Source organism: Aegilops tauschii, chromosome 7 (genome assembly GCF_002575655.3).
Source record: "Aegilops tauschii subsp. strangulata cultivar AL8/78 chromosome 7, Aet v6.0, whole genome shotgun sequence".
Lineage (NCBI taxonomy): Eukaryota > Viridiplantae > Streptophyta > Magnoliopsida > Poales > Poaceae > Aegilops > Aegilops tauschii.
Window position 1 is genome coordinate 551,951,536 of NC_053041.3, and position 72,089 is coordinate 552,023,624.

The 72,089-nt window shown below is 45.8% G+C and overlaps 1 protein-coding gene across 1 annotated transcript; it reads left to right on the forward strand.

Annotated features, from left to right (window-relative positions):
* Nucleotides 1–21,408: 21,408 nt before the first annotated feature.
* Nucleotides 21,409–23,669, forward strand: LOC109748090 (putative F-box protein At5g55150). The gene is made up of 2 exons (XM_020307144.4): nucleotides 21,409–23,161; nucleotides 23,355–23,669. Exons 1-2 carry the CDS (start codon nucleotides 21,964–21,966, stop codon nucleotides 23,384–23,386), a joined length of 1,230 nt encoding a protein of 409 aa, XP_020162733.1. The 5' UTR covers nucleotides 21,409–21,963; the 3' UTR covers nucleotides 23,387–23,669.
* Nucleotides 23,670–72,089: the final 48,420 nt, after the last annotated feature.

The window sequence follows — 72,089 nt, forward strand, 5'->3', positions numbered from 1 at the left end:
TTTAGATGGCCTTAAGCCATATTTATTGAATTGAGTTCTCTTGAACTATTTGATGTAATAAGTGTGTGATTGCTACTCTGTTATAAATCCTTCAAAGTACTGTGCGTGTCAGCATTACTGATCCAGGGATGACACTGATGCACAGAGACTAGACTGTTTGAGGTCTGGTCGCTACAGAGATGGTATCGGAGCACACGCTGACTGTAGGACACGACCACTAAGCTAAAGCCCTAGATCACTACACTCTTCTCATTTCTGACTCCTCTCCTTTCTTCCACTCTTTTAGGATGGCGGATGCAAGGAACAAGTTCGCGCAACCAGATGAGGATACACCTTTTGGACGACACTTGAAGGAAGTTACTAAGTACCTGAACATTGGAATACCAAGCTTCACCGGAACCTACAACGCCACACTACCAGAAGAGGAGCGCTGGGTGATTCAAGTTCAAGTTCCAGGAAGGACGTTCACGCCAATCACTGAGCCCATAGAGTTTTCCTTTGATGCACCAACCTGGAGTCTAGGAAAGAGCATGGCAGCCCACATCACCATGGGACGCATTGGAGAAGTGTACCACAATGATCTCAAGGATACTATCTATCAGATTTGTGGGCGCCGAGACGAGCAATGGGAGATGATCAGTACCAGGAAGGATAGATCTATTGCAGCTTTCATCCAGGAGTTAAACCAGCACATTCGTCGCCAGGAGAACCAGATGTGCGCAGACATGATAGAACTGAAGAAGGGCACTAGTGGAGAAGAATGACGACCTGACAAAGAAGCTAGGATTTTTCATGGGCGACCCAGCACCAGGAGGAGATGATGACGATTCTACTTGCCCGGAGAATTACATCATCATTGACGACACCGACTCGGACCCCAGTGAGGATGATTTGGAGGATGAAGCCGGAGCAGATATCATGGAGTCTTCGACTGAGCAATTTTTCTAGTAGACCACCAAATTAGTAGTAGTATTCCACCATGTATATATTATATTCCAAGCACTTTGTAACAATAGTTAGATCGATTGTATGCCTTGTTTGAATTAATTGGAGTGATATGATTGTGTTTGTCTCATGTGCATATGGGTAGTGTTTTCCCTCTAGACCTCATTCTATTCTATTTTCTCATCTTTTCTAAACCATCAGATGCCTCCGAGACGTGACACCGGATTTGTTTTCCCACCGGAGATCACTCAGTTGATTCAGCAGCAGAATGCCCTGATGCAAGTGCTAGTTTAAAACCAAGGCAACAACAACAACAACCCACCACCACCACCACCTGTTGATCACTTAGCCCGATTTCTTAGGCTGAATCCGTCGGTGTTTTCCAGTAGCACCGAGCCGATTGTGGCAGATGATTGGCTCCGCAAGGTTGGAAGGGAGCTGACCACTGCAGGATGCACAGATGCGGAGAGAGTGCGTTTTGCCGCACATCAGCTTGATGGACCCGCAACATCATGGTGGGAGAATTACACAACCACTCACCCCATTGACACTGTCACATGGGACCAGTTTCAGCAAGCTTTCCGTGCTGCCCATGTTTCAGCAGGAGCTATGGCCATGAAGAAGCGCGAGTTTCGCAACTTACGCCAAGGAGGACGTACGTTGGCCAGTACGTGGAGGATTTTAGTAAGTTAGCACGTTATGCCCCAGATGACGTTGCTACGGATGCAGCTAAGCAGGGGAAGTTTTTGGAAGGACTGAATGATGAGCTGAGCATGCAGTTGATGGTGGCAACTTTGAACAACTACCAGGAGTTGGTAGATAGAGCTGTCATGATTGAAGGGAAACAGCAGCAGATTGAGAGTCATAAGAGGAAGTATGGACAAGGAAAGTACAGTACAGGAGCTCACCAGAAGCCTCGTTTTACCCCGAACTCGGGAGGACACCTTCAGCATAACCATGGAGGTCACAATCACAATGGAGGAAGTTCGCACAATCATAGTGGCCCCAAGAATGGCAATGGGAACGGAGGAAGCAATGGACAGAACCGTACCAACCCATCAACCCCAGCCAAGAGGGATCTAAGCCATGTTACCTGTTTCAAGTGCCAGAAGACTAGACATTATGCCACTGATTGTCCAGAAGCAAAGAATGGAAATGGCAATGGAAGGTCAGGGAAGAAGCCGAACCCTTTCAACAGGGGATAGGTGAACCACGTTAATGTGGAGGAGGTTGAAGCACAGCCTGATGCAGTAATAGGTAAGTTCTTGGTTAAGTCATTTACTGCAATCGTTCTTTTTGATACTGGTGCATCACATTCATACATATCAAGGGGATTTGTGGATAAGTTTAAGTTGCCCACCAAAAGTTCTGAGAACACCTATGTTAGTAACCTCGCCAGGAGCAGAGTATATGGCAAGCCAAGGATGTTTTCAGTTGCCATTGGCCATAGGTAGGCATGTTTTCCCCTCAGACCTAATAGTTTTGGAGTCACAAGGTTTGGATGTGATTTTGGGAATGGATTGGCTATCGATGTATGGAGGAAACATCGATTGCGCCAGTAAGACGATTTTGCTTACTACCCCAGAAGGAAGAAGGATTAAGTATGTATCCCGACATGTGCCGAAGAGGACTCAAGTGAATTCCTTATCAGGAGTTGTACAGGAGGAAGTACCAGTGGTGAAGGAATTCCCTGATGTATTTCCAGAGGAGTTTCCAGGCATGCCACCGGATAGAGACATCGAGTTTTTGATTGAGCTTTTGCCAGGCACTGGGCCAATATCTAAGAGACCGTACAGGATGCCCGCTAAGGATTGGAAGAAATTAAGAAGCAGATTAAGGAGTTACTGGATAAAGGATATATTCTCCCAAGTTCGTCACCTTGGGGATCACCCGTACTTCTAGTGGAGAAGAAAGATGGATCGTTGAGGATGGTTGTTGATTATCGTGGATTGAATGAAGTAACAATCAAGAACAAGTACCCACTGCCAATGATCAATGATCTGTTTGACCGACTACAAGGAGCTAAAGTATTTTCCAAGATTGATTTGCGATCAGGATACCACTAGTTGAAGATTCGAGAGCAGGATATACCCAAGACAGCTTTTACCACAAGGTATGGGTTATATGAGTACACCGTTATGTCATTTGGCCTGACTAACGCACCTACCTATTTCATGAACATGATGAACAAAGTGTTTATGGAGTTTTTGGATAAGTTCGTCGCAGTGTTCATTGATGATATTCTGGTCTATTCGAAGAATGAAGAAGAGCATAAGGAGCATTTGCGTTTGGTATTTGGAAAGCTCAGAGAACATCAGTTATATGCCAAGTTCAGCAAGTGCGAGTTTTGGTTAAAGGAAATTGGATTCCTTGGACATGTTATATCCAGAGAAGGAATAGCAGTAGATCCCACCAAGGTTAACACTGTGACAAATTAGGAAGCACCCACGACAGTTGGAGAAATCCGAAGTTTTCTTGGACTCGCAGGATATTACCGGAGATTCATCGAGAATTTCTTGAAGATTGCAAAGCCTATGACGGAGTTGTTGAAGAAGGACACCAAATTCATTTAGACTGAGGAATGTGAGGCTAGTTTCCAGGAATTGAAGAAACGTTTGGTTACAGCGCCAGTGTTGATTCTGCCAGATCAACGCAAGGATTATGAAGTATATTGCGACGCTTCTCGTCGAGGACTTGGAGCAGTGCTAATGCAGGAGGGAAGAGTTGTTTCATATGCCTCACGACAGCTTAAACCCCATGAGTTGAATTATGCTACACATGATTTGGAGTTAGCAGCCGTAGTGCATGCGTTGAAGACATGGAGATATTTTCTCATCGGAAACCATTGTGAGGTGTACACGGATCACAAGAGTTTGAAGTACATTTTCACGCAGAAGGAGTTGAATCTCAGGCAAAGGAGATGGTTGGAGCTCATTAAGGATTATGATATGAGATTGCATTATCACCCAGGGAAGGCTAACGTAGTAGCCGATGCGTTGAGCCGCAAGAGCCATGTCAACGCGCTCATGACCGGAGAGTTACCAAGAAGTTAGCAGAGGATCTTCGTGAACTATGTTTGGAAATAGTTCCAAAAGGTTTTGTAGCAGCATTGGAGATTCAGTCTACTTTGATGGATAAGATCAGAGAAGCTCAGAAAACAGACAAGGAAATTGCTGAGATAAAGGAAAGGATGAGTAAAGGAAAAGCCAAGGGATTTCGTGAGGATGAACACGATACCTTATGGTTTGAGGACCGCGTTTATGTGCCCAATGATCCGGAGATCAGGAAGTTGATTCTGCAAGAGGCCCATGATTCACCATATTCGATTCACCTAGGAAATACCAAGATGTATTTGGATTTGAAGGATACTTTCTGGTGGACCGGAATGAAGAAGGATATTGCGGAGTATGTAGCAGTTTGTGATGTATGTCAGAGAGTAAAGGCAGAGCATCAGAAGCCAGCAGGATTGCTACAACCATTGCTGATACCTGAATGGAAGTGGGATAAGCTAGGCATGGATTTTATCACAGGATTGCCCAGGACTCGTTCAGGCTATGACTCGATATGGGTTGTAGTCGATCGTTTGACGAAGGTAGCTCATTTCATCCCAGTAAAGACCACTTATACAAGTGCTAAGTTGGCAAAGATATACATGACCAGGATCGTATGTCTGCATGGAGTTCCGAGGACCATTGTATCAGATAGAGGAACCCAGTTTACTTCAAAGTTTTGGAATCAGTTGCACGAGACTTTGGGTACCAGGCTAGAGTTCAGTACAGCCTTTCATCCACAGACAGACGGACAGACCGAGAGAGTCAATCAGATTTTGGAGGACATGCTGAGAGCTTATGCGCTAGATTATGGATCTAGTTGGGACGACAATTTGCCATATGCAGAGTTCTCTTACAACAACAGTTATCAATCCAGTTTGAATATGGCCCCTTTAGAAGCTCTGTACGGAAGGAGGTGCAGGACACCGTTGTTGTGGGACGAAGTTGGAGACCGCCAGTTGTTTGGACCAGATTTGATTAAAGAGTCTGAACAGAAAGTGAAGTTGATTCGCGATAGGCTCGAGGTAGCCCAGTCCAGGCAGAAGAGTTATCCGGATTCTAAACGCAAGGAGACAGTTTACGAAGTCGGAGACAGAGTTTATCTTCGAGTATCACCACTTCGAGGAGTAAAGCGCTTTGGAGTTAAGGGAAAGTTAGCGCCACGTTTTGTAGGACCATACAAAGTTTTGGAGCGTATGGGGGAAGTTGCTTACAAGTTGCAATTTCCCGAAGGATTGTCGGGAGTTCACGATGTGTTCCATGTTTCTCAGCTGAAGAAGTGCCACGCAGAGATGGCTGAGATACCACTGAGAGATATAGTGCCATTGGAAGCGATTCAGCTGGATAGTGACTTGACCTATGAGGAGAAACCAGTTAAGATTCTTGAGTATGCCAGACGAGTCACCCGCAGCAAGGTTATCAAGTTTTGCAAAGTCCAGTGGAGTCACCATACCGAGGATGAAGCCACCTGGGAGTGAGAGGAAGATCTACGGAAGGACCACTCTCACCTATTTTCTAGCCAACCCGAATCTCGAGGGCGAGATTCATCTTAAGGGGGGTAGGTTTGTAATATCCCAAATTTTCAATTTGGAATGTTATACATTAGATCATCATGCATATCATATTTTATTGCATTTTGATTTGCGATCCTAGCAATTTCACGCAACTCAAGGACCCACGGGAGAGTTGGGGATTTCGTTATTTTCATATTTGGGTTTTCTCAAATTTTGAAAATAGGATCATTTGTATTAATTATTTTTCTCTCCGAAAATATTTCATATCAAAATATATGAGAGGGGATAAAATGACTTCTCCACAAATAATGAAATATTGGAGGAAAAATATTAAAAACAAATATTTGATTTTATTCGAATTAGGAAAAGTACGCATTTTTCAAAATTGCATTTTAGGCCCAAATAAATGTTCATCTTGTCCAGCTTATTTTTAGAGGACGGGGAAAATTTATTTCGGGATTTTTAGAGTCCGTTTAGTATTTCTTTTCTTACTTTTTCTGCACGTCCAAATTATTTTTTTTAAAGGTCAACCGCATTACGGGCCGTGTCCGACCCGGACACCTCAGCCCGGCCGGCCTTTAAAGCCGCGGCCCGAGGCCCGCCTCAGCCCAAGTCGCCGCCGCCCCAAAACCCTAGCCGCACCGCCGCCACCCGCCGGAGCCCCGACGCCGCCCGCTGGAGCCCCGCCGCCTCTCGCCCGACCCCGCCACCCGCCGGAGCCGCTCGTCGCCGCTGCCGTCACGCGAACCGAGGTAGTCGCCGGTTTTATTTCGAAACCGAGATGCGTTTTTTTATATTAGATCGGTTTTTTTTCCGGTTTAGTTAAATTGCGAACGCCCGTTCGTTCATTCGTTTTAACGAATGGTTTTCGTTTTTTTACAGACAGCGAACGTTCGATCGTTAGCCTGTTCGTCAGTTTTTCTTTTTCTCGGATTTTCCACGATTATTCCTGATCGCGATTTTCGATCTGTTTTTCGTTTTAGTATAACTTTTCGCTCGTTTATCGGAATCAGGCGATTCAAGTGCCTAGAGTTTCGTCTCGAAATTCTCTTTCCGTTTAACCAACTCAAACAAGTTTTTGCTACTGTAAAATTTGACTTAGATCCAGATTAGTAAACGAAGCTTGTTTCTTTCGCCGTTTGACCTTCGTTGCTTCGTTTGAATTGATTCTTTTTGCAAACCAGAGTTCTTAAGTTGGACTTTCTGGTTAGATCTCTTATTTTGAGTTTTATTTCGTGCACCCTTGCTTGATTGCTTATGTATGTATTGTTTGTTTGCGATAGAGTACCCGGAGTGCGAAGCGTGTTACTACGAGTCTCTAGGTTTCACGGATCATCAGCAAGGCAAGTAACACTTTGATCATACTTTTTATCACCCAGTTTTATTGCATTAGATCAATCTTCAAACAGTTGCATGATTAGGATCTGATTAATATGTGGGTTTTGGGAAGTAGATGAGGTAGTACCTATTGTCCTGTTTACTATCAAACCTTTGGGAGTTACTTCTACGTTTGCTTATATTGCTATGCTATGCTCGTAGACGTGGATTGGGTTTGAGTGAATTCTTCATGACAGATGTGAGATTATTAATTTATGGTTCAACTTAAGGTGGCTACTTTAATTTACATCTGGGTGGATTGAGGCACCTGGAGAAACCAGTGTTGCCTGTATTTTTGGATATCCCGGAGTACCCGTGTGATCATCGTATGGACCGCCACCCAGACTCAAAGGGATCATGAGATTATTCATGTTAGAAACTTCCGTGTGCAGCCACAAGCTATTATGGGCTCTAGCATAGTTGAGTAGGTTACATGACCTCTTGAAGAGGTGGGCTAGCAGATGTAGGGGAAAGTAGGTGTAACTGTCCACCCGGAGTAAAGAGTAGTGTTTCTGAAAGACTGTGTCTCGGTCATCCGTTTCTCAAACACCATGTAGTGCGAGAAATCAAGCGGAGGCGATCGAGTCTTGTGGGGAAAAGTGCACAAACCTCTGCAGAGTGTACAAACTAATCATGATTAGCCGTGTCCCCGGTTATGGACATCTTGAGTATCTAGTTCTTGGATTATCATGTGAATCTCATCATCATGTTACTTAATTTAATTTGATTGGGTTAATCACGTTCTTAATTGGGATTGAGTCGGAGGTACCTTCTCAATGTTTAACAACCACCATGATAGTTAAATAAAATTTATTCCTTTATGGTAGGGAAAATTTGGCTTTTCGCAAAACTGTAACCATAGAGCTTTCCACCAGCCAAATATGCATGTAGTGATAGCATTATTCTGTTCATTACTCTCTATGTGTTACTTTGCCAGCATATTCCATGTGCTGACCCGTTTTCGGGCTGCAACGTATCATGTTGCAGACTTTTTAGATGACGAGTAAGGAGCCTTAGGTCGTGGTCTTATACTCAGTGATGCCGTTGGAGTTGATGGACTCACTTTATCTTCCAAGCCTTCTGTTGTTATCGTATTTTAGATGGCCTTAAGACATATTTATTGAATTGAGTTCTCTTGAACTATTTGATGTAATAAGTGTGTGATTGCTACTCTGTTATAAATCCTTCAAAGTACTGTGCGTGTCAGCATTACCGATCCAGGGATGACACTGATGCACAGAGACTAGACTGTTTGAGGTCTGGTCGCTACAACGCTTAATTGGACTTTCACATAGCACATACCTTGACAAAGTTTTGAAGAAGTTCAAAATGGATCAAGCAAAGAAAGGGTTCTTGCCTGTGTTACAAGGTGTGAAGTTGACTCAGATTCAATGCCCGACCGCTGCAGAAGATAGAGAGAAAATGAAAGGTGTTCCCTATGCTTCAGCCATAGGCTCTGTCATGTATGCAATGATGTGTACCAGACCTGATGTGTGCCTTGCTATTAGTTTAGCAGGGAGGTACCAAAGTAATCCAGGAGTGGATCACTGGACATCGGTCAAGAACATCCTGAAATACCTGAAAAGGACTAAGGATATGTTTCTCGTTTATGGAGGTGACAAACAGCTCGTCCTAAACGGTTACGTCGATGCAAGCTTTGACACTGATCCGGATGACTCTAAGTCACAAACCGGATACGTGTTTATATTGAACGGTGGAGTTGTCAGTTGGTGCAATTCTAAGCAAAGCATCATGGCGGGATCTACGTGTGAAGCGGAGTACATAGCTGCTTCGGAAGCAGCAAATGAAGGAGTCTGGATGAAGGAGTTCATACAGATCTAGGTGTCATACCTAGTGCATTGGGTCCAATGAAAATCTTTTGTGACAATACTGGTGCAATTTCCTTGGCAAAGGAATCCAAATTTCACAAGAGAACCAAGCACATCAAGAGACGCTTCAATTCCATCCGCGATCAAGTCAAGGAGGGAGACATAGAGATTTGCAAGATACATACGAATCTGAATGTTGCAGACCCGTTGACTAAGCCTCTCTCACGAGCAAAACATGATCGGCACCAAGACTACATGGGTGTTAGAATCATTACTGTGTAATCTAGATTATTGACTCTAGTGCAAGTGGGAGACTGAAGGAAATATGCCCTAGAGGCAATAGTAAAGTTGTTATTTATATTTCCTTATATCATGATAAATGTTTATTATTCATGCTAGAATTGTATTAACCGGAAACTTAGTACATGTGTGGATACATAGACAAACAAAGTGTCACTAGTATGCCTCTACTTGACTAGCTTGTTGAATCAAATATGGTTAAGTTTCCTAGCCATAGACATGAGTTGTCATTTGATTAATGGGATCACATCATTAGAGAATGATGTGATTGACTTGACCCATTCCGTTAGCTTAGCACTTGATCGTTTAGTATATTGCTATTGCTTTCTTCATGACTTATACATGTTCCTATGACTATGAGATTATGCAACTCCTGAATACCGGAGGAATACTTTGTGTGCTACCAAACGTCACAACGTAACTGGGTGATTATAAAGGTACTCTACAGGTGTCTCCGATGGTACTTGTTGAGTTGGCATAGATCGAGATTAGGATTTGTCACTCTGATTGTCAGAGAGGTATCTCTGGGCCCTCTCGGTAATGCACATCACTATAAGCCTTGAAAGCAATGTGACTAATGATTTAGTTGCGGGATGATGCATTACAGAACGAGTAAAGAGACTTGCCGGTAACGACATTGAACTAGGTATTGAGATACCGACGATCGAATCTCGGGCAAGTAACATACCGATGACAAAGGGAACAACGTATGTTGTTATGCGGTTTGACCGGTAAAGATCTTCGTAGAATATGTGTGAGCCAATATAGACATCCAGGTTCCGCTATTGGTTATTGACTGGAGACGTGTCTCGGTCATGTCTAAATAGTTCTCGAACCCATAGGGTCCGCACGCTTAACGTTCAGTGATGATCGGTATTACGAGTTTATGTGTTTTGATGTACCGAAGGTAGTTCGAAGTCCCAGATGTGATCACGGACATGACGAGGAGTCTCGAAATGGTTGAGACATAAAGATTGATATATTGGATGACTATATTCGGACAACGGATGAGTTATGGGGGTCACCGGATAATTATCGGAGTGCCGGGGGGTTATCGGAAACCCGGGGGGACTATTGGGCCTACATGGGCCATAGGGAAGAGGGGAGGCATCCCACAAGGGGCAGCCACGCCCCTCACTATAGGGAGTCCGAATTGGACTAGGGAGGGGGCGCCCCCCTTTCCTTCTCCTCTCCCTCTCCTTCCTTCCCCCTTCCTCCTCCTAGTTGGACTAGGAAAGGGGGAGTCCTACTCCTACTAGGAGGAGGACTCCTCCCCCTCCTTGGCGCGCCCCAAGGGCCGGCCGGCCTCCCCCTTGCTCCTTTATATACGAGGGCAAGGGGGCACCCCATAGACACACAAGTTGATCATTGATCTCTTAGCCGTGTGCGGTGCCCCCCTCCACCATAATCCACCTCGGTCATATCGTCGTAGTGCTTAGGCGAAGCCCTGCGCCGGTAGCTTCATCATCACCGTCATCACGCCGTCGTGCTGACAAAGCTCTCCCTCAACACTCTGCTGGATTGTGAGTTCGTGGGACGTCACCGAGCCGAACGTGTGCAGATCGCGGAGGTGTCGTACTTTCGGTACTAGGATCGGTCGATCGTGAAGACGTATGACTACATCAACCACGTTGTCATAATGCTTCCGCTTACGGTCTACGAGGGTACGTAGACAACACTCTCCCCTCTCATTGCTATGCATCACCATGATCTCGCTTGTGCGTAGGAAAATTTTGAAATTCCTACGTTCCCCAACATCCGCATCATTTCTACTATCATCTTCAACTTATTTTTCTCTAGGAACATATCAAAAATAAAACAGGGAAGCTATACGTGAGCTATTGATCTTCAACAACATAGATATGCAAAAACTACCAGGACTAAGTTCATGACAAATTAAAGTTCAATTAATCATATTACCTAAGAACTCCCACTTAGATAGACATCCCTCTAGTCATCTAAATGATCACGTGATCCATATCAACTAAACCATGTCCGATCATCACGTGAGATGGAGTAGTTTTCAATGGTGAACATCACTATGTTGATCATATCTACTATATGATTCACGTTCGACCTTTCGGTCTCAGTGTTCCGAGGCCATATCTTCATATGCTAGGCTCGTCAAGTTTAACCCGAGTATTCTGCGTGTGGCTTGCACCCGTTGTATGTGAACGTAGAGCTTATCACACCCGATCATCACGTGGTGTCTCAGCACGACAAACTATAGCAATGGTGCATACTCAGGGAGAACACTTATACCTTGAAATTTAGTGAGGGATCATCTTATAATGCTACCGTCGTACTAAGCAAAATAAGATGCATAAAGGATAAACATCACATGCAATCAAAATGTGTGACATGATATGGCCATCATCATCTTGTGCCTTTGGTCTCCATCTCCAAAGCACCGTCATGATCTCCATCGTCACCGGCTTGACACCTTGATCTCCATCATAGCATTGTTGTCGTCTCGCCAACTATTGCTTCCACGACTATGGCTACCGCTTAGTGATAAAGTAAAGCAATTACATGGCGATTGCATTTCATACAATAAAGCGACAACCATAAGGCTCCTGCCAGTTGCCGATAACTTTTTACAAAACATGATCATCTCATACAACAATTTATATATCATCACGTCTTGACCATATCACATCACAACATGCCCTGCAAAAACAAGTTAGACGTCCTCTACTTTGTTGTTGCAAGTTTTACGTGGCTGCTACGGGCTTCTAGCAAGAACCATTCTTACCTACGCATCAAAACCACAACAATTTTTCGTCAAGTGTATTGTTTTAACCTTCAACAAGGACCGGGCGTAGTCAAACCCGATTCAACTAAAGTTGGAGAAACAGACACCCGCTAGCCACCTGTGTGCGAAGAACGTTGGTAGAACCAGTCTCATGAACGCGGTCATGTAATGTCGGTCCAGGCCGCTTCATCCAACAATACCGCCGAATCAAAGTAAGACATTGCTGGTAAGCAGTATGACTATTATCGCCCACAACTGTTTGTGTTCTACTCGTGAATATAACATGTACGCATAGACCTGCTCAGATATCACTGTTGGTAAACCTAGCATGCAATTTCAAAAATTTCCTACGCTCACGCAAGATCTATCTAGGAGATGCATAGCAACGAGAGGGGAAGAGCATCTTCATACCCTTGAAGATCGCAAAGCGGAAGCGTTTATCAACGCGGTTGATGTAGTCGTACACCTTCACGATCCATCCCGATCAAGTACCGAACGTACGGCACCTCTGCGTTCAGCACACGTTCAGCTCGATGACGTCCTCGCCTTCTTGATCTAGCAAGAGGGGCGAAGTAGTATATGAGTTTCGGCAGCACGACGGCGTGGTGACGGTGTTGGTGAAGAACAATCTCTGCAGGGCTTCGCCAAGCACTACGAAAACTATGATGGAGGATAAACTAGAGGGGACGGGGTTGTCGGCACATGGCTTGGTGATTCTTGATGTGTTCCAGGTGCTAGCCCTGCCCCTCTATTTATATGTTGAGCCATGGGGTCGAAACTTGGAGTAAAAGCCTCCTCAAAGTCGGTTTTGCCCGCAAGGAAGAGTCCTTCTTGGACTTCCAGGACCAGACGCCGCGGTCCTTGGCGTCTGGCCCAGACGCCATGGGCCTCGGCATCTGGCCCAGGGCCAGATGCTAGGGTCTCCAGCGTTTGGCCCCCTGGCCTCCGCAAAACTCCTTTTGCACCGACCTAAAGCCCCGTGGGCTTCACCCCTCGGCCGAACCATATCATCCTATATATCAATCTTTACCTCCGGACCATTCCGGAGCTCCTCGTCATGTCCGTGATCTCATCCGGGACTCCGAACAACATTCGGTCACCAACATACATAACTCATATAGTACTTTATCATCAACGAATGTTAAGCGTGCGGACCCTACGGGTTCGAGAACTATGTAGACATGACCGAGACACCTCTCTGGTCAATAACCAATAGCGGAACCTGGATGCCCATATTGGCTCCTACATATTCTATGAAGACCTTTATCGGTCGAACCTTATGACAACATGCGTAATTCCCTTTGTCATTGGTATGTTACTTGCCCGAGATTTGATCGTCGGTATCTTCATACCTAGTTCAATGTCATTACCGACAAGTCTCTTTACTCGTTCCATAATACATCATCCCGCAACTAACTCATTAGTCACATTGCTTGCAAGGCTTCTTATGATGTGCATTACCGAGAGGGCCCAGAGATACCTCTCTGATACTTGGAGTGACAAATCCTAATCTCGATTCACGCCAACCCGACACCTTCGAAGATACCTGTAGAGCATCTTTATAATCACCCAGTTATGTTGTGACGTTTGATAGCACACAAGGCATTCCTCCGGTATCCGGAAGTTGCATGATCTCATAGTTAAAGGAATATGTATTTGACATACATGAAAGCAATAGCAATATAACTGAACGATCAACATGCTAAGCTAACAGATGGGTCTTGTCCATCACATCATTCTCCTAATGATGTGATCCCATTATCAAATGACAACACATGTCTATGGTTAGGAAGCTTAACCATCTCTGATTAACGAGCTAGTCTAGTAGAGGCTTACTAGGGACACGGTGTTTTGTCTATGTATCCACACATGTATCAAGTTTGCGGTTAATACAATTCTAGCATGAATAATAAACATTTATCATGATACAAGGAAATATAAAATAACAACTTTATTATTGCCTCTAGGGCATATTTCCTTCACCAATTGCCCAGGAGACATAGATTAACATCTCTGATATTTGGTAGTCCTAGGCCACCAAATTCTTTTTTCATACACACTAAATTCTAGTTAGCTAGATGCAATTTCCTGTTGTCCTCAAAATCATTCCAAAGACTGAGCAAGCTGTGTATTGATAAGATCTAGAGCCCATTTAGGGAATTTTAAAAAGGAAAGGAGGTAAATAGGGATACTACTAAGACAAGCTTTAATCAACACCAGCCTTGCAGAACAGGAGAGTGGCTTCCCTCTCCAACCTGCAATATGCTACTTCTTGAGGTTGTGTTGGTTTTCCCTTGAAGAGGAAAGGATGATGCAGCAAAGTAGCGATAAGTATCTTCCTTAGTTGAGAACCAAGGTATTAATCCAGTAGGAGGACCACACACAAGTATCCAATAATTGCATCTACACAAACAAACAAATACTTGCACCCAACGCGATAAAGGGGTTGTCAATCCCTTCACGGTTACTTGCAAGGATGAGATCTGATAGTGATAGATATAAAAGATAAGCAAAAGTGCTAAATAAAATAAAAGTAAATAAATTGCAGCAAGATATTTTTGTGTTTTTGATTTTATAGATCTGAAAATAATATGTTAAAAGATAGACCCGGGGGCCATAGTTTTCAGTAGAGGTTTCTCTCTTGAAAGAAAGCATACGGTGGGTAAACAAATTACTGTTGAGCAATTGATAGAAAAGCGCATAGTTATGACGATATCTAAGGCAATGATCATGTATATAGGCATCACGTTCATGACAAGTAGACCGACTTCTGCCTTCAACTACTACTATTACTCCACACATTGACCGCTATCCAGCATGCATCTAGTGTATTAAGTTGACAAGAATGGAGTAACGCCTTAAGCAAGATGACATGGTGTAGAGAGATAGATCCAAACAATATGAACAACTCCCATCTTTTTATCCTTAATGGCAACAATACAAATACGTGTCATGTCCCTTTCTGTCACTGTGAATAAGCACCGCAAGATTGAACCCATTACAAAGCACCTCTCCCATTGCAAGACAAATCAATCTAGTTGGCCAAGCCAAATCAATAGATCAGAGAGAAATACAAAGCTATATAAATCATGCATAAAAGAGTTCAGAGAAGACTCAAAATAATATCCATAGATAATCTGATCATAAACTCACAATTCATCGGATCTCAACAAACGCACCGCAAAAGAAGATTACATTGAATAGATCTCCAAGAACAACAAGGAGAACATTGTATTGAAGATCAAAGCGAGAGAAGAAGCCATCTACCTACTAGATATTGACCCGTAGGTATGTGGTAAACTACTCACGCATCATCGGAAAGGCAGCAAGTTGATGTAGAAGCTCTCCGTGGTCGAATCCCCCTCCGGCAGAGTACCAGAAAAGGTCCCCAGATGGGATCTTGTTAGCACAGAGAGTGTATCGACCAGAGGGGGGTGAATGGGAGATTCAAATTTTCTTTCAAAAGCTTTGAAACTTATCCCACTCACAGCAGCGGAAGTAGTACCGAAGGCAATAAAGTTAATTAGTCTTCTTCGTCAGAAGCATATTCATCGATGAAAGCATTGAAAATAGTACGAGATTGATGAATCACAGGTTTAACTACGATGAGAGTGATGCAACATGCAAACATATGTAGTAGAATGAGACACAGCATGGAACGTACTGATACAAAAGCTATGCAAAGATTCCACGGGAGATAGGAACAAGCAAATAACGAACATGATGAAATGATCGAACAAATTATTGGCACAGAGCACGAAGATAAACTACTGAAAGAAAAATAGTAGATAAAATAGAACCAGTGGTGCTCGATGGCGACAGATAGATTTGGTAGACCAGTTCACCCTTCTGCCAAAGGGCTACGTCTAGTTGGAGGGGCTGTGACTTAACACGGAAGATAAACTCTCTTCACCCTATTCTCCTTCAACGCAGAGCTGATCAAACTCAGGTTGAATTCACTCGTGGTAGATCCTTGTCGGCGATCTCCAAACCTTCGGTCGATCTTCGCGAACCACAATCACTCTTGGTTGCTGAAGATCTGGCTCGGTGAAGACAACAACTCTTCAACACTCGAAGCCGAAACCTATCCGTCTAGAGAGTGCACAGCTCTCAGGAGTAATAGGTACAAGAACTCTCACTCAGAACTACTGTGATGCTAAACCACTGTCTAAGGTTGGGCTCTTGGTTTTTTTTTCTCTCGGTGGATCTTAAACTCAAATCACCCGGAGAGGGGTTGCTCAAATCAATCTTTTCAGAAATCTCAAGCGGATCAGCCAACGAACAAAGTTGGAGCGGGGTGGCTATATATAGCCGCAGCCTTCCTTGATGGGAAAAGACCAAATTAGACATCGAGTTCAACCAATGGCTGAACGGCATGATTCCAACGGTCGGATTTGAGTACAACGGTAACATTTCTTGCAGAGCAAAAAATCCTAACTCCTCGGTCCGAGGCAAATCTCTCGCAGCGAAGAAGATCATAGTCTCTTGCTGACAAGTATTTGCTCGGAGCACAAAGAGATTCCTCTCACATCTTTCATAGGTTATGGCTAAACATCACAATAGATCTAAGCATTGAGAACCTATACCCCTCTTAATAGTACGGAGGTCATATGACTCAAAAGAATGAAAAAAGAACAATGAAATGAATACTACGTCTTCACTTTGTCTTCGACTTCCATCGTTGCAGTCAATTTCTTCGAACGACAGTACGGAAATAGAAGCTTTGCTTCAGCATTAAAGTTTCGAGGGGTCGATTTCTTCCATCAATATTCTCGACTCTGTTACTTCAACGAATATAGCTCGTTCTTCTCTGCAGTGTAGATATACTTCGGTGAAGTTCCTCGAACTCGGCACCAGAGACAACATTCTCTTCGGTTGTGTATGGACTTTTTCTCTCTGTATGCACTAGCAAAACAAATCAGTCCATACATGTTTCTATCAATAGTCCCCAAAACACAAGGTAGGCAGATATTGCACCAACAGATCTCACGAAGACAGAAACTTGCAGTGGCGAAAAAGTATTTTTTGTGTGCCCTCTGGTCTACGGGGAATATGTGGGTATTTATAGATGAAAAATAGGGTTGGAAGTGCCACGGGGGGCACAAGCTTGGGGGCGCGCCCGACGAGCTTGTGGCCACCTCGTGGCTCTTCTGGCCTCATCCCGAAACTTCCAGGGTGTCTTATAGTCCAAGAAAAATCATCAAAAAGTTTCATTTCATTTGGACTCCGTTTGGTATTGATTTTCTGTAAAGACAAAAACAAGAAAAAACAGCAACTGGCAATGGGCACTAGGTCAATAGGTTAGTCCCAAAAAATGATATAAAATAGCATAATAATGCATATAAAACATCCAAGATTGATAATATAATAGCATGGAACAATCAAAAATTATAGATACTAGTAAGGTACACGTGCATTGCACGCATGAGATTTGGTAACCAAATTATGAATAAATACCACACATCGCATGTAAGCTTTGAGTCATATATGCATGATGTAGATGTTCGTTTAATTCTTATAGTTCATCTCATCCAAAATCAATTAGTTTTATAAAAAAATCTATTTTAAAATTCATGGAATTGTGCATTGTATAGCATAAATTAAAAACAAAAAGTGACAATTCATTTAGAAAAAAAAATTGGGCAATTAAGATATGGAAGATTCTAGAGAACAAAGGAGAACTGCTTGTGTTTTGAGGTTTGTGCATTATGCTTAAGTTCAACCATGGAGTCTTCTAGATTGTATATGTGGCAGAATCTGGTGGAATGTAGATGATATCCAACGGCTAGTAGTGCTCGAATTTGCCGTCTCTGTACCATCGGATTGGCTTCATCCAACGACCAACTTTCAAAGTTATTCGCACACTATATAGGGGTATAGATACATTGGAGACGTATCACAATACTTTTAAGGATCTTATCTATCAAAGGTTGTATGTCTTCCCTCATGAGTTTATCGTAATGGAGGGGTATCCCCAAATACTTAATGGGGAATTTGCCTTCAACACAGCCAAAAATCTCAAGGTATTCTACCAGGGCCTCTTGGGACATGCCCATAGGAATGAGTTCACTTTTAGAGTAATTAATTTTCATCCCAGATACTTTTTCAAAACAAGTCAGCACTGTTTTGAGGTTCTTGGCTTTGTCCTGGTTTTTGTCTATAAAGAGGATGGTGTCATTTGCATATTGCAGACAAATGACCCCTCCTGGACAGAGGTTTGTGCAAAGCCCGCTAATTATGTTCCGTTGACTAGCTTTAGATAGCATTCTAGTAAGCACGTCTATCACTAGGTTGAAAAGGAGAGGGGAGAGGGGATCCCCTTCCCTAAAGCATTTACCAGTGAGGAAAAAAAACCCCAACCCCATTGATTTTAACACCTACTGAACCTCCATGAGTGACCATTCTAATCCAATTAGACCAAACAGGGCCAAAACCTTTCTTTGCCAAGATGTCCATGAGGAACTCAAGACTAACATTATCAAAAGCTTTTTCATAATCCAGTTTCAAAACAAGACCGGCTTGATTAGATTGATGGACAGAGTGGAGAACCTCATTGGCAGTCACTACACTTTCTAGGATATATCTACCCTTCATGAAAGCTGTTTGATTTCGAGCAGTAAGCCAGTTCATGATTTTGGCCAACCTGTTAGTAAGGACCTTAGTGCTATCGCCCAACTTATGTTGCTTTTCGACCTTGTGGGCCGTGTCGGCCTTCTAGGGCCTTTAAAAAATTAAAACAAACTTAAAATTTAAGTAAAGTGCAGAAAAATCTACCGCGCGGCCCAGCCCAGGCCTGCAGCCGCACAACCAACCCACTGCGGCACAACATGTTGGCTCCGCATCTTGGGATAGCACGCTGGCCCAAGTATCAGAACTAATTGATGCCACCTCCGCATCTTGGGATAGGGCGAAGGATAGCACAAGTTTTTTTGCCAATAGATGTACCTTTCATATTGAGCATACCTTTGTGCACAAGGAACATTGCTGATTTCTGGTCCTGGAACTAGAAAAGACCGGAACATTCACGGTCAGGTCTGCATACGCGATGTTGGTTTCTACCAGAAGGAGAAGGGAGGCGTGGCTCGAGGTTATAGCTGGCTCTTCGTGTATGGACTCTAAGGGCAATGCATGGAAGTCTTTATGGAAGACTAAAGTGCCAGGCAAAGTACGGATGTTTTTGTGGAGACTCACGAGGCAATCTCTACCAACTGAGGACGTCAGATCACATAGAAATATGTCAACGACAAGCTCATGCGGCTTGTGTGGTGCACCGGACTCCTGGCGGCACTCGTTGTTGGAATGCGCTACTTCTAGATGCGTGTGGGCCCTAGCCGCCGACGAACTAACTGAACAACTAAGTGTTTCAACGGAGCCGAGGGCCAAGCATTGGCTCTTCACATTGATGGAAGTGTTATCGCATGCTGCTTTTGTGAAACTATCTGTGACACTATGGGCAGTTTGGTGGGCACGACGGCAAGCAATTTTCATGAAGGAATTTTCCAAAGCCCACGGGCCACTCACGGCTTTGTCGAGAGATTCATAGGAGAGCTGGAGAGTGTGGGAGACAGCAAACCAAAGGGTAATACGGGAGGAGCAGCAAATATAAACGCTACAGCCATTTCTCAGCCTAGGGAGCCACCCGCAGGTTTCGCCAAGATTCGCGTCGATGCCGGTGTCGCGTGGCACAACAGGGGAGGAACGGCGGCGGCAATATGCAGGGATGGTAACGTAACTACATGGGCAGCTCTGCTTTGGTAATCCCAGGGGTTTGTGATGTGGTGACGCTGGAAGCAATTGCATGCCGGGAAGCATTATCGTTGGCTGAAGATTTGCATATTCATGAGTTCATCATAGCTTCAGACTCAAAACAGGTGATCAATGACATCAACAATAACCACACAGGAAAGCACGACGCGATTATATCTGAGATTAACCATCGAGCTTCTATCTTCAATTGTAAATTTATATTCAAGGGCCGTTCTTCAAACGGCGATCCCCATAATATAGCTAGATCATCGCTTTCCTTACAGCAGGGGCGCCATCTTTGGCTTGTTTATCCCCATGCTAACTATATTCCACAAACGGTGTCCTATGATCAATAAAGTGTGGTTTTAAAGCAACTTCAACGGGCCGACCCAAACGGACGCATACTTTGTCCGCTTTTTGCCATTTGGGTCGCCGCGCGGACATGTTTGTCTGCTTTTTCATTTGGGTCAGCAGGTGTGCCCAACGGCAGTCAGACCCATTTTTTACATGTCCGCCCCGGCATTTTGTCAAACACGTAGTGGGCAGGGGATCTCGCAGCGGCTGGGCGCGGGGAGACGAGACCAACGTCTGCAGGAGCACCGGCCGGGCGCGGGCATGAGGCGAGGCCGGCGGTCGTGCTCGAACCCCACGCCGGCGAGACGAAGCAGGGTGAGCGGCACGACACGGCGGCGCGTCCCGACAGGGCGCGGCGAGGCGAGGCGGCTGGGCATGCGGCGCGGGCGGCGAGCACGGCGGCGCATCGCGTCTGGGCGCGGCGAGGCGGCTGGGCATGCGGCGCTCCGCGTCTGGGCGGCTAGGCGCGTGAGCTACAACGGACAGACCAGAGCGGACGGCACTGCAACTTGGGCGCGAGCGGGGAGGCCAGCAGCTGTAGCAGGCGAGCTGCTCCTTTCGAGCCATGCCGGGCTCCAGCTGCTGCGCGGCAGAGCGAGCGGGGCGTGCGCGGCCATGGCGAGCCGCGCGAGCAAGGCGAGCGAAGGCCACAGCGAGCACCGGACCGGCTAGCTACGCACGCACGCAGCCACCGGACCGGCTAGCTACGCACGCCTGCAGCCACTGGACTAGCTAGCTACGCACGCGGCTAACTATGCACACGGCCACCAAAGAGCAAGAACGTCCGACGTGTGTCTGGCCAGCATCCGACGAGTTGGCCTTCGAGCTCCATGTCAACTCTGAGGCCGCTGCCCGCCGCCGTGTAGCCGTAGCTTACCGCTGCCACGTAGCCGTAGCTCCCGGTAAGCTGGCACCGAGGTACACAGACGTCGAAGAGCAGCGAGTCGGCCGTCGCGCGCTGCACTTGCTCGAGCGGCCCTAGGTCGACGGACGCGGCCAGCGCAACGCACCGACACGCCCTGGTCGGCGCCCACCCGCACCTGCAGCCTCCTCGCCATGGCGAGCAGCCCGTCGAGCTCCGTCGTCGGTGTCGCCGGCGTCGCCGTCGCGTCCTCCATCCCGGCCCTCTGTTCAGTTTCAGCAAACACTAAAAAAATATTATGCGAGTGGATGGCAGGTGGGCCACGCGGGACCAGCAGAGGACAGAGGCGGACGAGAGGGACGCACGTGTCCGTCTCGGACCCAAATGTGACTCAAATTTGGACCGCAAATGGATCCGCGCGGACAAAAGGCGAACGCCTTTTGGAAATGGTTCTCTGAGTTGGGCAGTCGTTTTTGTCCGCAGCCCAAATGTGACTCAAATTTGGGCTGCAAATGGGTCCGCGCGGACAAAAGGCGAACGCCTTTTGAAAATGATTCTCTGAGTTGGGCAGTCGTTTTTGCCCGCACAGACCCAAACAGACATGGATGGAGGAAATGGTTCGTTCCACTGGAGTTGCTCTTACCCCTTAAAAAAAAGCATGCTGGCTCCCAGTTTCTCAACAACAAAAAATGCACGCTGGCTCCCAGCCGAGACGCACACGCCGCCGCGCGGGACCTCCACGAGCGCGTCACCCCGACGCACCCGCCGAGACCGCTGCGCCGCCGCGAGAAGGGCGGAGGTCCCAGGGAGAGAGCATCAAAAGGAGGAGAGGGGGGGGGGGGGGGGGGGGGGGGGGGAAGAGGCGCCCTGCCGCCACCGCGGGCAGGCCGCCGGCGGCGCCGGCGAGGGAGGAGGACGTGGGCGAGGGGGCTGAAGGTGAGGCGGCGGGAAATCGCCCGGTGAGTCGCGAGAGCAGCCCACGTGACGGAGGGAAAAGTGGCGGCGGATTCCTTGGTTTTCACTGTTTCGTTCCCAAATCAGATTCGACAGGGCAGACATATCCGGTTGTCTCCCGGATTGGATTGGCGTGGGAAGGATCTACATCAGAACGCGGCCGGAGTAGCCGCCGGAGCTGCCGCAGTCTTGGTCTCTTTGATTTGCAGCTCCGGCCGCCCGTGTGATCGTAGTCGACCTGCTCTGAAGCTGTGGTGTTCGTCTCTGTCCATCCACAATGGAAGCTCCGGTTCCAGATTGGTCCGGGTTACCAGCGGACATATTGAACAGCGTATTCCAGTTGCTTGAGTGCCCGGACCTCCTCCGATCCGCCGCCGTCTGCACATTCTGGCAAAAGGCATACTCCATGTTCCGCCGCAGCGGCGTCTGCCCCAGTCAGCAGACCCCCTGCTTACTCTATTGTACCGAGGCCGCCGGTGCGAAGGCTCTTGGCATGTACAGTCTCTCCGAACGGAAGTCCTACTCCATGCCCCTCCCTGAACCTCCCATCAGCAACTGGATTGGTTCATCACATGGATGGATAGTCACCATGGATGAGAAGTCTGACCTGATGCTGCTCAACCCTATCACCGGTGACAAGATTACACTCCCTCCTGTGACAACCATGGAGCATGTTAAACCTATCGTAAACGACGACGGGGTTCTTGAAAAGTACAAGATGTCTTTCTACGACGGAGAGCTTCCGAGGGTGGAGGATACACCCTATGCATGCCCTTTGGATAGGGACGGAGATCTGGTCTATCTGAAGGCAATTTTGTCGTCCGATCCATCGGCAGGGGAATGCACTGTCATGCTCATCCATCAGCCATACGCTCAGCTCTCATTCGCCAAAGTGGGAGATGCTCACTGGAACTGGCTCCAAATGCATAGTTTCTATGCAGATTGCATACACCATGATGGCTGTTTCTACGCAATGACTGCGGCAGGCGCAATCGATGTGTTTGATTTGAACGGATCATCTGTCGTCCACAGAAGGATTTTACCAAATCTAGTTCGGATGCTCGAGAAGTGCTACATTGTTCAGGCACCATGGGGAGATGTCCTCCAAATCATTAAGGAGGAGAGTTTGGATCCTGAACAACCAGATGGTGAGACATATGTCACTGCTTATGAAGTGTACAAGGTTGATTTTGTTGAGCTGAAGCGTGTCAAGATGAGAGGGATAGGTGAATATGCATTGTTTACTGGGAAAAGCACAACATCTTGCTTTAGCTTAAAGGATCATCCAGGCTTGATGGCAAACCATCTATATTTTACTCATGATGATCACGACGAATTACTCAGCGGCAAAGATGATCCACGTGACATAGGAGTGTACGACTTGGAAAATGATACCAGAACCAATTTGGTTGATCCTGAACCCTGGAGGACGTGGTTCCCTCCCATATGGTGCACACCCAACCTTGCAAAAGCAGGTATTAGTTGAACTTCCTCTTCAATACCTACTGCCTCAGATGCTACTCACTGTATATTTCGTTTTCGAACAGCGCCTTTTCTCGCAGAATAAGATAAATGCGCTTCGAAACCTTGTGCTTTGTCTGAATTGTGTGTTCAGAAATAGCTTGAGTGTGCTAATGTTTGCTAATTAATTGCTCTTCACACTGGCAGGATTTCCAGATGATAATGGTGAGGCGCAATAGGATTAAGCCCGAAGACAACGGCCAATTGCTTCCTGATATTCTGTCTTGCGGCACTCTTTGCCGGTTCATGGAGGGAGAAGTTGCCAATGGACTTGCCATGTGCTAGTCTTGTAGTAGTGGCCTTTTTTCTTTGATGATGAAGCTCGTCTCTGTGTAATTGCTTTCTAAGTTTCGAATTTCAAGTGGGCTATGAGTCAACTCATCCCCGGCGTCTGATGTTGTGTCGTCTTGTACTACTACTAGGCTTTGAAATTGACAAAAACTGGGGCACCCCTTTCATTCCCGTTCCAATTTACGTAGTACTACCTACGTCTCAAAATATAAGACATTTTTTAGGCTAAACTAGCCTACAAAAATGTCTTATATTTGATGAAGTTAGTATTTTGTTTATCCTCGTTTATTTATATTTGTACAGCTTCACAATTTTCGAATGTAGATTTTTTTTGAATCCGTGCTTGCGTCGCAAGCAGGAAACTGCGAGCATCCGTGTTGCAGACTATGTATCAGCTGTGTGTTTTTAACTGTAGTTCAGAACAAATACTACCCCATATCGGTCCGGGTTTGATCACTGCTGGTATGGCTACATTCAGCTGTCAGCAAATTTGGTGCTCAACTGAACCTCATACATTTGGTACTCTTGTTGAACTATCCAATGATAGCGGAACCTGCCAATTTCAAGGCTTATCGAAAAGAAACCATTAGGTGTTCAAAAAAAGAAAAGAAACCATTAGTACCATGATATGCTTCGAACCTCTGATTTTCTGACAATAAAACAAGTCTGAACTGCAGTAGGACGTTCAGACAATTTGTTTCATACAGAATCACACATCACAGCATCTGTCCATGAAGAAGAAGAAAAAGACTTCTTTTCCAACTTACATACAGGTCAAGCATAAGCTATCACACAGTGAATGAAACACTTGAACAGCCAGCGGCCTACTCGCTACCGCCTTCGGCGGTGGGCTTCTTCACTCGGAAATTAGGGCGAGTGTCTGGTCTTTTCCTAGCAACAGGAGGGTCAGAAGGTATCCGGATCGTTGATAGCGGTACCATTATAGGGTCAGACTCGGGCGCCGGCCCTCTGATGCTCACAAGACAGAGTCCCCTGCGATCAGCTTGCCTTAAAACATTTGCTCGTCTCCACTTCTGACCGATTCTCACTTCAACGGGCACCCATGGTGGCTTTACATAGAGGGCAGAGACCAACCTCCTTGGGGCGTGGCCCATTTTAGGACTCACTTTCCTACCTGAAAAATGTGAATCCAGAGAGAATTAATTCACTTTCAATAGGAACACAACAAATTAGTCAGATCATGTTTATGAAGAAGAAATGACGCCGCATCCACGAGGGCAATACTGACATCTAACCTATCAGAGTTACAAGCAAGGAGCCAAGGAGATCAGTCAAACAAACGTTAAACCTTGCAGAACCCTGAAATCTGAGTTAGCTTCAGAAAAGCAATAGGCAGCTCTAGTAGTGCCTGCATAATGGAAATTCATCATAGTTAATCAAAGAAATCTGAGATAGCTTCTCCTTAATTAATCCATGAGGCAAATCTTTTGCCTCTGTTTAAAAAAAACTGAGATAGCTTCAGAAAAGCAATAGGCTAATCTATAGTTTCTAACTTTGTTGTCCTACATCATAAAGAATGGTAGAAATTCAGCATTACATTCTTTATCTGAGGTTGTTTTCTTTGTCTGCCATATAATTATATTGCATTACCATATTTGGTCAGAATTATTTTCCCATAGGATTTTCGCACAGTGCGATTGCAGAGTATTTGTGACGGTGTAACTTGGACAACGGGTTATTCGATAGCTCCTATCATTAGCACGTGCATCAACAAACGTGTTGATAGTGCGGTGGTAACGCCTCCTGTAGTGGGGCGGTCGACCCAGGTTCAAAGCCTGGGTCTCGCATTAAAAAAATCCCCCTCACTAGCACGTGCAGCGTCCGCTCCCCACGTGAGGATGGGCACGTGCCGCGTTCTTGGGGTTTCTTGCCTTTTAAAAATACCGAACTGTCTTTCCCGCGCAGAAGAGTTTTATTAGAGCTTACGTTATGCTACTGAGAACGGGTGCCTGATAGCTCATACCATTACCACTTACCTTATGCTACTGAGAAGCGAGTGTTCACAAGAAGCAGAAAAAGGATTTTGACCCCCAACAACAACATTGCTAGAACAGAAAATTCAAATATCACAAGATGAACTTGTAGTACTAATAAATTCCAATTTAGCAGTACCAGTTTATCCGTCTGGGTATATTACTCTCCATCTGAGGTTAAGCAGCCATGCGCCGCGTTCTAAAAATTCCGCGGGAGTTGTCTTTCCCGCGCAGGCCGGGTTTTATTAGAGCTTACATTATGCTACTGGACCGGGTACCTGATAGCCCCTACCATTAGCTCTTACATTATGGCACTGACCACTGAGAAGCAAGTGTTCAAAGGAAGCAGCAAATGGATGTTGACCAGGACAACAACGTTGCTAGAATAGGTAATTCAAATCTGAACATGGTTCTTTTCAGTGCCCTTGGGTGTATCACAACGTGAACATGTTCTCTTCTGCTAAGGGAACATGTAGATGTAGGGAAGGCCTACTTAAGGAATCCTGCCCTTTTCTGGAACTACAGAGACTGCATTTCTCTGTGATTATATCTGTGAATGGCAATAACATCAAACGATAGTCATGTCACCGTAGCAGTAGCATGAGTCTGCCCAGCACAGATTTCATCTTCCTATTCTGGATGAGACCAAAAAATGTTAGCATGGTCCCATACACCCATAAGCAGGAAAATCCAAAGGAAAGAGTGGAAGGGTGCACTGTCTTTTCATGGAAAAAGAAGTGAGACTTCATTGCAGACATTGCTAGAATCTAAAGGTCTGGACGTGACACTTGGGAAAGCCAGCATTACCAATTCCGTGCAACCTCGGCTGCCTAGGCAGGCCAAGCATGAACCAAAGCAGCAGGCACGCCGTGCGGCGACGTACCATCCCAAAAGTCAGTCAACGGCGGCTAGGGGAACTCTACCACGACCCGCAAAATCTGACCACGGAACGCGCCCCAAAGGGGCCGGATCGAGGGCCGGGACGCGGATCCGTTCGGCCTCCCGGGCGCGAGGGGTGCCGCGGAATCGAACGGGGCGCGGGGGAGCCTCGGATGCAATTTCAGGAAGATCCATGGATGGATGCCGTGCACGACACGAGAGGCGGGGAGAGAGAGAGATGGTACCGAGCAGACGCCCGCGGCGAGGGTGGCCGAGCGCCGGGCGCGGCCGACCGTGCAGTCGACGGCGTACGTACGCTGAGCCCGCGGGATGCGCTCTCGGTTCGCCCGAAACTCGGCGGCGGCGGGGTGGGTGGTTTGATTCTTTCCCGAAAGCGGTGACGCTCCTTGCCTTTCAAGTGAGTGAGTCACTGTGCTGTGCCCGGGTGACCAGGTCCAAATCCAAACCCGATCCTGACAGACCCGTGACGCCAACCCCTTGGTTTTCAGACCGTCTCCAAATCGGCGTCACTTTCACCCTGCATGTTCGGACCAAGAGCACGGACTTACAAATTCGGCCCCTCACCCATGGACGCGATCGGGTGTGTCCGTGAACAATGACTGGTTATGGATCAAATATTCCTATCTCTGAAACTGTGTCTATTCGGTTGCCAGTTCAAAAAGAACTGCAGTTGTACTACTTGTGTCAATACTTGTGTGGGCTAAGGCTGTCGGATCTTGTATGGAGCAGTTTGGTATTCACAACAACGCCATGTCACCATATACTGCTGGAGGTAAATCGCATAGTTCCACTCCTCTCATTTACACTCGATGGAGCTTTGTGATAGGAGATTCAAATTCTATCTTTGCAATTCAGAATATGGAACAGAGGGTGCTTCCTAAGGTCACAAGTTCGGCTACCAGATTATAGGACCCATGAATCCTTGATATTCATTGCCTCTGCGCTACTAAGCAGTTTTCAACAACATGGGTGTCTTGCTTATCTGTTCATGTTGTGAAAGATTCTCTTAGTCATGGACTCGAGCTTGCTGCTGCAACACAGTGGGGTCCTGGAATCTTGAATCTTCATGGTCGGGCAACAATTAAATTGAGGATCAAGTATCTACATAGAAGTGCAAAGAGTGATTGTGGTGTTGGATGGCTGTCAGCCAAGAGAGATAGACATATCCATCGACCATGGGATCCGGGTGGCTTTGGTTGTTCTTTGGTACCTTGTCACCGGCTTGAGGTCAAGCCGAGTTTTAAGGGGGCGGGAATGTCATGCCCCAAGGGTCATCACCCTCTTCCTATCTAGGGTTGTCTCGATGGAATGGGCCATGAGACTTGGGCTTGGCCCAATTACGTGAACAAGCTTAGTTTATAAAAAAGGGGAAGCTGGACAGAGGAGGGGATCTAACGGAATGAAACGTCTCAAGCCTCTCACCCTCTTGCTCCCTTCCTCACCCTCCTTCTACCTGTATCTCATCCGTCTTTCCTGCTAATTCCCACCTCAAGTCCCTTCTTTTGTATCCAATATTGGTACTTATATGATTGCTCATCCATGTATGTGTTTGGGTCATGACAGACTGGTCACTCCTCAAAATTTTCTCTACAACCCGACAACTCAAATTAAAAACCTCAAATCCATATTATTACATGCAACATGAAACCTAATCTAAGCGGAGCTCGTTCGGTTCCGCTGTGTCCATGTCCGGCGGTTGGCTGCGTTCCCCAGAGTGTTGGTCCGATCGCCGGTAAGGTAGAGTAGGGCATGGGACACGAGCTGGCTCACGGGACTCAAGGCGCCACCGTCTCCCATGCCCTATTCTTCCTTGTCGGAGCCCGAAACCCGAACGGTGTCGTTGGACGTCAGATCGATGATGGATCCGTCTTGGGACGAGCCGGCGAAATCCACCACGACGCGGTTGCGGCGCCCGGACTGATGCACCATACGGGGCGCCGGAGAATGCGACTCTGCCTCGCCAACGTCCATCGCCGCGAAGGCTGCCGCTGCCTCGCACGGCGGGCACGTCGCGCCATGTTTGCGTCGGACGACGCCCATGGTGTGTACATGGCCTTGATACGTCTTCAACGTATCTATAATTTTTTATTGTTCCATGATGAAAGAACATGTGGTGGCCCCATGTTTGGTTTTGGTAATTGATGACAATCTCTATGGACTAATGGTTGCCTTGAGTTATATTTGAAGGTTTTGTCCATAGGCTTTTCTTGGAATACATGTGTTGGTTTCAAGGAGAGTTTGTGTCGACCAAGGTGCTATTCAAGGAATTACCTAAAGATTGGTCTTGTGAGAGGTTGATCAAGACTAAGTCAAAGAGTGAATCAAGTTGATCAACACACAAAGTGTAGAAGATGTACCGAGAGGGATCAAGCGATCCCATGGTATGGTAAGCATTGTCAATTACGCTTTGTGTACTAACCCATGGTCTTCGTGAGAGTTCTTTGTGGGGTTAGGTTGCGGTGTGCAAGTTCAAGTGATGCATCACGAAGACATCAAGTGCTTGAATCTTGCCATCCATTGTGGTGACAATGGACTTGTGAAGATGTGCCGAAGAGTGGCTCACCCATAGTGGAGTATGGGGGAGCAATCTACTAGTCTTCACCGAGCCAACGCAATCAAGAAAGGTGGTCCAACTTGAGGAAGTCAAGATCGTCTACATCTAGCTCAAGTGGACTTTGTGCAATACAAAGGTTTTCCCTTGATAGGTTTTCTATTTTACCGGTCTCATGGTGGTAGTTGGGAGACCGGGTTATAGGATCGATTGCCGTACTATCAAGGGGGGCTCTTGATGAGTAGCTTGATCATATCGTTCGCAGAGAGCTCGAACCATTGCATCCTTGCATCATATTTCTTGGTTCTTGTTTGGTTCTCTTTGTGAGTCTTAGAGCTTATGGTCATATTCTTGACAAGTTTGAGTTCATCGAAAATGGAGTTCACATGCTTCTTCTATTGTGTTTTCGGTGTTGGAGGTTTTACCGACCTTATTCGAGGAAGGGTTCTCACCATTTTCTTATGGGCCATTTATTATTTGCTTCTTGTTGTTATTTCTATCAAGATTGTGTTAGCCCTTGTCGCTAGCTTTCCAACAAACTTGGTTTCGTTGAATTCGGAGTCCGTTTGCAGAAGTTGTGTCAGTTTTGGTGTCCTTATAAAAGCTGCAGCGGTACTACTGCTCGTGGGAGCGGTACTACCGCTTGGAGGGGATGTAATTTTTTACTACCTCTCTTGGGAGCAGTACTACCGCGGCTACTTCCATGGCTACTTCCGCTCCGGACGAAAAACACGTCACAAGTCCAGCGGTAGTAGGCACGGGTGTATTTTTTTAGTACCGCTACCCTTTGAGGTAGTACGGCTACCCCTAGCGGTAGTACCATGAGGACGAGCGTTAGTACCGCTCTGTGCGGGCTGTGAGCATAACGGTTGGATTTTTCCCCACCTATAAAAGGGGGTCTTCTTCCCCAATGAACCTTATCCTTTGAGCTCGTGTTCTTCCCCCATTGTTGACCTTCTTCGAGCTTGCTAACTCTCAATCCCTCCATGGATTCTTGCTAATTTTTTAGGAAAAAGAGAGAGGAGATCTAGATCCACATTTCCACCAATCACTTTCTCCTCTATGTGAGGGGAACCCCTTGGATCTAGATCTTGGAGTTCTTGGTGTTCTCCTTCTTGTTCTTCCTCTCATTTTCCTCCCTAGCATTAGTTGCTTCGGTGGGATTTGAGAGAGAAGGACTTGGGCACTCTGTGTGCCCTTGCCATTGCATTTGGTGCATCGGTTTGAGTTCTCCACGTGATACGTGGAAGTTACAAGTTGAGAAGCTTATTACTCTTGGGTGCTTGGTACCCTTGAGCTTGTTCCTCTTGGGTGCTTGGGCGCCCTAGATGGTTGGTGGTGTTCGGAGCTCAATCATTGTGGTGTAAAGCTCCAGGCAAGCGTCGGGGTCTCCAATTAGGTTGTGGAGATCGCCCCGAGCAATTGGACGGGTTCCGGTGACCGCCCCCAAGGGTTGCCAAAGTGTACGGGTTCAGTGACCGCCCCCAAGGGTTGCCATTTGTACGGGTTCGGTGACCGCCCTCAAGGGTCCCTTAGTGGAATCACGACATCTTGCATTGTGCGAGGGCGTGAGGAGATTACGGTGGCCCTAGTGGCTTCTTGGTGAGCATTGTGCCTCCACACCGCTCCAAACGGAGATTAGCATCCGCAAGGGTGTGAACTTCGGGATACATCGTTGTCTCCGCATGCCTCGGTTATCTCTTACCCGAGCCCTTTACTTATGCACTTTACTTTGTGATAGCCATATTGTTTCTTGTCATATATATATATATATATATATATATATATATATATATATATATATATATATTTCTATCTCATAGTTGTTTATCTTGCTTAGCATAAGTTGTTGGTGCACATAGGTGAGCCTAGTTGTTGTAGGTTTTGTGCTTGATAAATTACCGCTAGGTTTATTCCGCATTTGTTCAAGCCTAAACCGGAATTATTTTGAAGTGCCTATTCACCCCCTGAAAGGATCGAGAAGAGGTGTCTGTTGGCGTCAAAACCGGCGGATCTCGGGTAGGGGGTCCCGAACTGTGCGTCTAAGGCGGATGGTAACAGGAGGCGGGGGACACGATGTTTACCCAGGTTCGGGCCCTCTCGATGGAGGTAATACCCTACTTCCTGCTTGATTGATCTTGATGATATGAGTATTACAAGAGTTGATCTACCACGAGATCGTAGAGGCTAAACCCTAGAAGCTATCCTATGGTATGATTGTTGTCGTCCTACGGACTAAAACCCTCCGGTTTATATAGACACCGGAGGGGGCTAGGGTTACACAGAGTCGGTTACAAGGGAGGAGATCTACATATCCGTATTGCCAAGCTTGCCTTCCACGCCAAGGAGAGTTCCATCCGGACACGGGACAAAGTCTTGAGTCTTGTATCTTCATAGTCCAACAGTCCGGCAGAAGTATATAGTCCGGCTGTCCGAGGACCCCCTAATCCAGGACTCCCTCGGTAGCCCCTGAACCAGGCTTCAATGACGATGAGTCCGGCGCGCAGATTGTCTTCGGCATTGCAAGGCGGGTTCCTCCTCCGAATACTCCATAGAAGATTTTGAACACAGGGATAGTGTCCGGCTCTGCAAAACAAATTCCACATACCACCGTAGAGAGAATAAAATTTCCACAAATCTAATCTGTGCGCATTCTGCAGCATGACATCATACTATGGCCCGGTCATTATTCGAACCGTTTTTCTCAACCAGCCACTGCACATATTGCGAGGCGGTTTTCTTGGCACGTCTTGTCGAAGCAGAGATCGTGTCCCCTTATCACGGGATTCTCATCAATACGGGTGTGGGTAACCCAACCGCACCATCAATTATGGCGCTTGGGGAATAAGCGGTTTTACCAGGCAAGTGGGGAGGCGCAGAATCCCTGCTGCCTTTATAAGGGGATAAGGACTCCCTTTCGCACCCACGCTTTCTACTTCCCGATTCATTCCCCTCCGCCCAAGCTCCAGCGCCCAAGTGTTCATCTTCTCTGCCCACAAAAGGCCTTCCAAAGATGTCCGGATCCGGAGCAAGAGGCAGATGGATGGCCTCTACCGTCCGAGAGAAGGATATTAAAAATCTTCGGGAGGCCGGGTACCTGGCCAAGAAAATCAGCCACTGTCTCCCGACGGTGGGACATATCGTCCCTACTCCGGAACCCACGAGAGGGTTGTATTCCTCCCTCACTTTGTCCGCGGGCTAGGGTTTCCCCTCCACCCGTTCGTTCGCGGCATCATGTATTACTATGGGATCGATCTTCACGATATGTCCCCTAATTCCTTCCTCAACATCTCGACATTCATTGTCGTGTGCGAGGCTTTTCTCCGCATCTCGCCGCACTTCGGTTTATGGCTGAAGATTTTTAATGTGAAGCCCAAGGTGGTGGGCAGCGAGCACGCCGAGTCCGGGGGCGCTATGGTGAGCAAGATGCCCAACGTCATATGGCCAACGAGAACCTTTAATGATTCTGTCAAGGAGTGGCAACAGCAGTGGTTTTATATCACTGAGCCGCGCGGCACGGAATGGGCCGCCTCTCCCGAGTTTCGATCCAGTGCCCCCCCGCGGCTTACATCCTGGGTCAAGAAAGGCCTGGACTGGTCCTTGTCCGACGAACTATCGGTGCTCCAGACGCGCGTTAAAGATATGGGAGACAAGAACATTGAACTTGTCAATGTAGTCCAGGTGATGTTAGTTCGCCGGATCCTGCCTTGTCAACACCGGACTTGCAATCTATGGGAATTCGATCCGGCCAGGCACCAAACCTTGCGAGAGTTTTTCGGCTCCTCGCACAAGGACATTTGGAAGGTGCTTTTCAAGTCCAGCAAATCATGGCCGGACTCCGCCGAGGACCGCGGGTACCAACTGTCCTGCCCTGCAAGTTCGGTAAGTCATCAAACTTTTTGTCCGCGTAACCCAAAGGAAACACTTAACGTGTTTTATACAACTCTCCCAGGGCTGGACGAAGAAGGCAGAGCGGATCCATTGTCCGGCCCTGCTGCCCGAAGAACCGGCCGTCCCACTTCTGACGAAGATGCTGGTCCCGGTGCCTTACAAGGTGCTGAAGAAGACGGCCGAGAAGGAGGACAAAAAGACCCGGGGCGGCCTTCGTCGCCGCGGCACTCCGGACATGATATCCGAAGGCTCTGATGCCCGTTTCGCCTTCGAAGAGGACGAGGAGGAGGAGGAAGATGAATTCCCTGCGGGGGGAAGAAAGAAGAGGACAGCCTCCGTACAATTGGAGGCCGAGCTGCCCAAAAGGGGAAAGGCTCCTCTTCCGAAGGAATCCACTGCCGCCGCCGACAGCGGCCCGGCATGGGATCCCAGGGCCCAGCCCCTGGTGACCTCGTAAGTATATATAAAATCCGAGTATGTTTTAGGCGTCCAGACTCATCATGGCATAGTATTTTAACCTAAGCCATATTTTTTGTAGTCCGGCGAGGTCCCGTACCAAACAATCCTCATCAGAGGATTCGCTGAGCTCGGACGCAATGGAGAGCGGGACGCCCCCAAAGATCCCTTCCTCCAAACAGGTGCATAACACCGAGGCTTCGTCTCAGAAGGACCCCGGCCAAGGAGGAGAGGAAAAGACCGTGAAGGCGGCGCTTCGAAGTCAAACTTCAGGGGCCGAACGCATGGGGGAGAAAATTCCCATGGGAGCTGACGGCGGGGGCCATCCTGAATTCGGCTCCCAGCCAGGTGCGGTTCCGGAGACCAATACGGCTCCAGAATCAGGCAGGCGGCCTCTCCCAGCTAGAAGAGGCATACCGGCAACCTCTGTCCAACCAGAGGTGTCGGATGCCTTGTTGGTGGCGCTGAAGAGCGCCTCCATCGTCGATGAACACCGTGCCCTTATGGGTGCGGTGATTGAGAAGATCCAGTCTACTGAGAATGGACTGAATGGAGCCTGTATCAGCCTTATAAAAGGCTTTGAGGTATGTTTTATGAGTTTTTGAAGAGTGTCATAGTATAGATAGTAGCCCCTGATACACTGTTCGGTGAAAGAAAGAACCGGACAGAGGATCGAATATATGTTCGTAGGAAGACTCATTGAATGACATCTATTTCTCTTCTGTGATAAGCAGGCGTCTGTAGCGGCTACTGCCTCTCATACCGCGGAGATCTCCGGACTGAATCAAAGTCTAGAGTGGGCTAAAGAAGAAATTGGCCAGTTGAAAATGTAGTTGAGAGATAAACAAGGTATGCACAAGTCTTGTTCGCGTTTATTGCGAATGAATTTTCAGTATGAAATAAGCTTCATGATTTGCGCTAGGGATTGTGACCGAAGTCGAGGCCCTTAAGAAGGCTGTGGCTGAGGCCGAGAAAAAGGCAGCCACAGAGCAGGCTCTTTGTGAGAAGCATGAGGCCAGGGTTATGAAAGCTGAGTAGGAGCTGCAATAGGCCGTGAGGAAATGCGAGACCTTGGAGCAGAGTTTAATGGAGAAAGAATCCGAACTCACCAAGGCGCATCAGGCCACAAGCGATGTCCGGGGGGAAACCCAAAGCGCCCTGCAGGGGATCCAAGAGGTGAGAAAGATCGCGGCGGGTAAGGCTTTTTCCATGTAAAGCAAGTATTTGAGGTGAAAACTATGTTTCTAATTTTGAATCCGAATTTCTCAGGGGTATTTGCCGAGCTACCCCGCAGCATTTCAGATGCCGCCCAATTCTACCGAGCCAAAGAAAGGAACACTGCAGATAAGCTCTTCTGGTCGCAGTATTTGGCACCGAATTATCCGGTGCCTTTTGCGAGATCAACTGAAACAGCTGATCGAACTGCATAAGGCGGCGGAACTAGCCATGAAAGATTTGGTTATCCTGCTATGGCCTGCCGAGCCGATTCCAAGCAGCTACTTCGGGCTCGTGAAGCGGCTTGTAAGCGCTTGCCCTCGACTTGACGTCATCAAGCGGTCGGTCTGTATAGAAGGTGCACGAATGGCCTTCGCCTGCGCAAAGGTGCACTGGGGAAGATGGATGCTGAGAAGCTGATGACCGAAGGGCCGCCAGAGGGGAAGGAGCACCGCAAGCCCGAATTATATTATGAAAGTGTCCTAAAAGGATCCTACCTTGCAGCGGAGCTATGCACCAAGGACGTTATATTTCCATGAATGCTAATCATGTTGTCCTTTGTAATGTTTGAACAAGGTCATTTATTTACTGCCTGTTATATAAAAGTTTACCCTCCTGTGCGGCCGTTTTATATGTTAAACCTGAGAGTTGGCCGGTCGTCGGCTTCTGCCCCCACGTAAGAAGTACGGGGGTGTTCGAGATAAACCTGAGCACTCTTTATCCCAGTTTTGGGTCCTTCGAAGGAGGTGCTCAGCACAACGAACCAGGCAATCGGACTATAGGGCTTTATCACTCTCACTTAGCCATAGGAGCTTTAGTAAGGTAGGCGCAGCCCCTGGTGTTCGGAAGACCGTACTAGGGGCTCTATGAGCACCTGATCGGAAGAAAAACCGGTCCATCGCACGCTGCATCGGTTATGGCATTATGCGGGAGAAATCCTTAAAGATTTTGTGACCTCTCGAACAGCTGACCAGCTCTCGCCGTATCATGACAGTCAGTTTTCGGCTTTCTCTACTGAGGTGCTCGTCCGGAAGAACCGGGACACAATCGCAGTAGTTCTCCCAGTGCTACCTTAGCCGATATAGCGGAACGTAAGGTACCAAAACATTGGAGCCGGGCAAACCCAACTATTGACCCAAGACATGATTCGGAGCTGATGCATATAATGCTATAGGTTCGGGGTGCCGAACTTCCATGAAGGTGTTTGGACTTTATTGCCATGTTATGGGTAAAATGAAGCCCCTGGCATATTTTAAGGCATATCGCTGTGTACGGATGCCACTTGACAAAAGAATTTCAATAAGAAATAACAGCATGTAAGCGTCATATAAATCCACATGTTGTATTTGAATAGTACATCGTATGAGTACAAGTAATGTGATAAAAAAAGGAATATGATTGCGGAACCTGCTGAGACCAGGGGGAAGAAGCTGAGTGCGGATCCGTAACATAGCCGGATGGTCATTGCAGGGAATGTCTAAGGATTCCCTTGCGCGTTCAAGCTGCCTCCGTATAGCCCGTCCTGGTCGGCGCAAAGGTGAACCTGCGAAGGAAATGTAAGAAATGTTTGCGTGCCGGAGAGCGGTTGAGCCGCTGAGTGCGGCCTGTCCTGGCCTTTGCCGGAGTGTTTAATTGAGATCTGGACGAGCCGGGCTATCCTTCCGCGAAGTAGTTTGGAGTCCCTTGACGGTGTCTGGGAGCCTGGACGTCGACTCGAGGTTCGGCTGCAAGGTGCTGCTCGTTGCTTCTGCTGCTAAGGCAGTGGTGTATTTGTTGGTGCCGAGGGAAGGTTCGGCCTTGCCATTAACTGTGATGACGCCGCGTGGACCGGGCATCTTGAGCTTACGGTAGGCATAATGTGGCAACGCGTTTAATCGAGCGAACGCGGTTCGTCCGAGCAGTGCCTGATAATTACTGCGGAAAGGGACGATTTCGAAGATTAACTCTTCGGTACGGTAATTTTCTGGTGATCCGAAGACTACCTCAAGGGCAATGGAGCCTGTACAGCTGGCTTCCACACCTGGTATAATGCCTCTGAAAGTGGCTTTAGTGGGTTTGATCACTGAATGATCGATGCCCATCTTGCGCACTGTGTCCTGGTAAAGCAGATTTAGACTGTTGTCTCCATCCATAAGGACTCGAGTGAGGTGGAACCCATCAATTATTGGGTCGAGGACTAGTGCGGCTGGATTGCCCTGATTGGCGTTAACCGGACGATCCGTGCGGTTGAAGGTAACCGGCCCTAGTTTATATTGTGGGACGACTAGTTCCGTTAAGTCGGCATCCCTAAGGGTGCATATCCGGTCCGAGTTGGTAATTTGGGTGGTATTTACGACATTCACCGATTGAATATACGGGGGAAATTTCTTTTGCCCTCCCGTGTTCGGTGATCTGGGCTCTTCGTCGCCATCATGGCTTTGAGACCCCCCTTCTCCGTTTTTGGCGCCTGCCCTGCCGGCTTGTTTGAAGACCCAACATTCTCTGTTGGTATGGGTGGCTGGCGTTCCTGGGGTGCCATGAATTTGGCATTGGCGATCGAGTATGCGGTCTAGACTGGATGGACCCGAATTGTTATTTTTGGGTGGCCCTTTCCGCTGACCGGATTTTGAGCCCCTAAACCCGGCATTAACTGCCGTATTTTCGGCGTTTTCACCATATTTGCGGCGCTTGTGTTTGTTGTATCGTGGTTTGCCGTTGCTATCCCTGGCCTCTGATGTGCTAGGTTTGCTTGCTGTATTGTTACTACGAGCCAACCAGCTATCTTCGCCCACGCAAAAGCGGGTCATAAGTGACGTGAGGGCTGCCATGGATTTTGGTTTCTCTTGGCCGAGGTGCCGGGCGAGCCATTCGTCACGGATGTTATGTTTAAATGCCGCTAAGGCCTCTGCATCCGGACAGTCGACAATTTGGTTCTTCTTAGTTAGGAACCGGGTCTAGAATTTCCTGGCCGATTCTCCTGGCTGTTGAGTTATATGACTTAAATCGTCAGCGTCCGGCGGTCGCACATAAGTGCCCTGAAAATTGTCCAGGAATGTGTCTCCCAGGCTCTCCCAACTTCCGATGGAGTTTGCCGGCAAGCTATTGAGCCAATGCCGAGCTGGCCCTTTGAGTTTTAGTGGGAGATACTTGATGGCATGTAAGTCATCCCCGCGGGCCATGTGAATGTGGAGGAAGAAGTCTTGTATCCATACCGCGGGGTCTGTAGTACCATCATATGATTCAATGTTTACGGGTTTAAAACCCTCTGGGAATTCGTGATCCATTACTTCATCAGTGAAGCATAGGGGGTGTGCGGCGCCCCTGTGTCGGGCTATATCACGACGCAGTTCATACGAGTCTTGTCTGCTGTATTCGGCCCGGCCGGATTTGCTTTTAGTATATCCGGTGTGACGGTCATCGTCTCGCGTTGGGGCGCGCCCCCGTGATCCATAGATCGATCTTGCATGTTTTTCTTTGTTTTCCAATACGTCTCGCAGGTCCCGCGTGTTGCCCCGGGCCTTGGTATTTTTGTTTGAATGGCGGCGGGGTGCGGGCTGGACTTCGGGCTGATATGCCTCTCTGTCTCGGCCACGAGGTGGCCGATCCGCTGCATCATACGCTGGTGATGTAGGTTTCAATGCTTCCTCCTCGAGTTGGGGTAGCAACCTGCGCTTTGGGTAACTCTTGGTTGGGCGCTCGAGTTCGTAGTCCTCGGCCGCCAGGACTTCAGTCCATCTATCCGCTAGCAGATCTTGATCAGCTCGAAGCTGTTGTTGCTTTTTCTTCAGGCTGTTTGCTGTGGCTATAAGCCGGCGCTTGAAGTGCTCCTGCTCGACGGGATCCTCAGGCACGATAAATTCTTTGTCGCCGAGGCACAGCTCGTCTTCGGAGAGAGGCATGTAATTGTCATCCTCTGATTCTCCGTCTCCTGCCTGTTTCAGAGGGCTAGCTTGTTTATCCTCCCGCTCGAGGTCTTGCTGGAGGGGATTATCGTTCTCTTCAGCACTATCAGGAGCGTTATTGTCTCTTGTGCCGATATCGCTGCTTTTGCTATGGCGAGACTTAGAGCGGCGCCGCTGACGCTGGTGCTTGGATTGCTTCTTGGAGGGATTATCCTCCGTTGTCTTATCGCCATCCCCTTCTTTGGGGGTGTCCACCATGTATATGTCATACGATGAGGTGGCAGTCCAGCGCCCTGTGGGCGGTGGTTCTTTTTCGTCTCCTGCATCATCGTCCATACCGTCGATGTCTTCGGAGCCGAAGTCGAGCATACCGATTAAATCGTCGACAGTGGCTACTATGTGGGTGGTGGGTGGGGAGCGAATTTCTTCGTCGTCCGTGTCCAATTCTAGCCGGACATAGTTTGGCCAAGGGTCTCCTGACAGGGAGAGTGACCTCAATGAGTTTAGCACGTCGCCAAAGGGCGAGTGCTGAAAGATATCCATGAAGGTAAACTCCATGATCGGTGCCCAATCGTATTCGATAGGCACGGTCGCAGGCGGCTCGGATCCCATGGCCGGGGACGAATCCAACGGTTCGGCAACACGGGTTTCGTGGGAGGTGAAGTCAGTATTCGGCTCTATCGCCGTTGAGTGCGCGGCCTCCATGGCGGGGTCTATCCACCCATCCTCAGATGGCGCAATTTGTTCCGGATTGAGGGCCGGAGTAGTTGCAGGTGTGATCTCCCGAACACTGTCCGATGGCAGAGCTAAGTCATGCTCGTCGTGATTGTGCGGCGCACCTGACATGGGCTCGAATCCGTCGAAGATCAAGTCTCCGCGGATGTCGGCAGTATAGTTCAAGTTTCCAAACCTGACCTGATGGCCAGGGGCGTAGCTCTCGACCTGCTCCAGATGGCCAAGCGAGTTGGTCCACAGTACGAAGCCGCCGAATACGAAGATCTGTCCGGGGAGGAAAACCTCACCCTGGATCGCATCATTGCCAATGATCGAAGGAGCCATCTAGCCTTACGGTGACGGCACAGTGGAACTCTCAATGAAAGCACCAATGTCGGCGTCAAAACCGGCGGATCTCGGGTAGGGGGTCCCGAACTGTGCGTCTAAGGCAGATGGTAACAGGAGGCGGGGGACACGATGTTTACCCAGGTTCGGGCCCTCTCGATGGAGGTAATACCCTACTTCCTGCTTGATTGATCTTGATGATATGAGTATTACAAGAGTTGATCTACCATGAGATCATAGAGGCTAAACCCTAGAAGCTAGCCTATATTATGATTGTTGTCGTCCTACGGACTAAAACCCTCCGGTTTATATAGACACTGGAGGCGGGTAGGGTTACACAGAGTCGGTTACAAGGGAGGAGATCTACATATCCGTATTGCCAAGCTTGCCTTCCACGCCAAGGAGAGTCCCATCCGGACACGGGACGAAGTCTTGAGTCTTGTATCTTCATAGTCCAACACTCCGGCAGAAGAATATAGTCCGGCTGTCCGAGGACCCCCTAATCCAGGACTCCCTCAGTGTCTAGAGGGGGGTGAATAGACTCTAATCAAGAAAAGTTGCAGTTTTTAATTTCTCTTAAGTTGATGTGGAGTTTTAGCACAATTTTAAACAATCACAATACATATCAAGCAAGCATACAAGCATACAAAGAGTATATGAGCAGCGGAAAGTAAAGCATGCAAGTTGCAAGAATGTAAAGAGAAGAGATTGGAGTGTGCAAACGCAATTTGGAGACACGGAGATTTTTTATCCGTGGTTCCGATAGGTGGTGCTATCGTACATCCACGTTGATGGAGACTTCAACCCACGAAGGGTAACGGTTGCGAGAGTCCACGGAGGGCTCCACCCACGAAGGGTCCACGAAGAAGCAACCTTGTCTATCCCACCATGGCCGTCGCCCACGAAGGACTTGCCTCACTAGGGTAGATCTTCACGAAGTAGGCGATCTCCTTGCCCTTACAAACTCCTTGGTTCAACTCCACAATCTTGACGGAGGCTCCCAAGTGACACCTAGCCAATCTAGGAGACACCACTCTCTAAGAAGTAACAAATGGTGTGTTGATGATGAACTCCTTGCTCTTGTGCTTCAAATGATAGTCTCCCCAACACTCAACTCTCTCTCATAGGATTGGATTTGGTGGAAAGAAGATTTGAGTGGAAAGCAACTTGGGAAGGCTAGAGATCAAGATTTATGTGGTTGGAATGGAATATCTTGACCTCAACACAAGTGTAGGTTGTTCTCTCTCAGAAAATATATGTTGGAAGTGTAGGCATGTTCTGATGGCTCTCTCCACGAATGAAGAGTGGGTGGAGGGGTATATATAGCCTCCACACAAAATCTAACCGTTACACACAATTCACCAAACTCGGTGGGACCGATTCAAAGAACTCGGCCAGACCAATTTGGTTCATAATGTGACCGTTAGGCATTTCGGTGGGACCGACTGGATCAACTCGGTGGGACCGATGTGCTAGGGTTAGGGTAAATCCAAATCTTATTTTGACCGATTACTCAAACTCGGTGGGACCAATTTGGGTAATAAGCGAAACAGAGAGTTGGCCAAGCAAACTCGGTGGGGCCGATTGCATATCTCGGTGGGACCGACATTATTGCAACGGGCAACAGAGAGTTTGCAAGCCCATCTCGGTGAGACCGAGATCCCATCGGTGAGACCGAATTGATTAGGGTTTCTGGCAGTGGCTATGTCAACTGAACTCGGTGGCTCCGGATAGAAAGAATCGGTGGGGCTGAGTTGGACTTGTGGTTTGGGACATATTTGGAAGTGACGAAGTGGTTGAGGGCTTTGGAGCATATCACTAAGCACTTTGAGAAAGCAAGCCATTAAGCAACGCCTCATCCCCTCTAAATAGTATTGGCTTTCCTATGGACTCAATGTGATCTTGGATCACTAAAATAGAAAATGTAGAGTCTTGTGCTTTGAGCTTGAGCCAATCTTTTGTCCTTAGCATTTTGAAGAGGTTCCACGTCCTCTAGTCCATGCCACTCCATTGTTGAACTTATCTGAAACATACTAGATAGAAGCATTAATCCAATAAGAGATATGTTGACATTAATTACCAAAATCACCCAGGGAGCACTTGCTTTCAATCTCCCCCTTTTTGGTAATTGATGACAACATACATCAAAGCTTTAGATAAAGATATAGAGAGCAACAAGTAAAGCTTTGGAAAGACATGTAACATGCATGGGCTCCCCCTATTTGTATGCACTCATGTAAATATGGAACATAGGAGCATGTGAATGCATAAGCATGACAGAGTAAGCAATGTGTTACATGTATCTTGGTTATATGCATCAAAGCAAATGATGTGAATATGTGCCTTCATGCTCATGAGTCCTTCTTGCAAGCAATATGTACATCAGCAAGAAATCCTCATGCACATGACTGTGATGCATATACTTACCTTGTGGTCTTGAGTTGTCTTAGAAGGGAATGAACCTGAGTAAACAAGGTTAGATAACACAGATACATCTACTAGCCAGAGCAAACAAAAGAACCACAAAAGTACCAAGACTGGGATGACATGTAGAGAGTGAGTACTGAGTACTCCATTGAATATAGACATGTCCCCAAAGGTAAAGATGTGCAATCAATTCAAGGATTTCCTTCCCTTAGATGTCTTGCTCCCCCTGAATCTAACATGGGATACTGGGAGAAGATAGGGAACAGAAAATCAGAGCAAAAGAAAAGACAACAGAGCTAATGCAAGCAATCAAATATGATCAAATATGAACATGTCTTTCCCCTCTTAAAGACATGTAACTTCTCTCCTCTTGAACACCAAGCATCTGGGGTTTCTTACACACTCCCCCTGAGTATCCTCTCCCCCTATAGAAATGATTAAGCATAGAGCTTTGATGTGATCCCACTCTCCCCCTTTGACATCAATTTCCAAGAAGGGCTCTTCTGGATTTTTGTTTTATTGCAGAAGGGTTTGGTCCTTGAGTCACAAAGCAAGTTGAATGTGATGCTGGTAGAGGACAAGAATCATTGAGTGGAGTTGGAGCAAAAAGACTGCAGGAATAAGTGGCAATTTGTCTTTCCTATAGTGAAATCGGTAGCACCGAGTTGTGTGCTTTGGTGGCATCGAGAGAATTCGGTTGGACCGAAAGAAACAAACCGTTGTGACCGAGTCCATCACAGAGAAAACACTTGTCACCTCAGCTCACTAGGCACTTAAGATCTCACAAGGATTTGCAAGGAATTTGCTAAAAGATTTGCAAAGAATTGGATGCAGAAAATGCAGAACAAAAAGAAATGAAAAGATCTAGATGAAGTTTTTTTGAAAGGGGAAACACATATGCATGAGACAAATGCAAGAGGAAACACAAGAGAACTTCATCTAGAATTGGTCGGCGACAAAGTCACCTATGTTAGAGTATATTGACTTAGGGGTCAAGTGAGAACACTTGATCATAGGTCATACTCATCGTTAAGCTCAAAATGGGGTTACCATTTTTCGTTTAAGCATCTTGATGTATTCACATCCTGTTGAGTTGCTTTGACCCATGTCCTGGAGTAAAGCTTCTCTAAGATGGAATAACATACCTCGGGTGGTGGTGTTGATCTTGATCATGTAGTTGAACTTGTGTGGGTTGCTCAAGGTTGATGTAGCTCATCAAGAGTTGGGAGCACCACTTGGAATTTGAGTTCATCTACCTACATGGGTTAGTCTTGCAAGGAAGAGCACTTGTGTATCCAAAATGACAATCATAAATCTTAATGTAGAATTTGTCAAAGGATATGTTTGAAGGGTTTCGTGGTTCCTTGTCTTCATCCACCATTGTGTAGAGACTTGATGATGTAGAGATTGCTCAAGATGTGAGTGAGTTGCAATCTCATGGACTTAGATTCATCCAAGTACCTACAAGGGTTAGATAGCATGCAAGGGTGCAAAAATATCCATGACATATAGATAGCATCATGAAATAAATATCAAGGATTAGTCAAAGGCTCACGCCTTGCATGTATCGAAGTGGAGTTCATACTCCAAGTTTGAAGCATCAATGATGTTCAATTCACCTCTCAGACGGCAAAAGACTTTCTCATCAAGCGGTTTGGTAAATATATCCGCTAATTGCTTATCGGTGCGAACATGCTTAAGATCAATGTCCCCTTTGGCAACATGATCTCGAATGAAATGATGACGAACTTCAATATGCTTAGTTCGAGAATGTTGCACGGGATTGTGAGCAATCTTGATAGCACTTTCATTGTCACAAAGTAACGGAACATGTTTCACATATATCCCATAATCTTTAAGAATTTGGGTCATCCAAAGTAATTGAGCACAACATGATCCAGCGGCAATGTATTCCGCTTCGGCAGTGGATAAGGATACCGAGTTTTGTTTCTTGGAGGACCAAGACACAAGAGATCTACCAAGAAATTGACAGGTACCCGAAGTGGACTTTCTATCAACCTTGTCTCCGGCATAGTCCGAATCGGAGTAACCAACAAGATCGAAAGAAGACCTCTTAGGATACCAAATGCCAAAATTTGGTGTGTATATTAAGTATCTCACTATCCTTTTCACAGCCTTAAGATGACACTCTTTAGGGGCCGCTTGATATCGTGCACACATGCACACACTTAGCATAATGTTAGGACGGGATGCACATAGATATAACAATGAACCAATCATAGAGCGGTAAACTTTTTGATCAACCGGTTCACCGTCCTTAGTCAAGTCAAGATGTCCACTAGTAGGCATGGGTGTAGACATACCTTTGCATTCTTGCATATTGAACTTCTTGAATAAGTCCTTGGTGTACTTTGTTTGAGAAACAAAGCTACCTTCCTTAGTTTGCTTGATTTGCAAACCAAGAAAGAATTTGAGTTCACTCATCATAGACATCTCAAACTTCTCCGACATTAGCTTTCCAAACTTCTCACTAAAATGAGGGTTAGTCGAACCAAATATAATATCATCAACATAAATTTGGCACACAAATAGTTCTCCATTAACCCTTTTAGTAAAAAGAGTATAATCAATTTTACCAATTTCAAAGCCTTTTTCAATAAGGAACTTGGTCAAGCATTTATACCACGCTCTAGGAGCTTGTTTAAGACCATAAAGGGCTTTGTGAAGTTTGTAAACATGATTAGGTTTCTTAGGATTGACAAAGCCGGGAGGTTGCTTAACATAAACTTCCTCCTCAATTTCACCATTTAGAAAAGCACTTTTAATGTCCATTTGGTACAAGGTGATATCATGGTGATTAGCATAAGCAAGTAAGATGCGAATGGACTCAAGTCTAGCAACGGGAGCATATGTCTCACCATAGTCCATACCTTCGACTTGAGTGTAGCCTTGGGCGACTAGGCATGCTTTGTTGCGCACGAATTGACCATCTTCATATTGCTTGTTGCGAAACACCCATTTGGTACCAATGATGTTGTGGTTGTTGTCGGGCTTCTCGACCAGTGTCCACACTTGATTTCTCTAAAAGTTGTGTGGCTCTTCATGCATTGCATTTATCCAATCCGGATCTTCCAATGCTTCTTCAACCTTCATAGGTTCAATGCTAGAGATGAATAAATAATGTTCACAAAAATTTGCCAATCGAGTTTTAGAGCGAGTGATTCTCCCGGTTTGGATATCATCGTAGATTTGCTCGACGGGATGATCTTTGGCGATTCTTGCTCGAACTCGTGGGAGCTTTGGCTTGGCTTGGGGTGGAACATCCTCTTCATCGTGTTCTTCTTCTTGGCCTTCTTCATTGTTGACGTTGTCATTCTCTTGTCATGGTGGAGAAGGAGGTTGTTGATGTTCATCTTGGCGTACTTCCTCGTTTTCTTCGTCTTGGTATGTCCCACTTGTGGATGCTTCCGTATCAATTCTTGGTTCACCTTGTCGTGAGGTAGAAGCTTCCACTTGGACGGACGAGGTACTCTCCTTCACCTCCGTTGGACGAATCTTGCCAATAGACAAGTCTTGGATTGCTTCCGAAGGGTCTTTGTCTCCTACATCAATTGGCAATTGCTCTACTTGCGAGCCGTTAGATTCATCAAACTTCACATCTACTGTCTCTTCAACCATTCGAGTGAAATTGTTGTAGACACGGTAAGTGTGAGAGTTTGAGCCATAACCAAGTAGGAAACTGTCATGAGATTTAGGAGCAAATTTAGAACGACGATGCTTATCAAGAATGTAGCACTTTGAGCCGAACACTCGAAAGTATCCAACTTGGGGTTTGTTACCGGTGAGGAGCTCGTATGCCGTCTTGCCGAGTAGCTTGTGAAGATACAAGCGATTTGTTGCATGACAAGCTGTCTCAACCGCTTCCGCCCAAAAGTGTTTTGGAGTCTTGTACTCATCAAGCATCGTTCTTGCCATCTCAATAAGAGTCCGGTTCTTCCTCTCAACAACTCCATTTTGTTGAGGTGTGTACGTAGCCGAGAACTCGTGTGGAATCCCCTCTTCGTCAAGAAAGGTATCCACATTTGCGTTCTTGAACTCCGTCCCGTTGTCGCTCCGAACCTTCTTGATCTTCACGTCAAATTGATTTTGGGCCTTCCTAGCGAAGTTTTTGAAGATCTTTTGGACCTGCGATTTGTCATCAAGAAAGAACACCCATGTAAATCTTGAAAAATCATCAACTATGACTAGACCAAATGAGTTACCACCGAGACTTTTGTAGGCATTGGGACCAAAGAGATCCATGTGAAGTAGCTCGAGTGGTCTTCTCGTGGTCATGATGTTCTTCGCGCGATGACTCCCTCCAACCTGTTTTCCTGCCTGACAAGCACTACAAAGTCCATCCTTGTCAAATATGACATCTTTTACTCCAAGGATATGATCACCTTTAATAAGCTTATCAAGATTTCGCATGCCCACATGACCTAGTCTTCTATGCCACAAACAACCTTTAGAAGATTTAGCAATTAAGCAAGTTCTAGGTTGAGCCTTTTTAGTGAAATCAACAATGTAAAGATCACCTCTACGTATACTGGTAAAGACCATTTTACGATTGTCTCTACGAAACACTTGGCAATCTACCTCAGTAAATAGGACATTGAAACCGAAATCAACAAGTCTAGATACTGAAAGTAAATTGTACCCAAGAGATTCAACGAGCATGACATTTTGTATGGAGCTATCATGTGAGATGGCCACCTTACCGAGGCCAACTACCTTACCCTTTGAGTTATCACCAAAGGTGACATACTTTCGAGGGTCGTCGTTTTCAGCAAGCTCACGGAACATATCTTTATCTCCGGTCATATGATCAGTACATCCACTATCAAGGACCCATTCCTTTCCTCCAGCCATGTAGCCGCGAAGATTTGCAATAAGACCAAAGTGTCTCATTGCATCATCAAGATCATATTCACTATCATCATCATCCTCATCATAGTATCCATGTTCGACATCATCTTGTGATTGATCAACTCCTAGAGAGGGTAATTCATTAGATAAGTGATCATTCCTATGGTTATCTTTATGAATTCTAATAGCTTCGGAAATGATATTGCTAATGATTCCAACATCTCCTTTGGCACGCATGAGATTGGTAAGCTCAAATAGACAATCACCAAAGCTAGGATCACTAGAATTCATCTTACTCAAGGCGATAGATTTATGAAGGATTTCGTCTAGATTTTTCAAGGAATAATCTGGAAATCGTTCCTCAAGAAATCTCCATATAGTATAGGCACAATCAAGAGTAGGTAAATTAGCAATCAAATTTTTGGGCAATCCTCTAATGATAAGATTGATGGTTCTAAGATTGCGAATCATGTCAAGATCCTCTTTGGGTGTAGGATGCAAAGGATCAATATGAGGTGCACACGGGCTAGTAATGTACTTGTTCAAATGATATTCATTGAAAATCTCAAGCATTTCATTTTTCCACTCATAGAAAAACTCTCCATCAAGAATAGGCACTCTACGTCTAAGACTCCCCAAAGTAGACACATCCATCTTCCTCCAAAGGTGTTTAAACCAAGGCAATGGAGACCAAAGCTCTGATACCAATTGAAAGGATCGAGAAGAGGTGTCTAGAGGGGGGTGAATAGACTCTAATCAAGAAAAGTTGCAGTTTTTAATTTCTCTTAAGTTGATGTGGAGTTTTAGCACAAGTTTAAACAATCACAATACATATCAAGCAAGCATGCAAGCATACAAAGAGTATATGAGCAGCGGAAAGTAAAACATGCAAGTTGCAAGAATGTAAAGAGAAGAGATTGGAGTGTGCAAACGCAATTTGGAGACACGGAGATTTTTTATCCGTGGTTCCGACAGGTGGTGCTATCGTACATCCACATTTATGGAGACTTCAACCCACGAAGGGTAACGGTTGCGCGAGTCCACGGAGGGCTCCACCCACGAAGGGTCCACGAAGAAGCAACCTTGTCTATCATACCATGGCCGTCGCCCACGAAGGACTTGCCTCACTAGGGTAGATCTTCACGAAGTAGGCGATCTCCTTGCCCTTACAAACTCCTTGGTTCAACTCCACAATCTTGACGGAGGCTCCCAAGTGACACCTAGCCAATCTAGGAGACACCACTCTCCAAGAAGTAACAAATGGTGTGTTGATGATGAACTCCTTGCTCTTGTGCTTCAAATGATAGTCTCCCCAACACTCAACTCTCTCTCATAGGATTGGATTTGGTGGAAAGAAGATTTGAGTGGAAAGCAACTTGGGAAGGCTAGAGATCAATATTTATGTGGTTGGAATGAAATATCTTGGCCTCAACACAAGTGTAGGTGGTTCTCTCTCAGAAAATATATGTTGGAAGTGTAGGCATGTTCTGATGGCTCTCTCCACGACTGAAGAGTGGGTGGAGGGGTATATATAGCCTCCACACAAAATCTAACCGTTACACACAATTCACCAAACTCGGTGGGACCGATTCAAAGAACTCGGTCAGACCGATTTGGTTCATAATGTGACCGTTAGGCATTTCGGTGGTTCCGACTGGATCAACTTGGTGGGACCGATGTGCTAGGGTTAGGGTAAATCCAAATCTCGGTTTGACTGATTACTCAAACTCGGTGGGACCGATTTGGGTAATAAGCAAAACAGAGAGTTGGCCAAGCAAACTCGGTGGGGCCAATTGCATATCTCGGTGGGGCCGATTTCATATCTCGGTGAGACCAAGATCCCATCGGTGAGACCGAATTGATTAGGGTGTTTGGCAGTGGCTATGTCAACTGAACTCGGTGGCTCTGGATAGAAAGAATCGGTGGGGCTGAGTTGGACTTGTGGTTTGGGACATATTTGGAAGTGACGAAGTGGTTGAGGGCTTTGGAGCATATCACTAAGCACTTTGAGCAAGCAAGCCATTAAGCAACACCTCATCCCCTCTAAATAGTATTGGCTTTCCTATGGACTCAATGTGATCTTGGATCACTAAAATAGAAAATGTAGAGTCTTGTGCTTTGAGCTTGAGCCAATCTTTTGTCCTTAACATTTTGAAGAGGTTCCACATCCTCTAGTCCATGCCACTCCATTGTTGAACTTATCTAAAACATACTAGATAGAAGCATTAGTCCAACAAGAGATATGTTGACATGAATTACCAAAATCACCCAGGGAGCACTTGTGCTTTCACCCCCCCCCCCTCTAGGCGACATCCTCGATCTTTCAATTGGTATTAGAGCCCCGTCTCTCTTTGTTAGGCTTAACCGCCTAGAGAGTAATGATTTCGACTAGGGGATTAGGATTCTCTGACACTCTTAGTTTCGATGGCACAAATTTTGATGTTTGGGTAATTCGCATGCTTAATCTCTTTAGGGTCATGGACCCAAATTTAGAGCGAATTGTAGATATGGGTTTTTCTCCTCCAAAGGATCCCCAAAGATTATCTTTAGAGGATGAGAAAAACTCTTATCTCAATGATCAAGCTTCTAATGTGCTTTTCGATGCTTTGAGCAATGTAGTTATATTTCAACTCATGCCGTTCTGGGATGCTCATGAGTTGTGGACTAAGCTTCAAGATAAATATGGAGTGTCCAAGATTTGTGGGGATGATTGTCCTCCCTCCACCTCTGGCCGTGTTGCTTTCTCAACTTCTTCTACTTCACCTACATGTGGATTGCCACAAGGTAATGATATGGTGAGTAGTGGTGTTCATTGCAATGATGATAGTGGGCTTATCATTGATGATTCCTCATCACTATCTTATTGCAATGCTCCATCTTTGGACTTCAACACTTCGAGCTCTTTAAATGTTTCACATGATTGTGTTGATAGTCCTTGCATATCATGTAGAAATTGCTTTACTAAATCTCATGATGATATGCTTGCTATGTCTTGTTGCCATGATAAAAATGCATCTATTTCCTTGAATTGTTGTGCTAAAAATGTAGAGGAAACCCAACACCCCATGGAACAAGATGTGGCCTTGAAAGGTGCCTCAAGGGATCCTACATCATCATCGATTGCGTTTTGCCTTATGGCTAAGGCTTCACAGGTATCTCCCACTTTGAATCCCAATATATCTTGTGATGATATTGATGATGACAAGAATGATGATGATGATGATGTTGATAGTGATGAAGAGAATGATAATGTTGCCTCCTTAAAAATTAACGGGGAAATGATTTTTAAAGCTCTTCATAAGAATAAAATTGCTCGTTCCAACTTCATGGAAATCATGTCTATTTCTATTAAGGGCAAGAAATATATTGATGAGTTGGAATCTCGTCTTGAGGAGCATGATGTCACCATTGAGAAAATGGAAGGTCATGAGCGTGATTATGCTATTGAGATTGCGGACCTCTCCCAAGCTCTTGAACTTGAACAAACCACCAAGGAATCTCTTGAGGAGACTTTTGCTCTAGAATTATCTAGAGTGAAGGAATCTCATGATAGAGCTTTTGAGGTGGCCAATTTTTTTGAAACTAAAAATGCTAAGCTTGAAGTTTCTCATGCTAGACTCCTTGAGGATTTTGAGCACCTCGAAAATGGCTCAAGGGTCATCAAGGGTGAGCTCATCAAACTCACCGAGTCTCATGCTCAACTTAAAGCTTCATATTCAAAAGAGCTTGTAAAGTTGCCTTCTCCTCTTGCTTTTATTGATGATGCTTGTGCTACTAACTCTATTACTTGTGAAGCATCCATTTTGAAGGTAGTGTTGAGCTACGGGCTCAATTTGAGTTGCTATCTAGCAAATATGGGAAATTGGAAGAAAGTCATGAAAAGCTCTCAAACTCTCATGATGATCTTCTAGTATCCCATAATGTGATAAATATAGCTCATGAGGCCATGCTTGCTAAGGTAACATCTAGTGAGCCTCATGTGGATACTAGCACTACTTCTAGTCAAAATGCTATATTGCCATGTGCTAGTCCTTGCAATTCATCTACTCACAATGGTGGTACATCTTGTGATGAATTGCTTTCCTTGCCTTGTTGCTCTAACGATGAAGCTTATACTTCCTCTAGTACTTGTGTTGAGACTAACCATGTAGATGAAATCAAAGAGCTCAAGGCCCAAGTCACTTCTCTGAAGAAAGACTTGGAAAAGTGTCATGAAGGGAAGGCCACACTCAACAATATCTTGAGTGTGCAAAAATCCTCCAATGACAAAGGTGGACTTGGATTCAACTCCAATAAGAAGAAGAAGTCCAAGAGCAACAAGAAGAAAGGCCAAAAACAAGTCAAGAATTCGGCCAAGATCATTTGCTTCAAGTGCAAAATTGAAGGGCATCATGTTAGATCTTGCTCTTTGAAGAAGAAGGCCATTAGTGACAAGCAACAAGGGAATCGACCACAAGTTCATTCTCGTGCTCAACCTCAGGTTGAAGAAAGGCCTCTTCCCAAGAAAACTCAAGCTAATGCTTCTCAAGTTGAGAAATCAAGTGAGAAGAAAGTGAAGAGTAGACGTTGCTACCTATGTCGTGAGAAAGGTCACCTTGCTTCCTCATGCACTAGTGGTAACTTATCCAACCCAATTATTATTGATGATATATATTCTGTTGGGAAGGATAAGGTTGGCAATGTGTTTGCCAAAGTTGTTGGTACTCAAAGTGGTGTCAAGAAAAGAACCATTTGGGTAGCCAAGCCTATTGTGACTAACCTCTTAGGACCCAACTTGGTTGGGGACCAACTAGCTCAAACTTGATCAATAGGTGTTGATGGAGGGCATTGGAGACTTGGCTACATCATGAAGAATTAAGGGATCTTCATCATTCATATTGTCTCAAGCCAAGTCAATTGGGTTATCAAGTTTCTATCTTATATCCAATGTGCCTCCTTGCGGTAACTTGTACTTAAATTGTTTACATTGAAAGTTACTTGCCCCTTTGCATGTTTTGGTTTTGTTCCTTGCATGTGGTTGTATATGATGTGCCTCCAATTTGCTTATCTTGAGTAATCAAGTATGTGTGTGTTGGTTTGCACATCATGTACGTGTGTGTAGTGCGTTGAGCCTTTGCGCATCTTGTTTGTATGTTAGTTGGCTCTTGTGAGAGATTAATGGAACATCCCATTTTGGGGAGTGATGTGCTTTGTGCACCTCATGGTCCCATAAATGTGTGTACATGAGGAATACCACCTAGTATTGATATTGCAAGCTTATCTAGTCACTATGTGGTATGTCTTCTCATGAGAAATTCAAATTCTAAATAGTCCATTAATTATCTCTTGTTGGATCCTCTTATTGCCTCTTGTTAAGTTTTCTTTAATTGGTATCACATTATGGGGGAGTAATATGCTATGTATATTACTAGCCTAGAAAATTTGTACATTTGAGATATTGTCACCTAGTGTTGATATTGTAGATTATATTGTTCCTAGGTGGCATGTTAGCTCTACAAGTTGCAATTTGCTTGTGTTTAGTGTGAAGATGATGTTGGATATCCTTGCTATCTACCAATGGGAATTATTTCCAAATACTTCTTGTCTCATGACAATTGGTACTCACTTATGTGTGGTAGAAATTATTGATCATCTTTACATTGGCCTTTGCTTTTATTTACCTTATCTCGTGCCTAGGATTGTGTCAACTCCCATTGTATTCCATACCACTTGTGGATCTTGTTATTTCCTTGAGCTTGTCTAGTGTTTGTATATATATAGTGAAAGTGGTGATCCCATCTTGTGCTTTTTGTATTCAAATGCAAATTCTCTATAATGCACAATGCTTGGGGGATCTATCCTATTTTTCTTAGAACGCTCACCTTCTGATCCTTATCAAGTGTGTGTTGGTGGAATGCAAACCGTTTCTTTTTGGTACTTTGTGCCATCATGAAACTTTGTAGAGCACTTGGTTTGTTTGGAACCATTCTCTCTTTTGGGAGTTTGACATCTTTCTTTTTGCGTGTATCATTGGATATCTCATTCCTTGATGTATCTTTCATTTGATATCCTCCAAGTGTTGATTTATTCATTTGGTATCTCTTCTTCACTTGGTATTTCTTTGTCAATTGGTATCGGTTCTTGAAAGTATTGAGCATGCATATTAACTTCATGTAGTTTCTTTGGCATGCTTTCCTTCTTTGACCCAATATATAGGGGAAACTCCACCAAGTCTCAAATTGGATGAGATGTGCATGAAATTCATTTCCTTATCTATATGCACATATTTATGTGGAGTTTGTCCTATGTATATTGGTGTTTCTAACTCTTTGGTCCCAATGAGTTTGGGTACCATTTTGTTTGTGTTGTTGTTCTAGGAACAATTGGAGATGCATTGGATGCTCGGCTCACTCACAAGGAAGGTGGTGTCACCATGTGCTTATTGGAGTCAAGCTAGGATGCTTAATGAACTACTATCTACTACCTTCAATTGATTTCTTTCACATCCTTCCAATGATATCTCGGTAACAAGTATCTATTCATGCATTCTTTTCTTGCATTCAACCTTGTGTAGGTTGCATCTTGGCATGATATTCATTCCATCTTGTGATACTTGTTTCCTTTCTCAAAGCATCTCAACGATGATCTCATGTTGCTAGTTGTGATGTCTTTGATGGGTGTGTGGTAGGAATTCATTTATATACTATAAGACCATATCTAGCCATGTGCTATGCTTCCAAGCAAATATCTTATTGGTATATGTACGACTTCCTTTTGGATATCTTGTTCCTTCGTGTTGTAACTATTTCGGGTGTACATCCTTCTTTGTAGATATATGTCATCATGATTTCGTCTACCTAGAACCTTATACACTTGAGAGAAATTACATCTCTAGATGATATCCTTTCTTTCACGTCCACCTTGTCCTTCTTATGTTATTTCTCTTGTGGCTCCGTGAAAGCTTTTGCCTTGAGTGCGTGTCTTATCTCGTTGCATCTTGATGCACTCTTGTGTGGTGAAGATTATTTTCCTCATGCTTGTCTTTACGAGGATTTTTCCATCTTAATTGGTATCCCTTGTCTTGATGAGGCTTTCATCTTCTATCTTCACCATGGGTTGTCGCAAGCTTTGTTGTTATCTTTTTAGTGAGCTTGTGAACCCATTTGCTAGTTGGGTGTGTGTGGGGAGGACATGTCATGCACCGTGTATCTCATTTATCCAAGACTATGTTGATGCTTAATGCTCATCCTTATTTTAGTCTTGTCAAGTACTTTGCCATGACTCACACACATCATTTTGGTTGAGCCTATTCTTAAGTTGCCACTTTTACATGTTGCTCAACCATGTGTTTGTTGCTTGTGCTAGGCTTTGTTTCCTACATGCTCACTTACACTTGTTGTGAGTTTCTATTGATTTTCGAGGAGTGATGATCCTATTCTGTGCACTTGGTATCCTAATGCAAATATTCGAAGGAGTGCACAAGTCATGGGGAGCTTCACTAGTGTCTTTAGAACACTCCGTTGCTCTCTTGCACTTGTCATGAGGTTCTATTGATCTTGGGGGAGTGACGATCCTATTTTGTGCTTGGTGTATCCAATTACAAAACTAAATTGTGCACAAATCATGGGGAGTTTCTCTAGTTTCTCTAGAACACTCCTTTGCTCATATCATAATATCTTTTATTCATGTGGCACGTAGGATCATTGGTCTAGTTGGTTCAATTGGTATCTTTTGATAGCTTGCTTCAATTGGTATCTTTTGATAGCTTGCTTCAATTGGTATCTTTTGATAGATTGATTGCTTGTTTCTCTCTTTGTTATGTCTTTGTGGCAAATTATTCTTTTGCAATCTTTGGGCCTCAATATAGTTTGTCTTCCTCCAAGTATTTACCGTTGGATATGTGTGACGCCCGGATAATCAAGCTACAGTAAACCTCTGCTGATGGAGCCACGTCACCTCGGTTACTGTGATAAACTCGAGTTAGTTCAAAAACGATTCAAGTTAAACTATAAAATATAGGCAAACAGTAAAAATTTCAAATATCAAAACAAAAATGTTCGGGTTGTGTCAAATAAATCATAAGTAATTATGGTGGAGGAACCAAGCTTTGATAAAATGTTTAAAGGCTCTAAAACAATTAAAACAATAGTGAAATCAATTAAACAAATGCCTATTGAATTTATAAAATGCTAAAACTATTTTATTATGGGTTAAGGATTAATCTCACAGTAGTTTGTTGATAAATACAAATTTAGGCACTAGTGGTGATTTTTGTAAAACAAAGAAATAAAAATAAAAGAGGAACTAAAATAAAACAGTAAAAGAAAAACAGAACACAGAAATAAGAAAATAAAAGGGGGCCTAAGTTCTACTGTGCACTTAGGCCCACTAGCTACAGGTGCGGCCCAGCCCACCTGGAGTCCCCTCCTTCCTCCTACTGCTCATCCGAGCTCGGTGGCCGCCGGGCGCTCGTCCAGGCCGCGGATGGCCACGCGGCGACCATCCACCGAGCCCCCGCACGGCTAAGACCGCCCCCGTACCCCGGGAAACCCTAGCTACCCCAATTTCCCCCCCTCGCTCTCTCTATCGCTCCCACCGCGAGCTTGCCCGAGAGCTCGCCGCCGCGACGCTCGATCCCGCGGCAACCGTGCCCCGATTGCCCCGACGACGTGCCCGAACGGCTCCCCGCCGTCGACTACGTCGACTACGCCATCGGGACCGAGCCGAGCGCCTCTACTCCGACCGGAACGAGCTCGTCTTCAACCTTCGGATCGCCGGCGTTCGTCGCCGATTCCGGCTACCTCGTGCCCTCCCCGAGCTCACTGCCACTCCCTACGGCTCCGCTGTGAGCTCCCGCTTCTCCTCCCCCTCTCCGTTAGCTCGCCCACGTTCCGTAGCCGCCGTTGCCATCGCCGCCCGAAGCCCACTCCACAACGGAGCTCGTCACCGTCGTCCTCGTCGATGTCGTGCTCACCCGAGCTCGCCACCGTGCTCTAGGCCTCGCTAGGACCCCGTAGAGCCTCCCCAGTAGTCCTGCCGTGCCCTCTAGCCGCAGTTCGCGCGAGGGCCGAAGTCCGGCGTCCGCCTCGCCGCTCGCCGACGACGTTCCCGACCACCGCAGCCTCTGCCACCACCCCAGATCGCCTCGCCGTCGTCTTCTCGTTCGAACGAGTCCAGCCGCGTCCGATTTGAGCCACCGTAGCGCAAATCCGATGGCCTCCCGTGCGCGCCGCCGTGCGTTTTGGTCGCCGGCGTTGCTCCGGCCGCCGTGCTGACCTGGCGCCAACGTGGCCCTATGGGGGGCCACCCCAGTGAGGCTGCCAGGGGGCCCCGGCGCCCCAGTTGACCGCGTTGACTCTGGTCAACGCAGTTACTGTGCACTGACAGGTGGGCCCCGTCTGTTAATTAGGCTAATTAGACATTTTTATAAATAAAATTAATTTGTTAGATTAAACACTCACTGACACATGGGGCCCACCCCTCTAATTAGACTGTTAGTTTAGTTTAAATTACTGTTAGACTAACACAGGCTGACATGTGGGTCCCACTGGACCCACCTGTCTGGTTTGACTGGTCAGCCGACCTGTTGACCTGCTGACGTCAGCGTTACCTCATGCTGACGTCATAATTCATTTTTGCTAAATTCAGATAATTCCAGAAATTCAAATAATCTTTGAAAATTCATATCTTTTAAACCGTAACTCGGATGAAAATGTTTTCTACATGAAAGTTGCTCAGAACGACGAGACGAATCCGGATACGCAGTCCGTTCGTCCACCCCACCTCCCTAACCTATCAAACTCGCAACTTTCCCCCTCCGGTCCGTCTGTCCGAAACGCGAAACAGCGGGAATACTTTCCCGGATGTTCCCCCCCTTCACCGGTACCACCTAATGTCGCGTTAGGACACACCTAGCACTGCTCATTGTCATGTCACGCATCGTCATGTTTATGTTTGCATTGTATTTACTGTTTCTTCCCCCTCTTCTCTCCGGTAGACTACGAGACCGACACTGCTGCTGCCCAGTTCGACTACGGAGTTGACGACCCCTCCTACTTGCCAGAGCAACCAGGCAAGCCCCCCCCTTGATCACCAGATATCGCCTATTCTTCTCTATACTGCTTACATTAGAGTAGTGTAGCATGTTACTGCTTTCCGATATCCTATCCTGATGCATAGCCTGTCATTGTTGCTACAGTTGTTACCCTTACCTGCTATCCTACTGCTTAGTATAGGATGCTAGTGTTCCATCAGTGGCCCTACACTCTTGTCCGTCTGCCATGCTATACTACTGGACCGTGATCACTTCAGGAGGTGATCAGGGGTATATATTATATACATTATATACATGACACATGTGGTGACTAAAGTCGGGTCGGCTCGAGGAGTACCCGCAAGTGGTTCTGATGAGGGGGCTGAAAGGACAGGTGGCTCCACCCCGGTAGAGGTGGGCCTGGGTTCCTGACGGCCCCCGACTGTTACTTTGTGGCGGAGCGACAGGGCAGGTTGAGACCACCTAGGAGAGAGGTGGGCCTGGCCCTGGTCGGCGTTCGCAGATACTTAACACGCTTAACGATATCTTGGTATTTGATCTGAGTCTGGCCATTTGGTCTATACGCACTAACCATCTACGCGGGAGTAGTTATGGGTATCCCGACGTCGTGGTATCAGCCGAAGCTCTTTTGACGTCAGCGACTGAGTGGCGCGCGCCGCATTGGACCGTAAGCTCGCGCTTGTATTAAGGGGGCTAGGTCTGCTTCCGGCCGCGTACGCAACGTGCAGGTGTGCATAGGGCGATGGGCCCAGACCCCTGCGCGCATAGGTTTAGACCGGCGTGCTGACCTCTTTGTTGAGCCTAGGTGGGGCTGCGACGTGTTGATCTTACGAGGCCGGGCATGACCCAGAAAAGTGTGTCCGGCCAAATGGGATCGAGCGTGTTGGGTTATGTGGTGCACCCCTGTAGGGAAGTTTATCTATTCGAATAGCCGTGTCCCTCGGTAAAAGGACGACCCGGAGTTGTACCTTGACCTTATGACAACTAGAACTGGATACTGAATAAAATACACCCTTCCAAGTGCCAGATACAACCCGGTGATCGCTCTCTAACAGGGCGACGAGGAGGGGATCGCCGGGTAGGATTATGCTATGCGATGCTACTTGGAGGACTTCAATCTACTCTCTTCTACATGCTGCAAGATGGAGATGACCAGAAGCATAGTCTTCGACAGGACTAGCTATCCCCCTTTTATTCTGGCATTCTGCAGTTCAGTCCACTGATATGCCCCTTTACACATATACCCATGCATATGTAGTGTAGCTCCTTGCTTGCGAGTACTTTGGATGAGTACTCACGGTTGCTTCTCTCCCTCTTTTCCCCCTTTCCTTTCTATCTGGTTGTCGCAAGCAGATGCTGGAGTCCAGGAGCCAGACGCCACCGTCGACGACGACTCCTACCACACTGGCGGTGCCTACTACTACGTGCAGGCCGCTGACGACGACAAGGAGTAGTTAGGAGGATCCCAGGCAGGAGGCCTGTGCCTCGTTCGATCTGTATCCCAGTTTGTGCTAGCCTTCTTAAGGCAACTTGTTTAACTTATGTCTGTACTCAGATTTTGTTGCTTCCGCTGACTCGTCTGTGATCGAGCACTTGTATTCGAGCCCTCGAGGCCCATGGCTTGTATTATGATGCTTGTATGACTTATTTATGTTTTAGAGTTGTGTTGTGATATCTTCCCGTGAGTCCCTGATCTTGATCGTACACATTTGCGTGCATGATTAGTGTACGGTCAAATTGGGGGCGTCACAAGTTGGTATCAGAGCCGACTGCCTGTAGGAATCCCCCTTTCCAACTCCTTGGCCGAAGTCGAGTCTAGACATTGCAAAAACTTTTACTAACATGGCTGTGTGTCTTACGGGCCCACGTCGCCATTGGGTGGTATTAGGATCTTTTACTCCTTGTCTATACTCTAGGACTCTGATCTCTCTTCTATTCAGGTTAAGTGAATTTTACTAAATCTAACATTAGGATCTCGTTATCACTTTCACCCGGAGAGCCCCTTATTACTGATGATCGTCTGCTGCACGTGAAGACCCTGAAGATACTCTCCGCTGATAACCTGAGAACTTGTGTTCATTGCTTTTGCAATTCCCTTTCATCGATAAACTCCTATGGATAACCACGTATACTCGCCATTCATACAATGTTTCCTAGTTGATCTTGTTATTACAAGATACCCCGAAATTCTCTCTGTTGTTCCGAGAATCCTTTGAGCTTACTGCCTTGCTGTTCTTTGTCACCTGAATACCCCTACGGATAATTCTCGCACTTACCGAGTATCCGGTCATCCCCAGTTGATTCAAGTATTCCACAATAGTCTTCAAAATACTATTCGATCTTCCGAAAATCCTCAGGAGCCTATTGCTCTCGAAATTCTTGTTTGCTTGCATTATGGTTAATCCCATAAGTCTCGTAATCTTATTGGCATCTCTTGTCATTATCATTTTGAGTCCGTTGATTCAATTTGTTGCGAATGCTCGCAATCCTCAATCATATCCTAGAATTCATTCTTCCGGCTCAGACGTCATTTTAAACGTGAGCTGGATCTCGACCTATCAAATTGCCATCGATTGTACCCCTAAGCCTACTCAACTTATCCATCCTTGATCAGAGCGTTGCTTCTGACCCCCCTGAGTTGGAAATCATAATTCTTTTGCATTTGAACTTTGAGTTAGTCGGTTGTTTCTATAATCAGATCTCCTGGCATTCTTCTTCCTCTGGTTGAGTACCGATGCTCACATCAGATCCCTTGTGGACCATCGGTTCCTTTGTTGGATTTTATCCGACAGTGTCCTTCCTATTGAATAACCTTGTGAGCCTTTCCATGGGTATATAATGCCTTTGGTAAATTGTATCATCTGATTTTGAACAATGCTCTTCTTTCGAGCTTGTAATATTTACTCCGAAGTTTGTGGTATATGTTCCTAAGATGCCTTGATGGGTTGAACCTATGCCTTTCATAATACGTGTGAACTCAAAAGTTTTCATGAGTCATACTCTTCTGGTATTTTGCCAGATAAAATTTTTCCATACTGCAACTTCATCAAACGCGAGAAGTGAATGAAAGGTTATGCATTGAAGAAGTGGGAGTCGACCTTGAACTTTGTGTTCATGCCCATGGACACGATGTATACCTTATCATGGAAGCTTCTCTTAAAATAATTGTCCCCTTGTAATAAGTTCATCTGGTATCCGTGGACGTCGTTCCGACCATGTTCTCCTTTAAATACCATTTCTCGTACAACTTTAAGCACTTGTCTTCTGTAAGAGCAATACCCCAGTCCAACCTCTACTTTGGTTTGTCGTCGAGTATTACCCCCTGGTATCTCGAGATTATCACGGAACTGCATAACTTCTTATGAGTTCTCCATCAAGTATTACATTCTCATGGATTCCAATTTTTCACGGGCTCCGAGTTATTAAACACTCAAGGACATCGATAACTGAATCGAGTCCGCATCATGATTAAACAACTCTTAATAATCTCCTTTGTTTACGAGTTCGTACTCGATCACGTCATCCCTAGCCTGCTCGGCTATGTTATTATCGTGCCGATTTTAACTGTGCTACCTGGTCTTTATTCCCGGAGCACCACCTTCGACGCTGAGCTAAGCTTACGTCGATTTTCCTCGTCATATCATTTCACCTTGAACAGCAAGCTTGATTTTGAGTTTGTGTCGTACCCCTGGTTCCAATAACTTTTCGCTTCATCGTTCCTTTGACTTGATGTCATCGCCGATCGATTACCTCTTCATAAATTCTCGCTACAAATGTGTCGTGAACATCATCAACATTCTGAGCTCTTCCAAGATATCTATCGAATTCTGGATGAGAAATACCATCCTTGCCCTCGATGATTTGTTTTATCATCGACCATTTTATCGCCTTCCATTCAACACAAACTTGTTCGTGTTTTGTGTTGTACCTTGATTTCCTTGCTATCTAGCTTATGATATGTTCTACCTTGGAGTATTACCATCTTTTATGTCAAGTATGTCGTAAGAATTTCACCACCTCGTATGACATCTTGGTACAGTGATACTTCTCCCCATCACCATTCTTTCTTGGTCCCCGTGTTGTTTCTAAAAGGAATACCGACCAATGGTCTGTGATGTGTAAATTCTAAACTTCTAGCAACCCTATTGCTTTGAAGTTATTGGTCTATAGTTTCATTCTACGTCTATGGCTTAATGAATCATCATTCGGACATTGATTGTGCTACCTAGCCCATATTTCGGGTGCACATTTCAACCAATGTTTAACTGTGTATGTTTTCCTCGAGCATACATCATTAAGTCATTCGATCTAGCTAATGTTATCTCCTTGTTCACATAGTGATGGAAATCCATCTTTTGGAAATCTCAATGGATTGCCGCTGAGTCAATCAGTCACCTCCTCACCTCTCCTTGATGTAATGATGAACCCTTGTCCGGAACTCGCTTCCATAGTTCATCTCCCGAGAATCTCCGATGTCGTTTCGACAATTTGTGTTGCACCTTTCTTCTCAGGCATCCTGAGTCAGAGTTATCCTGACACCAATCAGATCTGAATCTCGGTCAGATATGATGGTTGGAACATATTTCCAAGAGTTATAACATTGGCCTATTTATGACCCGGTAAGGTGATGATACCCAGCACACCTGGCGGGAGGACCTATTGTTATAAGTTTTCCCTTTTAGCAAGGTTAGCTATTCTTCCATGAGGAAATTGTAAGACTTATTCTATAAGTTGTTCCTGATGGATCCTTTTTGTTTCCAAAGTCTGATCTTGACCTGTTGACCATGTCAATGCTATCTCGAAGCATGTCTATGGTACTCCGATTTTCAACAGGAACATTTGAAGCCCAATGCTAAATGTTTCCTACTCAATTATCCAAACACCGTTGTATGGGTAATGTCATGAAATTTCTCTCCCCTACCTAAAGAGTTTTCTACATTATATCCTGTCATGAATATCATGCTCAGCTTGTCCTTGGGAAGGATATAACCTTGAAATATGTGTTTAAACACATTTTCCTTTCCATTCTTCTGTTTAATCTGATAATCATATTTTCCTTTCCATTGTTTGGTTTAACCTTTCTGGTGATCTATATGATCTAAGCAGTAATATTCTCCTGCTTATGTAAACACCTCGGTGTACAACTCTGTCAGTAAGACCCTGTTATTATTGTTGGTGACATTTCGGTAACCACCGATGGACGAGAACTTTGCCTAATGGTCCGCCTCGTTTCAACGAGCAGGAAAATGGTTCTCTTCGTCCCTCGCCCTTGGTACCGACGATGTTGCTGACATATAACTGACAGGCTACCCTCTGACATGCCTTGTTATCATGATCGTGCAAGATGTCACCGCCCTTCCTACTTTTAACCCACATGGTGGGCCCATAACCCACAGTTCCACAGGATCGAAACCTGACTCTCCTGTGCACCCCCTGTTCCCAAATTTATTCATCGCGCGTGGCCTCGTATGTAATTCACGGACCATCGTCTTACTGATCTATACTGGCCTCAGACATAATACTTATTCCGATTGCTTTGAACCCCTTTCACACTTTGTTTCAGGCTTCGAACGATTGCCTACCCGTTTGAAACTTCTCATGGTACTTCCTTACTTGCTCTCGGCTTTTCTTAAGTTTTAGATCGAGAGTTACTTTCCGCCACCTTCCCCGATGATATTGACCAGATAGTAAACCTTGCAGAGGTCCGTTCTTCTGGAATACCCACTTACTCTGTCGTAAGTACGATGGAGTTCCCGAAGAAAGGACGACAACTTTATCATGATGACCTGAAATAGCAGAATGAAGACATCAATGTAATGGATCAACCTCTTCGAGAAGAACAACCAAGACCAAGAACACTCCCTAGAATTTCGTAACCCGAACCTTCCCCCTTTACTTCCCTCTTAAATCTCGGGACAAGATTTCTTGTAGTGGAGGAGAATTGTGACGCCCGGATAATCAAGCTACAGTAAACCTCTGCTGATGGAGCCACGTCACCTCGGTTACTGTGATAAACTCGAGTTAGTTCAAAAACGATTCAAGTTAAACTATAAAATATAGGCAAACAGTAAAAATTTCAAATATCAAAACTAAAATGTTCGGGTTGTGTCAAATAAATCGTAAGTAATTATGGTGGAGGAACCAAGCTTTGATAAAATGTTTAAAGGCTCTAAAACAATTAAAACAATAGTGAAATCAATTAAACAAATGCCTATTGAATTTATAAAATGCTAAAACTATTTTATTATGGGTTAAGGATTAATCTCACAGTAGTTTGTTGATAAATACAAATTTAGGCACTAGTGGTGATTTTTGTAAAACAAAGAAATAAAAATAAAAGAGGAACTAAAATAAAACAGTAAAAGAAAAACAGAACACAGAAATAAGAAAATAAAAGGGGGCCTAAGTTCTACTGTGCACTTAGGCCCAATAGCTACAGGTGCGGCCCAGCCCACCTGGAGTCCCCTCCTTCCTCCTACTGCTCATCCGAGCTCGGTGGCCGCCGGGCGCTCGTCCAGGCCGCGGATGGCCACGCGGCGACCATCCACCGAGCCCCCGCACGGCTAAGGCCGCCCCCATACCCCTGGGAAACCCTAGCTACCCCAGTTTCCCCCCCTCGCTCTCTCTATCGCTCCCGCTGCGAGCTTGCCCGAGAGCTCGCCGCCGCGACGCTCGATCCCGCGGCCACCGTGCCCCGATTGCCCCGACGACGTGCCCGAGCGGCTCCCGGCCGTCGACTACATCGACTACGCCATCGGGACCGAGCCGAGCGCCTCTACTCCGACCGGAACGAGCTCGTCTTCAACCTTCGGATCGCCGGCGTTCGTCGCCGATTCCAGCTACCTCGTGCCCTCCCCGAGCTCACTGCCACTCCCTACGGCTCCGCTGTGAGCTCCCGCTTCTCCTCCCCCTCTCCGTTAGCTCGCCCACGTTCCGTAGCCGCCGTTGCCATCGCCGCCCGAAGCCCACTCCGCAACGGAGCTCGTCACCGTCGTCCTCGTCGATGTCGTGCTCACCCGAGCTCGCCACCGTGCTCTAGGCCTCGCCAGGACCCCGTAGAGCCTCCCCAGTAGTCCTGCCATGCCCTCTAGCCGCAGTTCGCGTGAGGGCTGAAGTCCGGCGTGCGCCTCGCCGCTCGCCGACGACGTTCCCGACCACCGCAGCCTCTGCCACCACCCCAGATCGCCTCGCCGTCGTCTTCTCGTTCGAACGAGTCCAGCCGCGTCCGATTTGAGCCACCGTAGCGCAAATCCGATGGCCTCCTGTGCGCGCCGCCGAGCGTTTTGGTCGCCGGCGTTGCTCCGGCCGCCGTGCTGACCTGGCGCCAACGTGGCCCTATGGGGGGCCACCCCAGTGAGGCTGCCAGGGGGCCCCGGCGCCCCAGTTGACCGCGTTGACTCTGGTGAACGCAGTTACTGTGCACTGACAGGTGGGCCCTGTTTGTTAATTAGGCTAATTAGACATTTTTATAAATAAAATTAATTTGTTAGATTAAACACTCACTGACACATGGGGCCCACCCCTCTAATTAGACTGTTAGTTTAGTTTAAATTACTGTTAGACTAACACAGGCTGACATGTGGGTCCCACTGGACCCACCTGTCTGGTTTGACTGGTCAGCCGACCTGTTGACCTGCTGACGTCAGCGTTACCTCATGCTGACGTCATAATTCATTTTTGCTAAATTCAGATAATTCCAGAAATTCAAATAATCTTTGAAAATTCATATCTTTTAAACCGTAACTCGGATGAAAATGTTTTCTACATGAAAGTTGCTCAGAACGACGAGACGAATCCGGATACGCAATCCGTTCGTCCACCCCACCTCCCTAACCTATCGAACTCGCAACTTTCCCCCTCCGGTTCGTCTGTCCGAAACGCGAAATAGCAGGAATACTTTCCCGGATGTTCCCCCCTTCACCGGTACCACCTACTATCGCGTTAGGACACACCTAGCACTGCTCATTGTCATGTCACGCATCGTCATGTTTATGTTTGCATTGTATTTACTGTTTCTTCCCCCTCTTCTCTCCGGTAGACTACGAGACCGACACTGCTGCTGCCCAGTTCGACTACGGAGTTGACGACCCCTCCTACTTGCCAGAGCAACCAGGCAAGCCCCCCCCTTGATCACCAGATATCGCCTATTCTTCCCTATACTGCTTACATTAGAGTAGTGTAGCATGTTACTGCTTTCCGATATCCTATCCTGATGCATAGCCTGTCATTGTTGCTACAGTTGTTACCCTTACCTGCTATCCTACTGCTTAGTATAGGATGCTAGTGTTCCATCAGTGGCCCTACACTCTTGTCCGTCTGCCATGCTATACTACTGGACCGTGATCACTTCGGGAGGTGATCAGGGGTATATATTATATACATTATATACATGACACATGTGGTGACTAAAGTCGGGTCGGCTCGAGGAGTACCCGCAAGTGGTTCTGATGAGGGGGCTGAAAGGACAGGTGGCTCCACCCCGGTAGAGGTGGGCCTGGGTTCCTGACGGCCCCCGACTGTTACTTTGTGGCGGAGCGACAGGGCAGGTTGAGACCACCTAGGAGAGAGGTGGGCCTGGCCCTGGTCGGCGTTCGCAGATACTTAACACGCTTAACGATATCTTGGTATTTGATCTGAGTCTGGCCATTTGGTCTATACGCACTAACCATCTACGCGGGAGTAGTTATGGGTATCCCGACGTCGTGGTATCAGCCGAAGCTCTTTTGACGTCAGCGACTGAGTGGCGCGCGCCGCATTGGACTGTAAGCTCGCGCTTGTATTAAGGAGGCTAGGTCTGCTTCCGGCCGCGTACGCAACGTGCAGGTGTGCATAGGGCGATGGGCCCAGACCCCTGCGCGCATAGGTTTAGACCGGCGTGCTGACCTCTCTGTTGAGCCTAGGTGGGGCTGCGACGTGTTGATCTTACGAGGCCGGGCATGACCCAGAAAAGTGTGTCCGGCCAAATGGGATCGAGCGTGTTGGGTTATGTGGTGCACCCCTGTAGGGAAGTTTATCTATTCGAATAGCCGCGTCCCTCGGTAAAAGGACGACCCGGAGTTGTACCTTGACCTTATGACAACTAGAACTGGATACTGAATAAAATACACCCTTCCAAGTGCCAGATACAACCCGGTGATCGCTCTCTAACAGGGCGACGAGGAGGGGATCGCCGGGTAGGATTATGCTATGCGATGCTACTTGGAGGACTTCAATCTACTCTCTTCTACATGCTGCAAGATGGAGATGACCAGAAGCATAGTCTTCGACAGGACTAGCTATCCCCCTTTTATTCTGGCATTCTGCAGTTCAGTCCACTGATATGCCCCTTTACACATATACCCATGCATATGTAGTGTAGCTCCTTGCTTGCGAGTACTTTGGATGAGTACTCACGGTTGCTTCTCTCCCTCTTTTCCCCCTTTCCTTTCTATCTGGTTGTCGCAAGCAGATGCTGGAGTCCAGGAGCCAGACGCCACCGTCGACGACGACTCCTACGACACTGGCGGTGCCTACTACTACGTGCAGGCCGCTGACGACGACCAGGAGTAGTTAGGAGGATCCCAGGCAGGAGGCCTGTGCCTCGTTCGATCTGTATCCCAGTTTGTGCTAGCCTTCTTAAGGCAACTTGTTTAACTTATGTCTGTACTCAGATTTTGTTGCTTCCGCTGACTCGTCTGTGATCGAGCACTTGTATTCGAGCCCTCGAGGCCCATGGCTTGTATTATGATGCTTGTATGACTTATTTATGTTTTAGAGTTGTGTTGTGATATCTTCCGTGAGTCCCTGATCTTGATCGTACACATTTGCGTGCATGATTAGTGTACGGTCAAATTGGGGGCGTCACAAGTTGGTATCAGAGCCGACTGCCTGTAGGAATCCCCCTTTCCAACTCCTTGGCCGAAGTCGAGTCTAGACATTGCAAAAACTTTTACTAACATGGCTGTGTGTCTTACGGGCCCACGTCGCCATTGGGTGGTATTAGGATCTTTTACTCCTTGTCTATACTCTAGGACTCTGATCTCTCTTCTATTCAGGTTAAGTGAATTTTACTAAATCTAACATTAGGATCTCGTTATCACTTTCACCCGGAGAGCCCCTTATTACTGATGATCGTCTGCTGCACGTGAAGACCCTGAAGATACTCTCCGCTGATAACCCGAGAACTTGTGTTCATTGCTTTTGCAATTCCCTTTCATCGATAAACTCCTATGGATAACCACGTATACTCGCCATTCATACAATGTTTCCTAGTTGATCTTGTTATTACAAGATACCCCGAAATTCTCTCTGTTGTTCCGAGAATCCTTTGAGCTTACTGCCTTGCTGTTCTTTGTCACCTGAATACCCCTACGGATAATTCTCGCACTTACCGAGTATCCGGTCATCCCCAGTTGATTCAAGTATTCCACAATAGTCTTCAAAATACTATTCGATCTTCCAAAAATCCTCAGGAGCCTATTGCTCTCGAAATTCTTGTTTGCAGCGGTACTACCGCTTGGAGGGGATGTAATTTTTTACTACCGCTCTTGGGAGCGGTACTACCGCGGCTACTTCCGTGGCTACTGATACGTCTCCAACGTATCTATAATTTATGAAGTCTTCATGCTATTATATTATCAATCTTAGATGTTTTATATGCATTTATATGCTATTTTATATGATTTTTGGGACTAACCTATTAACCTAGAGCCCAGTGCCAGTTTCTGTTTTCTCCTTGTTTTTGAGTTTTACAAAAAAGGAATATCAAATGGAGTCCAATTGACGTGCCAATTTTTGACGATTTTTTATGGAACAAAAGAAGACCCCGGAGTAAAAGAGTTGGGCCAGGAGAGTCCCGGGGCGACCACGAGGGTGGGAGGCGCGCCCACTGCCCCCCTCCCCCCCCCCCCCAGGCGCGTGGGCTTGCCTTGTGGACACCTCGGGCACCTCCTTGACGTGAGACCGATGCCAAAAATTCCTATAAATAAAGAAACCTCGGAAAATTAACCTCGATCGGAAGTTCCGCCGCCGCAAGCCTCTGTAGCCACGAGAAATCAATCTAGACCCTCTCCGGCACCCTGCCGGAGGGGGCCATCATCACCGGAGGCCATGGGGGAGGATCTCGGAGGGTCCATCATCACCATGAAGGCCAAGGACCAGAGGGGGAGGCCATGGAGGAGGAAGCACAAGGGGGAGAACCTCTCCTCCTCTCTCTTGGTGGCACCGAAGTGCCATCGAGAGGGGAATCATCGCCGCGGTGATCGTCTTCATCAACATCACCATCATCATCACCACCCTCATTTCTTTTACGCGGTCCACTCTCCCGCACCCCGCTGTAATCCCTACTTGAACATGGTGCTTTATGCCACATATTATGATCCAATGATGTGTTGCCATCCTATGATGTTTTGAGTAGATATCCTTTGTCTTTGGGTTGATTGATGATCTAGATTGGTACGAGTTGTATGTTGTATTTTGGTGTTGTCCTATTGTGCCCTCAGTGTCGCGCAAGCGTGAGGGATTCCCGCTGTAGGGTGTTGCAATACGTTCATGATTCACTTATAATGGGTTGGTGAGTGACTGAAACACAAACCTGAGTAAGGGGGTTGTTGCGTATGGGAATAAAGAGGACTTGATGCTTTAATGCTATGGTTGGGTTTTACCTTAATGATCTTTAGTAGTTGCGGATGCTTGCTAGAGTTCCAATCATAAGTGCATATGATCCAAGAAGAGAAAGTATGTTAGCTTATGCCTCTCCCTCATATGAAATTGCAATGACGACTATCGGTCTTGTTAACAATTGCCTAGGACAATTCCGCACACCGATCCACCATTATTCCACACTCGCTATTTATAATATTTAGTAATATATTCTAACTTCATGATAACAGCACCTACTTTTATGTTTTAAGCTCTCCGATATCATGCAAAGTTATCCTCTTCATACCCACAACATAGTTTTATTTCTCGTTTCTAGTTGGAAGCAAACGTTCGGTGTACGTAGAGTCGTATCAGTGGCAGATAGGACTTGAGAGAATATTGATCTTACCTTTAGCTCCTTGTGGGTTCGACACTCCATACTTATCACTTCCACCATTAGGAATTGCTACGATGATTCCCTGCACTTGGGGATTATCAAGCTCTTTTCTGGCGCCGTTGCCGGGGAGCAATAGCGTGGGGTTGATATTCTCGTGTGTGCTTGTTTGCTTTCTTCACTAAGTAGATTTTTTTTCCTTTTTGTTTCTGTTTAGTTGTGGGTGAAACATACAAAAAAATTTAAAGAATGGAAATACCAAAAAAAATTACTTGCCTCTCATGCCTAAAAAGTTTTTCAAAAAGAGAAGTGATTGGAAAGTTATGCATTGAAGAAGTGAGGGTCGACCTTGAGCACTTGTGTTCATGCTCATGGAAACAATGTAGAATTTTTCATGGAAGTTTCTCTTTAAATAATTATCCCCTTGTATATATCCATTGTATTATAAACATAATGTGCCAAGCTTTGGTTTTAGGACGATTAGATTGCTTGTTTACTATGTGCAGAACAAAAACAGAAACTTTGGCTGTAGTGCATGAATTTACATTTTTTTAATGGAAGGTCAAATGGGTCTGAAACTTTTTGCACATTACTTCTGTACAAATTCTTCAAATTTTCAAATTTATTTCATAATTTTAGGAGTTACAGAAGTTTGCTAAACTTCCAGATTACTACAGACTGTCCTGTTTAAGACAGATTCTGTTTTTGATGCATTGCTTGCTTGTTTTGATGAAACTATCAATTTCTATCAGTGGATTAAGCCATGGAAAAGTTATATTACAGCAGCTATAATGCAAAAACAAAATATGAATTGGTTTGCAACAGTACTTATAGTAGTGATTTTCTTTGTTATACTAACGGATCTCACAAGTTTTTGTTAAAGTTCTGTGTGGATGAAGTGTTCGAAGATCGAGGAGCTATCAATATGAGAAGAATAAAGAGAGGCGAGAGTTCAATCTTGGGGATGCTCAATGCACCCCAAGTAAATATTTAAGAGGATTCTCAAGCATCTAAGCTTGGGGATGCCCCGTTTGGCATCCCATCTTTCTTCTTCAACAAATATCGGTATACCTCGGTTTTTGTTTTGCTCACATGATTTGTGTCCTTTGTGCTTTTTTTTTGTTTTTCTTCAAGAACCATGCTAGTGTGAGATGCCCCTTCATCAATTTATAGAATACTTCATGTGCTTCACTTATATCTTTTAAGATTGATCTTATAGAATTTCTCTTTGTGCTTCACTTAAATCTTTTGAGTATGGTTTTATAAAATGCTTCGTGTGCTTCACTTAAACATTTTGAGCTTGGTTAGTCTATATTAATTGTAGAATGCTGCATGAACTTCACTTATATCTTTTGGAGTATGAATAATACTATCATTTAAAGTGGGTTTGGAAGAGTGTCAACTTTAGGAATTAGTGATCCCACTATTTTGGAGGGTGTTGAATCTTAATGTGATATTTATGAAAGTGGATTTGGAAGAGTGTCAACTTTAGCTAGTAATGATTCCACTATTTCGGAAGAGGTTCCAATTGAGTATGAGAACAAAGGTGCTATCCATGATGCTACTGAAAATTATTATGAGGGAGGAATACATGCTTGTAGGAGTTGCAGTAATATCAAGTTTCCTCTCTAAGTGCTTAAAGTTTTGAAGATATACTTGTTTTTCCTTCCTCTGCTAGTTGATTGTTGTTCTTATAAATGGTGTGCTCACAAAATCCCTAGGCATAGGAAGTGGGTTATGTTTAAATGTGCTAGTCATATTCTTCATGATGCTATCTTTATGTTTCAATTCTTTTCTTTTATGTGAGCATCATTGAAATCATCATGCCTAGCTAAAAGGCACTAAAGAAAAGCGCTTGTCGGGAGACAACCCAATATTTACCCTTACTGTTTTTGTGTGTTTACATGATTAATCTACTGTATTAATCATGTTTTATAGCTTTTGTTTCAATAAAGTGCCAAGTAAGACCTTTGGGAAGACTTGGGTGAAAGTTAATGTGATCTTGCTGTAAAAAACAGAAACTTTGCGCTCACGAGATTAGCTGTCATTTTTTACAGAAGGGTTATTTTGAGTTGATTATTTTTCAAGAAGATTAATAGACAAATTACTCACGTCCACCAATTTATTTCATAATTTTTGGAGTAGCATAAGTATGGTTTATGTTCAGATCATTACATACTGTTCTGTTTCTGACAGATTCTGTTTTCATTGCATAGTTTGCTTGTTTTCTAGTTTCTATGGCTTATATGTCTCAATATAAATTGTAGAAATGATATGGTACAGTAGACATTGTGTGGGAACAATTATGAACCTTGTCTTAGACAGTACCAAAGTGGATGGTTTACTCTTTATCATACTAACCTATCTCACGAAGTTTTGTTAAGTTTTGTGTGATTGAAGTTTTCAAGCTTTGGGTGAGATATCGATATGAGGAGAATAAGGAGTGGAAAGACCCTAAGCTTGGGGATGCCCAAGGCACCCCAAGGTAATATTCAAGGAATACTCAAGTACCTAAGCTTGGGGATTCCCCGGAAGGCATCCCCTCTTTCGTCTTCAAAACTATTGGTATACCTTACTCGGAGCTATATTTTTATTCGTCACATGATATGTGTTTTGCTTGGAGCGTATTTTCAATTTTACTTGCTGTTTGAATAAAATCATTGGATCTGAAATATTGAATGAAAAATAATCCTCCCATGGCTAGTTAATTATTTGACCACTCAGTGTTCTTCACTCATATCTTTTGGAGTAGTTTGTCATTTACTCATGTGCTTCACGTATATCCTATGAGTAAATGGTTGAATGAATTGAATGTCATAAATCTGAATTTATATATGTTTCATATGCTTATAACATGGGGAGTAATGACTTCACACATAATAAGTATAGGTAGTAAACTTATTGAAAGTTAGCAAACGTAGAATTGGTCACTTGAACAATTCATGCAAGAATATTGAAGGAAGAGGGATTTCACATATAAATATACTATCTTGGACATCTTTTGTAATTGTGAGCACTCATTAAAATATGACATGATAAAAGGTTGATGTTGGACAAGGAAGACAACATAATGGGTTATGTTTTCTTATATCCGAAATAAAGTATATTGTCTTGGATCATCCAACATGTTGAGCTTGCCTTTCCCCCTCATGCTAGCCAAATTCTTTGCATCAAGTAGAGATACTACTTGTGCTTCCGAATATCCCTTAAACTAGTTTTGCCATGAGAGTCCACCATACATACCTATGGATTGAGTAAGATCCTTCAAGTAAGTTGTCATCGGTGCATGCAATAAAAATTGC

Bases quoted from the DNA above. Each gene is read 5' to 3' on its own strand.
- LOC109748090 (XM_020307144.4), top strand. From the start codon at position 21,964: ATGGAAGCTCCGGTTCCAGATTGGTCCGGGTTACCAGCGGACATATTG. The intron at 23,162-23,354 runs GTATTAGTTGAA...TCACACTGGCAG, and splicing joins ACCCAACCTTGCAAAAGCAG to GATTTCCAGATGATAATGGT.